Here is a 51,668-nt window from a genome sequence, read left to right as displayed (position 1 = left end):
GGGCCCCTTTTTGGGCAATTCTGGAATTCCAGCACGGCAACTCCACCGTGCTCCGACGATGGGCGACAACGATGTGCCTCGGGTCGACTCTTTTCGATTGGTTTTGCATTAATCCCTACGAGAAAATACGTTAAGGGGCCTTGATTGACCAAAACAAAAATGAAAAACCGAAACTCACCAGCGACGGGGTTCTCCGGTGCGGCAGCTCTGCCAGCTCACTTTTGCGGTTGGATGTTTTGTTTTGGTCAACCTGTAGAGAATAATGATTACAATGGTGGAAGAATTATGCAGAACAGAAATCGAGAAGGGCCTCATCGGAGGCGATTTTTGTAATTTTCTGTGGCGGCAGCGGTGAGCTTTGCCCGCGATTTTTGGCCAATCTGCCGGTCTTTTTTCTCCGATTTGACCATGGGAGTGTTTAAAATTGAATTCCAAGTAAAAAAAAATTTTTTTATCTCTTTTGACGGTCAGAAGTGGCTCCGTCACGGCAGTGGGTGGCGGCGGCTTCCCTTCCTACCAACTGGCTCTTCTTCTCCAACGAGTGTCTGGCGGTTAGGGTTAGGGTTTGGTGTGAAAAGAGTTATTTATATTCGTTATTTTTTAATCTGAGTCGTCCATCACGTTTGATCTAAACTGTTAATCACGTTTAAATCTGACCGTCCGATCGCATCTGGGGAGGAGACGCTTCTGAATCGTTCATGTAACGACCCTAGAAATTAAAAGAAAATGTATATATTTATTTTAAGTGCAGAAGCGAAATAAAATAGATTATGCTTAACATCTCTTACACAATAATCAAAACGTATTAAAGATATGAAATAATAAACTAACTAAAGGAAATACTGTGAATGAATACTATAAGAAAACTAATAAATTCTTAGGCTTCTACTCGCCGTCTTCTTGCGAAACGGGCTCGGGAACCAAGTCCTCCTGATCTGAAATGGTTAAGTAAGGAATGAGCTACACTAGCCCAGTAAAGATGTCACACTATCTTACTGTCACAGTAGTAAAGGTTGGTAGAAAACAAAAACGACCAATGTAGCATAATTCATAACAAATTCATTTATCAATAATAAAACCATTTACTGTCCACTTACCTCGGTGAGATTCATGAAAACAATAACATTATAAGCATCATAAGATCATGCACACTCTGTAACATAACACATATCATACTTTTGTATTTCAATCATCAAACAACAAATTTATTCTTTTATCAACCTACTAATATTCATGGGGAACCATAGGGGTCCCCATTACATGTGAACCATTCACCTTAATTCCAAGGTCGTTCACATACCCCGTCCGGTATGAGCGTCAAAACCATAAACCTCAATACCCCGTTCGATATGAGGGTGAAGCGAGTCGTCCCCGTACCCCGTTCGGTATGAGCGTCAAAACATTTAAAGTCTCCATACCCCGTCCGATATGAGAGACCACGATTCCAGTAGGGTTCCCTATGGACCCGGTCCGTCCACCATCTCCCAGGATATCTAGTGAGGCTGTCGACTTATCCATTTATAAATTCATATACCCTTATTATTTTTCTTAGTCTTAATTAGCCAATCAACATGAATACGTAAACCAGTAACGCACACCAAATAAGGCAACACAACATCAGGTTTACAATAATTCAAACTATAATAGATTAAACAGTGATTCATGCATACGAAACCACAGAATAAATAATCAAATACTATACTGCATTTAGACTGTAAAATATATCAAATAAGAACAGACCGATAAATACATCAGGTTCGGGCCTAATTAGCAATCTTAATTAATTATACATATCTATTAATTCATAAAATATTATTTTATCATTTATTAAGCTTTAATGTCGTGATAGGAAATAGGATAAGGGATTCTTACTTGTTTCGGAGTCTGAAATGGGGTTCTCACTGCACCTAGATTTCCTGAATTTTTTTTTAGAAACTGAAACACACTTCTGGTACCTACACATGTCCTTAAAAACCCCAAATCAAACCCAGGGCCTATTCGACTAATTTTGGAATTCTAACACGGCAGCTCCGCTGTGCTCCGACGGCGATCCGCCTCGGCTTGGCCGTTTTTGGCCGAATTCGGCCAAACTTGCATTGGTTCCTATGATAAAACACCCCTAGGGCCCTCGGTGGGCCAAAAAAATTCAAAAAATCGAGACTTACCAGCGACAGAGCACTCAGGTGCGGCGGCTTCTCTGGCGCGAGTCGCGGTTTGGTGTTTATCTCTAGTCAACCTATAGAGGAAATGACGGTGGTCACAGTGGTGTAAAAATTATATCGAACGGGAATCGGAAAGGGCCTCATCGGAGGAAAAAACTGAGAAAACCCGCGGCGGCGCCGCTGGGCTTCGGCGATGTTTTTCGGCCAATTAGCCGGTAGTTTGGCTCTGCTTTAGCCACAGGTGGGTTCAGCATCGAAAACTGAGCCAATAAGAGAAATTTTATCTCGTTTGGCTGCCGGAAGGTGCTCCGGTACGACGGCGGGAGGCGGCGGTCAGTTCCTCTGGTGGCTGGGTTGTCTTCTCCGGGACAGGTTCTGGTGGCTAGGGTTTGGAGTTGGGTGTGAATGAAGTTATTTATAACATTCTCCTTTTAATCTGAGCCGTCCATCATGTTTTAATCTGGGTCGTCCGATCGCGATTAAATTAGGAATAAATCTATACCGTCCATCGTGATACGATCTGAGCCGTCCGTGCGCGCAGGAACGGCTCTGGGCCATCAGATCGCATGCATGTGAATCGCCCACGTGGCCTCCTGCGTCAGTGTTCCTGTCACACGGCGTGTCCTAGTTGGCCAGGGCTGCTAACCAGCTTACCAAGTCTTCCCACTTCCTAGCCATCAGGATGACCAATCCCTTGGACAAGTTGATAAGAATGTAAATCCGAAAAATAGTCAGATTGCATGGAGTTCCAGTGACAGTGGTATCCGATAGGGACCCCAGGTTCACTTCTCGGTTTTGGAGTAGCTTTCAGCAAGCCATGGGAACAAAGCTGTCTCTCAGTACTGCCTTCCATCCTCAGACTGATGGACAATCAGAAAGGACAATCCGTACACTAGAGGATATGCTCTGAGCTTGTGTCCTTGACTCTGGGGGCCATTGGGACGACCATCTACCCCTGATAGAATTTGCCTACAACAACAGCTACCAAGCGAGCATTAGCATGGCTCCGTATGAGGCGTTATATGGGCGCCCATGCAAATCGCCGATTTGTTGGGAAAAAGTGGGCGACAGAAAATTATTCGGTCCGGAATTGATGGAGGAGACCACGTCTAAAATAGTTAAAATCAGAAAGAACATTCAGACGGCTCAGAGCAGGTAGAAGAGTTATGCGGACACCCGAAAGAGAGATTTAGCGTTTGAAAAAGGCGACCGGGTGTTCCTTAAGGTCACTCTTTTCAAGGGAATTAGTAGGTTCGGTAGGAGGGAAAAATTGAACTCCCGACTTATTGGACCTTTTGAAGTCTTAGACAGGATTGGTACTGCCGCCTACAGACTAGTACTGCCTCCAGAGCTCTCCAAGGTCCACAATGTGTTTCATGTATCAATGTTATGCAAGTACAACCCGGACCCCTCTCATATCTTGGCTCATGAACCGTTTCCACTCTAAGAGCACTTGTCCTATGAGGAAGTACCAGTCGGTATCACGGACTGAAAGAGCAGAATACTCCGCAACCGAGAAATATCATTTGTAAAGGTCGTGTGGTAGAACCACAAGCCAAGGGAGGCTAACTGGGAGCTAGAATCAGACTTTAGAGCCCAATATCCCCATTTGTTTGATCAAGAGTAAGAGACGAATTTGGAGGACCGAATTTCTTTAAGGGGGGAGACTTGTAACACCCAAATTTTTATTTTTATTATTATTAGAATTATTTTGATTTTATTTTATTTTAATAATTAATTTATTAGGTAATAATTATATGGTTTTAATTTAATTTAATTTAATTTAATAGAAATAAAAATAATAATAATGATAAAAAATGGTAAAATTATTTTTTAGATTTAATTGAAAATAATTTTAGAAAAAATGGGGTGAAAATTTAGATATTAAAATCATATAATTATTACCTAATAAATTAATTATTAAAATAAAATAAGATCAAAATAATTTCAATAATAATAAAAATAAAAATTTGGGTGTTACAGTTCGTGCGCGCGGAGCGGATTTGGATCGTCCGATTGTGGGCACGTGGATCGACCGCATGCCCTCCCGCGTGGCACCGCGTCAGTGTCTCTTGCCACGCGGCTGCGTTCTGGTTCATCGGGGCTGCTGACTGGGCATCCTATGTGGCACAACTTTTTTAAATTATATTTTAAACCCTAGTTTCTGATTTTTTTTCAAAAATACTCCAGAACCCAAATTTTCACATATTTTTTCTAAAATTATTTTCAATTTTATCACTTACTTAATTTCTTTCATTTTTACATTAAATTAAAATTAAAAAATTATATTTATAAATTAATTTTAAATTATATAAAAATTAATTTAGGTATTATACTAATAGTAATAATAACAATAATGCTAATATGCACTTACATATAAGTACTTGTATTTTAATTTTGAAAAAATATTTTTTTTTTTAATTTTTAAAATATGTGAGTCAAATTTCAGAGATTAAATTGATAACTCTCATTTTTTTTAAAAAAAAAAGTCAATTAAATAAGAATATCTTCTAGTAGAAAACTAAAATACAACTAAAGAAAAAAGAATTTTTATAAAAGAAACAATATCTACTCTAACATTGACAAACTCATTCATACTTCAAGAGGTATAAGCGATGGCAACATGGTGATCCTCATCCAGCATCATGTTAATTATATCAATCACCTTCTACTCCTCAGACATCTTTTCTCAATAATAATACATTACTTGTCTTTGTAGCAACAAGTTTACTCTACTTTTAATAATAACTCGACGTAATAAATTTTGTACTTATAGTTACTAAATCTCGATCTAAACCGAAACAATCGATAAATTATATGTACTTAAAAAATCAATTTGGTTTATTATTAATGTCAGTTTACTCAATTGGATTTTGATTTAGAAAATTGAACAAAAATTTACATATTAATATTTTAAGTTTTTTTTTCATTTTTTTTTATATATATTTAATTTATGAAATACTATGAATATCTAATTATATAAATAATATATTTATTGTAACACCCAAGTGTTACTCTTTTTATTTTCTAATTATTTGAATTTTTTTTTATTTTTAATTAATTTAATTTGATTTGATTTAATTTAATTTTATGAAAATAAAAATAATAATAATGACAAAATTGGGTAAAAATATTATTTGGATTTAATTGAAATTGATTTTGGGAAAAAATGGTGAAAATTTGGATTTTCGGGGTATTTTTGAAAAGAAAATCGAAAACTGGGGGTCAAAACGCAATTTAGAAAAGTTGTGCCACATCAGCACCACGTTAGCAGCCACGTCAGCGACCCGGTCAGCAGCCCCGACCAACCGGGATGCGCCGCATAGCAAGGAAACACTGACTAGGGGACGGGCCACGTGGCCGATCCGCGTGTGCGCGATCGGACGTCCCAGATCCGTTTCCGTGCGCACGGACGACCCAGATCAAACGTGCGCACGGACGGTCCAGATTCACGCGCACGGACGGCCCAGATTGCATCACGATGGACGGCCTAGATTTAATCCCCATTAAATCGCGATCAAATGGTCCAGATTTAATCTTGATGGACGGTTGAGATTAAAAAAAAATGGTATAAATAACCCCACCCATACCTGACCACAAAAACCCTAGCCGCCAGTGCCTCGCCGGAGAAGAAGAATCAGATGCCGGAGGAGCCGGCCGGCGCCACCCGTCGCCACACCGGAGAAGTTTTCGACCGCCAATCGAGGTAAATTTTCTCCCCCTTGCTCGTTTTTTAATGCTGAGTCCGCCTATGGCCAAACCACTGGCCAAACGGCCGGAAAACCCAGCCGATGACCAGCGGCGCCGCCGCGCCCCTCCTCAATTTTTGCCTCCGATGAGGCCCTTCCCAGCCTCCGTTCGATGCAAATTTTATACCACTGTGATCACCGTTCTTTTCTCTATAGGTTGATCAGAGCCAAACATCGAAACGCAACTCACGCCGGAGGAGCTACCGCACCCGAGAGCACCGCCGCCGGTAAGTTTCAGTTTTTCGTATTTTTTGGCCCACCGAGGGCCCTAGGGTTGTTTTATCGCAGGCAACGATACAAGTTTGGCCGAATTCGGCTAAAAAACGGCCAAAAACGGCCAACCCGAGGTGAATCGCCGCCGCCGTACCAGAATTGCAATATTGGCCGAAAGGGTCCCTAGGTCTGATTTGGAATTTTTTGGGACACGTGCAGGTACCGGTAGTGCGTTTCAGTTTTCTGAGAAAAATTTAGGGAAATTAGGAACAGCCTGTAGACGTACTGTAGAGCCGTATTCAGACCCCCTCACTCTGTTTCCTATCATGGTATTAAAGCTAAATAAATAATTAAATTGTACTTTGTAACTTTATAGATGTATAATTGATTAAGGTTGTCAATGGAGCCCGAGTCTGATACAGTGTTGGTCTGTTATTATTTGGTCTAATTTCTAGTATTAAATGCAGTATGATGTTTGATGTAATTATGTTATGGTCTCGTATGCATGAACTATGGTTTCTTTATTTTGGGTTTGTATTATGGTGAACCCGATACTGTGTTGTCTTGTTTGGTGTTAATTACTGGTTTACATGTTGTGTATGATTGGATGATTGTGATTAAGGAAAAAGGCAAAAAAATTATGTGAATTGATAAATGGATAATGTGGACAGCCTGACTAGATATCCTGAGAGATGGTGGACGGACCGGGTCCGTAGGGAACCCTACTGGGAACGTGGTCTCTCAAACCAGACGAGGTGTGGAGACCTTATGTGTTTTGGCGTCCATACCGAACGGGGTATGGGGACGGCCCGTTTCACCCTCATACCGGACGGGGTATTGAGGTTCATGATTTTGGCGCCCATACCAGACGGGGTATGGGGACTGCCCTGGAATCAGGTTTAAATGTTAAGAATTCATGGGTAGCGGAACCCCTATGGATCCCCATGGATACTAGTAGGCTGGTAAAAGAAGAAAATATGTCGTTTGATGATTGAAATACAAAAGCATGATAAGTGTTATGTTATAAAGTTTATATGATTACATGATAATGATAATGTTATTATTTTTATATGTTGCTTTCATAGATCTCACCGAGGTAAGTAGACAGTAAAGGTTTTTATGTTAATAAACGATTTTGTTTTAAATTATGCTCCATTGGTCATTTTTGTTTTCTACCAACCTTTACTTCCGGGTGGTGAGATAGTGTGATGTCTTTACTGGACTGGTGTAGCTCATTCCTTATTTAGCCATTTCAGATCAGGAAGACATCGTTCCCGAGCCCGTTCTGCAGGAAGACGGCGAAGGGGACGCTTAAAGACTCCATAGCTATATTTATAGTTCTTATCTCGAGTATCTCTTTTAGTTAGTTTGTTCTTTCATGTTTTGAGTACGTTTTGGTTATTGTGTAAGGGATGTTAATCAATAATTTTATTTCGCTTCCGCATTTGACATTTTTAATACATATATTTCATTTAAATTTTCGGGGTCGTTACAGTTGGTATCAGAGTCGCGTTCCTCGGACCCATCCCTTACACAATAATACTTATAGAAATATTCACCGATAAACCATTACTCAACCATTCCTTATGAAATGCAGGTGCAGAGAGATGAGGAGAGGAAGACCCCCACTAAACCGAGTGGCCCGGGATAATTCACTTCGGGAGGATGTAGACAGGTTATTTGAGATGATGGAAGGATTCATAGCTGCCCAGCAAGGGCGAGGGGAGAGAAGGGAGTTACCCGACCCTCCTCCACTACCGCAGATTGAGCCTCCACTACAGCAGGCTGATCCCGAGCCACCCCGGCACGAGCCTGTTCCTCCATAGTACCACCCGGCACCACTACCGCAGTACAACCCGGTGCCCCAGCCACGGTACTACCCGGCACCGCCACAGCACGACCCAGTGCCCCCAGCATATCAGCAGGTGCCACCACAGGACCCCCCAGTCTATCCCCAGCCGAGTCCAGTCCCTCATCCACGGGACCTCGCTCATTCCTTGATATACCCGGGCTACATAGAAAGGTACAGGAGACTGAACCCTTCCACCTTTATAGGAGGATCCTCTTTTGAAGAGGCCCAGTACTAGCTGGCAGAGACTGAGAGAGCTTTCAGGATCTTGGGAGTAGTTCCTGAGCAGAGAGCTGCCCTTGCTTCCTTCATGCTGGTAGGGGAAGCAGGACATTGGTGGGAGCTCAAGCAGACCACCCTGCCTACACCAGTCACTTGGGAGCAGTTCCTAGCGGCCTTCCATGCGGAGTATCTCCCTGAGCACCTCTGACACCTAAAGGAAACGGAGTTTGTTCAACTAGTTCAGGAAAACATGACAGTATCAGAGTATGCTCGTAAGTTCCTCGAGCTGGGCCGATACTCCCCGGAGACATTGATGGATGAGGGCCGAAAGGCCAGGAGATTCTAGTCGGGTCTCCGCCCAAAGATCAGGCAACACTTGTTAGTACTGGAGCTCAAGACATATTCAGCAGTCCTAGTAAAGGCACAGATCGTGGAAAGAAGCTTCAACACCCGTCCTCAGCCAGGAGGGAGTTCCCGACACTCAGCTCTGTTCCGCAGGCCAGCACCTACTGCGCCTGCCCAACTAAATAAGAGGCCCATACCAGCCATCCAGGCCCCTCCTCAGGCTCCAGGGGCAGCACGTGGGAAAATCTGTCAACACTGCGGCAGAGATCATGGGGACCGACCCTGCTACCGCCTCAACAACACTTGTCGCATTTGTGGCAGTGCCTAGTATTATGCCAGAGAATGCCCGAGGAACCAGAATCAAGGGAGGCCTCCTATCCAGGGCAGAGCTTACAACTTTACCCAGCAGGATGCCGACGCTGACCCGGATGTAGTACAGGATATGTATACTATTTGTGACCATGTTGCTCATGTTTTATTTGACACTGGTGCATCGCACTCCTTTGTTTCACATGCTTTTGCTTCCAAAATTAATGTTTCACCTGATAAACTTGAATCATTGTTGTTTATGTCTACTGCCGGGGGTGAAACACTACTAGGGGAAGCTATCTATAGGGCTTGTGTCGTGGAGATAGCAAATAGGAAACTGAGGGTAGACCTGATAGGGTTAGACACGGGAGATTTTGATGTAATCTTAGGAATGGATTGGCTAGCGGCATATCACGCCACCATAGATTGCTTTAACAAGAAAATTGTATTTAATCCTCCTAACAAGGATCCATTTACAAATTAATAAAATTATTCAGTACGTATTCCTTGATGGCAAGTTTTCTTAACTTCTAGTGCTTTAATCTTGTTGTTTTCTCTTACTAGGCAAGTCCAAGAAGGAAATTTATATTCAAGAGATTCCGGTAGTCCGAGACTTCTCAGATGTGTTTCCGGACGAACTACCTGGTCTGCCAGTGGACAGAGAAGTCGAGTTCACTATAGACCTACAGCCAGGTACCCAGCCCATTTCGGTTGCTCCTTACCGCATAAGCCGCATTGAGATGGAAGAGCTGAGAAAACAGATCACTGAATTGCAAGACAGTGGTTTTATTAGACACAGTGTGTCCCCTTGGGGTGCTGGAGTCACTTTTGCAAGCAAAAGGAGATGGAACGTTGAGGCTGTGCATTGATTACAGAGGATTGAACAAGGTCACGATCAAAAACAAGTATCATCTTCCCCAGATTGATGACCTCTTTGATCAGCTGTAGGGTGCACAGATCTTCTCTAAAATAGACCTACGATCAGGTTACCATCAGGTGAAGATAAGAATAGAAGACATCCCCAAGACGGCCTTCCGAACCAGGTACGGACACTATGAGTTCCTGGTCATACCATTCGGGCTAACCAATGCCCCTCCAATCTTTATGGATCTGATGAACAGGGTCTTCAGAGAGTTCTTGGATCAATTTGTCATAGTGTTCATCGATGATATCTTAGTCTACTCAAAAAGCAGAGAAGAACATGCTCACCATCTGGCCCAAGTTTTGCAGGTTCTTAGAAATAAGAGGTTATATGCGAAGTTGAGTAAGTGTGGATTCTGGCTTGAGCAGACCGCCTTCCTAGGACACATCATATCGAAGGAAGGGGTATCAGTGAATCCCGAAAAGGTTGAAGCGGTACTTGGCTGGGAGAAGCTGACATCAGTTAAGGAAATCCGTAGCTTCCTGGAAATGGCAGGTTATTACCGCAGGTTCGTTGAAGGATTCTCCAGTCTAGCGGCTCCTCTAACCCAACTCACAAAGAAGAATGCCAAGTTTGAATGGAATAAAGACTGCGAAAGAAGTTTTTCAGAATTAAAGAAGCGGCTGACCACTGCACCTATGCTGCCTTTACCGAGTGGATCGGGAGGATATACAGTTTATAGTAATGCCTCCTATCTGGGTCTGAGTTGTGTCCTGATGCAGCATGGAAAGGTTATAGCATACGGGTCCAGACAGTTAAAGAATCATGAGAAGAACTATCCCACCCATGACTTGGAGCTTGCCGCAATCATTCATGCCTTGAAAACCTGACACCATTATTTATACGGAGAGACCTTTCAGATCTATATCGATCACAAGTGTTTGAAACACATATTCACTCAGAAGGATCTCAACATGCGTCAGAGAAGGTGGATGAAACTCCTTAAGGACTATGATTGTGACATCTTATACCAACCGGGTAAGGGCAACGTGGTAGCAGATGCCCTCAGCAGGAAAAGTGCAGGTATCTTAGCCCATTTGATGGTTTCAGAATGCAGACCAATTGGGGCCTAGCAACAGGTTCGACTTCATGATTTGAGGAGAGTCACATGTTTGGGCCGCCTAACAGTCCAGCCCGAGTTAATCCAGAGAATAGGGGAAGCCCAGACAGTTAACCCCGCCCTGGTAGCCCGCAGGAAGGATGCAGAACAGGGAGGGAGCTCAGAATTTCGAATCTCTGCCGATGGATTACTTCGTTTCCAAGATGGGGTGTGTGTCCCAGATGACAGTGAGTTAAAAAGGGACATCATGATGGAGTCCCATAGCTCGAAGTTTGCCATGCATACAGGAAGCACCAAAATGTACCAAAGCATGCGACCCCGGTTTTGGTGGCATGGGATGAAGAGAGACATAGCCAACTTTGTATCTAAATGCTTGGTATGTCAGCAGGTCAGGGCAGAGCATCAGCGCCCAGGTGGGTTACTTCAGCCTTTACCGATCCCGGAGTGGAAGTGGGAACATATCACCATGGACTTCGTATCGGGGCTACCCAAGGCACGTTCAGGACATGATGCCATATGGGTAATCGTTGACCGACTTACCAAGTCTTCCCACTTCCTAGCCATCAGGATGACCAATTCATTTGACAAGTTGGCAAGGATGTATATCCGGGAGATAGTTAGATTGCATGGGGTTCCAGTGACAGTAGTATCCGACAGAGATCCCAGGTTCACTTCTCGGTTTTGGAGTAGCTTCCAGCAAGCTATGGGAACAAAACTGTCTCTTAGTACTGCCTTCCATCCCCAGACTGATGGACAATCAGAGAAGACAATTCGTACGCTTAAGGATATGCTCCGAGCTTGTGTCCTTGACTCCAATGGCCATTGGGACGACCATCTACCCCTGATAGAGTTTGCCTACAACAACAGCTACCAAGTAAGCATCGGCATGGCTCCATATGAGGCGTTATATGGGCGCCCATGCAGATCACCGATTTGTTGGGAGGAAGTGGGTGATAGAAGATTGTTCGGCCCGGAGTTGGTAGAGGAGACCACGTCCAAGATAGTTAAAATCAAGAAGAACATTCAGACAGCTCAGAGTAGGCAGAAGAGTTATGCAGATACCTGGAGGAGAGACCTAGCGTTTGAGAAAGGCGACCAGGTGTTTCTTAAGGTCACTCCTTTCAAGAAATTAGTAGGTTCGGCAGGAAGGGAAAATTAAACCCCCGATATATTGGACCCTTTGAAATCTTAGACAGAATTGGTACTGCTGCCTATAGAGCTCTCTAGAGTCCACAACGTGTTCCACGTATCCATGCTACGTAAGTACAACCCGGATCCTTCTCATGTCTTGGTTCATGAACCGCTTCCACTCCAAGAGGACTTGTCTTATGAAGAAGTACCAGTCGGTATCACGGACCGAAAGAGCAGAATACTCCACAACCGGGAAATATCATTTGTAAAGGTCGTGTGGCAGAACCACACGCCCAGGGAGGTTACTTGGGAGCTAGAATCAGAATTTAGAGTCCAGTATCCCCATTTGTTCGTCCAAAAGTAAGAGGCAAATTTAGGGGACCAAATTTCTTAAGGGGGGGAGAGTTGTAACACCCAAGTGTTACTATTTTTATTTTCTAATTATTTGAATTTTTTTATTATTTTTAATTAATTTAATTTGATTTAATTTAATTTAATTTTATGAAAATAAAAATAATAATAATGATAAAATTGGGTAAAAATATTATTTGGATTTAATTGAAATTGATTTTAAAAAAAAGGGGTAAAAATTTAGATTATAGGGGTGTTTTTGAAAAGAAAATCAGAAACCGGAGGTCAAAACGCAATTTAGAAAAGTTGTGCCATGTCAGCACCACGTCAGCAGCCACGTCAACGGCCCGGTCGCAGCCCCGGCCAATCGGGACGCGCTGCATGGCAAGGAAACGCTGACTAGGGGATGGGCCACGTGGGCGATCCGCGTGCGCGTGATCGGACAGCCTAGATCCGTTCCTGCGCGCACGGACGGCCCAGATTCACGCGCACGGACGTCCCATATTCAATCAGGCACGGACGGCCCAGATTGCATCGCGATTGACGGCCCAGATTTAATCCAATTAAATCGCGATCGAACTGTCCAGATTTAATCTTGATGGACGGTTGAGATTAAAAGGAAAAGGGTATAAATAACCCCATCCACACCTGACCACAAAAACCCTAGCCGCCAGTGCCTCGCCGGAGAAGAAGAACCAAACGCTGGAGGAGCCGGCTGCCGCCACCCGCCGCTGCACCGGGGAAGTTTCTGACCACTGATCGAGGTAAATTTTCTCCCTCTTACTCGTTTTTCGATGCTGAGTCCGCCTATGGTCAAACCGGAGCCAAACCACCGGCCAAACGGCCGAAAAACCCAGCCGAAGACCAGCGGCGCTGCCGCGCCCCTTCTCGATTTTTGCCTCCGTTGAGGTCTTTTCCGGCCTCCGTTCGATGCAAATTTTATACCACTGTGATCACCGTTCTTTTCTCTACAGGTTGATCGGAGCCAAACATCGAAACACGACTCACGCCGGAGGAGCCGCTGCACCCGAGAGCACCGCCACCGGTAAGTTTCGGTTTTTCGTGATTTTTTGGCCCACCGAGGGCCCTAGGGTTGTTTTATCGCAGGGACCGATACAAGTGTGGCCGAATTCGGCCGAAAACGGCCAAAAACGGGCAACCAGAGGTGAATCGCCGCCGCCGTGCCGGAATTGAGATATTGGCCGAAAAGTACCCTAGGTCTGATTTGGAATTTTTTGGGACACGTGCAGGTACCGGTAGTGCGTTTCAGTTTTTTGGAAAAAATTCAGCGAAATTAGGGACAGCCTATAGGCGCACTGTAGAGCCGTATTCAGACCTCGAAACAAGTAAGGACCCCTCACCCTGTTTCCTACCACGGTATTAAAACTAAATAAATAATTAAATTGTACTTTGTGACTTTATAGATGTATAATTGATTAAGGTTGCCAATGGAGCCCGAGTCTGATACAGTATTGGTCTGTTATTGTTTGGTCTAATTTCCAGTATTAAATGCAGCATGATGTTTGATGTAATTATGTTATGGTCTCGTATGCATGAACTATGGTTTCTTTATTTTGGGTTTGTATTATGGTGAACCCGATAGTGTGTTGTCTTATTTGGTGTCAATTACTGGTTTACATGTTGTGTATGATTTGATGATTGTGATTAAGGAAAAAGGCAAAAAGATTATGTGAATTGATAAATGGACAATGTGGACAGCCTGACTAGATATCCTGGGAGATGGTGGACGGACCAGGTCCGTAGGGAACCCTACCGGAAACGTGGTCTTTCATACCAGACGGGGTATGGGGACCTTATGTGTTTTGGTGCCCATACCGGACGGGGTATGGGGACGGCCCGTTTCACCCTCATACCGGACGGGGTATTGAGGTTCATGATTTTGGCGCCCATACCAGACGGGGTATGGGGACGGCCTTGGAATCAGGTTATAAATGTTAAGGGTTCATGGGTAGCGGGACCCTTATGGATCCCCATGGATACTAGTAGGCTGGTAAAAGAAGAAAATATGTTGTTTGATGATTGAAATGCAAAAGCATGATAAGTGTTATGTTATAAAGTTTATATGATTACATGATAATGATAATGTTATTGTTTTCATATGTTACTTTCATGGATCTCACCGAGGTAAGTGGACAGTAAAGATTTTTATGTTAATAAACGAGTTTGTTATAATTATGCTCTATTGGTTATTTTTGTTTTCTACCCACCTTTACTTCCGTGGTGATGAGATAGTGTGATGTTTTTACTGGGCTGGTGTAGCTCATTCCTTATTTAACTATTTCAGATCAGGAAGACATCGTTTCCGAGCCCGTTCCGCAGGAAGACGGTGAAGGGGACGCCTAAAGACTCCATAGCTATATTTATAGTTCTTATCTCGAGTATCTCTTTTAGTTAGTTTGTTCTTTCATGTTTTGAGTACGTTTTGGTTATTGTGTAAGGAATGTTAATCAATAATTTTATTTCGTTTCTGCATTTGACATTTTTAATACATATATTTCATTTAAATTTCCGGGGTCGTTACATTTATACTGTTTGATAGAAGGCTAATCTACTTTATTAATTTAATATTTTTATAATATATTTAGTTGCATAAAGAATACTATTTTATCCATTTTATGAGATTTATAAAAAATTTTGGATTGAAAAATATTAAATCCATACAATAATTTATACCTCAACATAAAATATCAAGTTATTTTAAATCTCATTTCTATAATCATATTAATAGTTGATTTGTTAATTTTTTTTGAACAAATTTCTATATAAAAATTCTGTTGTATTATTGAAATATCAGCTTATATTACATATTTTTTTTTAAAAAAAATTAATTAAATAGTTTTAGATAATAATTATAGTGAGACATCAATATTATAAATATCAACAAAATACAAATATTATCCTTAATATTTTTAGAGCAAATCACTAAATTAGTTCTTAAAATTTGATATTTATTTCAAATTAATTTTGGATTTTTTTTTATTACAATTTAATTTTCAACGTTTATTTTATTTATGGTCAAAGGTCCTTTTTTTTTAAACAAAAAAATTTAAAATAATTTTACAGCATTTAAACATTTTAAAAAATAATTCGAAGAGTAACATTCGTTAATTAATTATTAATAATAATTGAATATATTTGTACTATTTATTTATTTTTAATTAAAAATAAAAAAAATTAAATGTTTAAAATAACTAAAAAAGATTAAGAATTACGTTTATAAAAAATATATATAAATTAAATTATATTTAGCCATATCTTTACTACTATAATAAAAAAATAATTTAAAAGAATTTTAATAAAGATATCAAATATAAAATTTGTTATTTTAATAAGAAATATAAAAAAAAAATTTGTCTGTAAGTAAGTTTTTGTAGATATTTTACATAATGGAAAAATTTATTCTTATGTTATTCGAGTAACATAAAAATAATGTTAAAAATAAAACATTATTATTATTTAAAAATAAAAATTAAAGAATTATTATAAATTTTGATAAAATAAATAATTTTACAAATTTAAGACTAAATTATAATATTTATAGAAAATAGTTTGAAGAAGAAAATAATAATTTGTTGCAAGTAATCTTCCAAGAAAAAGCACCACGACTCAGACCTCTCCATTTTCTTCTTCTCAAATCTTGCTTTCTCTTGTTCATCGTTTATCGATCCCTCTCTGCTTTAACTTATCATCATCTCATACCCTTTTACTATTCTTCAATTTCAAATCCATCGTACTTTCCCCAGGAAAACAAAACAAAAAAAGTATCATGGATGCAACGCGATTCTAGGGTTCCCCTGTTTGGCTGGACTCCGATTTTGCTAATCCAATGCGATTTCGTTGAAAACGTCAAGAAAGTCTGAGAAGAAGCGAACAGATAAAGAAAAAGGGAAGAATATGTATAGCAATTTCAAGGAACAAGCCATAGAATACGTGAAGCAGGCGGTGCAAGAGGATAATGCGGGAAATTATAGCAAGGCCTTCCCTCTTTACATGAATGCCCTCGAGTACTTCAAGACCCATTTGAAGTACGAGAAGAACCCTAAGATCAAGGAAGCAATCACTCAGAAATTCACCGAGTATCTCCGCCGTGCCGAGGAGATCCGCGCAGTTCTTGACGATGGCGGCGCAGGTCCTGCCTCTAACGGGGACGCTGCCGTAGCTACCAGGCCTAAGACCAAGCCAAAGGATGGCGGGGGAGAGGGAGGCGATGGCGAGGACCCCGAGCAAGCCAAGCTTCGGGCTGGCTTGAACTCCGCTATCATCAGGGAGAAGCCCAACGTCAAATGGAGCGATGTTGCTGGCCTCGAGAGCGCCAAGCAGGCCTTGCAGGAGGCCGTTATTTTGCCTGTTAAGTTCCCTCAGTTTTTCACCGGTAAGGGTTTCTACTTTATTTCAATCCTGGTTTCCATGGGTTTTATTTCTTTTGTCAGTTGGATTCTAATCCTACGGGTTGCATCTATCTTATATCTTGTAACTTGTAATTCTATCAGCGCCTGTTAATTGGATTTCAAATTAGTATAAATTCAGCTTTTCTGGAATGCCTTTAATTTTGTTGTATTTGCAATTAGGGTTTGTATCTTATTCCAGGAACACTACCATGCTATTCGTGGACCCTGCTTTTTGACCATATTATCTTTGTTGCCGTGCACATTATGTCTAGGTTATGGTGCTGTGTATTTCTGGATTCCTGTTCAATAATTTGCAATTTGTTAGCAATCTTATATGTAATGAGTTTGCATGTTTAGCTGCTTCAATATCTTCACTTAAGTCTGCCCTAGAAAATAATGGAATAATTGGAACATTGTGATGTTCTTGTTTCATTTCTATTGGTAAAGTTCATATTAGTTCGCTTTATGGGATGTATCAGGCTGGAAAGGAGAAACTCAATGTTGTTACCATACATCCTGTATTTGCTGCTTTATTCGATTTGTTCGATTTATATCAGAATTTAACATTTATGTTCCTATTTTTTCAAGTTCAAAGTTAACTTATTGATCTTTTATAGGAAAGAGACAACCATGGAGAGCCTTTCTATTGTATGGGCCACCTGGGACTGGAAAGTCCTACCTGGCAAAGGCTGTTGCAACTGAAGCTGATTCAACATTTTTCAGGTAATATTCAATTATGAAATATTCGATTGAAGATTTTATTTGTCTACAAGAAACTGTTCTGGATTTTAATATCAGCTGTCCTAGCATCTTACATGGTGTGCTTATCTAATATTATAACTTTTCAGGTAAAATGAAAGCTGATGCTTGGGCTGTAAGAATTAACGTTGACAATTATTACTGTGCAAATATTGATATCATACTTTTGTACTACGTGGTGTATGTCTTGAGAAAACTGCCGTTACTTTGTCAGAAGTTCCATGATGTTTGTGATGCAATCTCTCATTTCCTTTCTATCTCGATGGTCTAAAATTCAGATATCAATTATCCTATTATGTTAGTCCTAATGATAATGAAAGAATAATAACAGAAACCTTGATTTGGCTTTCAAGGTGAATTGGTTCCATCCATCTCTAGATAGTTTCCCTGAGCAGATATGAGTTTGTGACTTTTTGTAATAATTATAACTCAGTAGTTAGCATTTCAATCTGTTCTTTGTTGGTCTTTAAAATGAAAGGGAAAAACATAATTATAACACGGTAGCTAGTGTTTCAATCTCTTGTTTACTGGTCTACAATAAAAGAAAAGTGGAGAATTTGTTCCCTTCTCTTGTGGCTTCTATGCCTTTTAGTGACTGATTGGAAACATGATTGGTCACCTTAAGAGCTTCTTTTTTATAAGAGATTTTATATCAAATTGTGCTTATAATTTAAGATTTCTATGGTTCGGACTCCCAATTTCACATTTTGGGAAACTTTTACTAAGCTCATTTGCTCAGGCTAGCAATATTACCATCTGGGCTTTCTAGGATTTGGATGATAAGTCCTGCCAGAGTTGTAATGATCTTAGAAGTTTAGAAATATTTTTATGTAATACATGTTAATTTGCCTAGTTTGTTGGCTGTTTAGTAACTTACATATTCTCTAGGAAAAGATAATCTTCTGGTGAATGTCGTTAGGAAATCAAATATGACCTATTATATTCTAATCCTATAAAAGAAATTATCAGCGTGAGATGAACAGATTAAGGTAAATGTATATAGGGAAAAGAGTCCTCCCAAAATTACAACAATGCCCGAATAATAGAAACATGCCTTAGATTCCCAAAGATAGTGTGCTGTATCTGGCCCCTTTATTTGGACCTCTTTCTGCATTGTCATTTCTCTGAATATGAACCACAGGTAAACAAATCAAACTAGAACGATCAACACCATAATGTAGTTGAAGCATAAACTTTAGGATACTACTGCCGTTTAATTCTTTGAGCTGTTATAATAGTTCCATTTTCACTTCATATAGTTGTTATTTTCTTTTATGTAGTTTGGCAACTGACGTCCATTATCACTCCGTTTTTTTATACTTTATTGTGTGGCTAGGCACCATATTTTACGTCCACTCTGGCTTCATTATAATTGATAGTTTATTGTACCTGTGGCTAAGCAACTAATGTTCGTCCATTATCAACTTATGTGTTTTGCTTGACCATACAACTATATGGCCAGTGTACGTATTTCTCATATTTCATGTCCATAAACATTAAGAAGTTGTGCTATTGCATTGTCAATGAACCATCTACTCCATCAGCTAGTGTATATCATCTTGTCTGTGAAATTTCTTTTTGAGACTCGTGTGTATCAACTTATAAGCATATCAGATTTACTTCTCCTTCTATTTTTATAGCCCATTTTCTGCTCATACTAGTCAGTTTAATGTTCAGTTCTTGTAGTTCAGGCCCTTAAATTGTTTCTTGTGCATGCATCAGGCTTTAATCTTTAATTTTTTCCTTTTCCATCCACTAGTGTTTCCTCATCAGACCTGGTGTCAAAGTGGATGGGTGAAAGTGAAAAGCTAGTTTCAAACCTTTTCACTATGGCCCGTGAAAGTGCTCCATCCATAATCTTCATTGATGAAATTGATTCATTATGTGGGCAGCGTGGGGAGGGCAATGAGAGTGAAGCTTCAAGACGTATTAAAACAGAACTTCTTGTGCAGATGCAGGTATTTATTTTTGTGTGGCATAACCAGCTTGAAATAATCTTAAGCTTTCTTTAAAATTATTTTATTTCTGGTTGTTCAACCTCTTTCTTTAACTGTAACAGCTTTCCATGTATAAAGTTCACAAACATATTTCCTTGTCACATGGTTACCGTTATGATTAATTTAAGACCTCAAATGAACTTTTTGCTTTCCAGAATTACCCCTGCCAGCCTAGGAAACTATTTTCTCGGAAAGGGAACAGCAAACCAGTTTGAAATAATTTTAAGCTTTTCTTTGAATTTATGCTTTTCTGTTTGTTTAACCTCTTTCTTTTACTTGTAACTGCTTTCCATGTATAAAGTTCACAATCATGTTTGCTTGTCACATAGTTACTATTATGATTAATTTAAAATCTTGAATGAACTTTTACTTTCCATAATCCCCGCTGCTGTCTTATGAAATATTTATGGGAAAGGGAACAGTTAAACATATGCAATGATTAGGTCCAAGGCACTGCCTTACAGTATTATTTTTTCAACATGGACTTTCAGGTTGATTGTTTGGGTCCATGAATTGATTAGACAAAAAAGATAGCTCTTGGCCTAAAGTAGTCCACGTTCTTGTTTTAAATGAGGAATTATTATTGGATTGAAGGCATGAAGGGTCATCTTTTTCTTTTAGGTTGTGTAACTTGAAATGTGCTAAATCATTATTTGATTGATTGAATAGATATCAGCTTGTAATTTTGATATTTTTGTTACAGTGGTGAGTTTGGTTTAAATTCTAGTTATATGGAATATTAATTAGAATGTAATTGAAATATGGAAAATTTTTGAATTAAAATAACAACCTAAATCCATGTCAATTGAATGTCCAATTCAAATAAAGTGTTTTTGTGATTCCTATCTGACGGGTGCTAATACAAAATCCATTGCTACAGCATTAGAGATAGAAGAAGAGTTAATTTAATTATGCATGAAATGCATAAATTATGATTATGTTCAACATAGCAAATAATTAGGATCTAGGAATTGGATGAGAATAAAATTGGCTTGAACTAAATGCAATATAAGGGACATTGAAGATTTCACAGCCTTCCTGGCCCCTTGATCCTATTGGCTCCTTGGTCTGCATAAGGATTCCCATGATTAATTATGTAAGACTCTTGATTGAAAGAGGCTGAGCTAATTCAAGTAGCCTTCTCCTTGGTTTACATTAGTTCCTTGCCGATGTTTATCAGTTTTGCTCTAGACCTTGCACATAGAGGTTCAAGTCCGAATAGCTTGCCAACTGAAATGGCATGGGTCATTTCAGCCTAGGCAAAGTGAGCCTGTAGTGGGCAACGTAGGCCCAAATAGGAGCCTTATACTGGGCCAATTTAATTTGTTGTGCCTTTGAGCTGGAGGCAGGTGGCATGCATACTCCTGCAATTGTTGCATGTGCTTATTTATTCTTTCTTTCTGGGAGAGAGTTGCAGTTATGTGCATGTTCTGGGTGATGGTAGCGCTCTTTTACTTAATTGGGAACCAAATAGCTTACAACATTAAGTGATTTGCTTATCCATGCTTTTGTCACAATTTAGAAATGACATATTATGCTATGTCTTCGGTTGGCCTTTTTCTTTTGAAATAAAAAGTATAAACAGTATATTAATTCTATAGCACCAAGAGGGTGTATCCCATGTACAAAAGATATTCACAAATCAGTAAGATTATCTATAACATGTCCAATATTCTTCATCGTATACATGTCATATCCTAAAAAAATAGAGGCAAAATAAAGAAGTTGTCTATCCCTAATCTTTGACATATTATTCTCCACCCTATCAAAAGCTTTTCTATTTCTCTCTTTTCATACCACCTAAAAGACAGTTAAAAGAATTAACTCTATAATTTTTTCTTTTTACAAACTTCCCCCCAAGTCCAAATCACCTCCTTCACCGAGCCTACCATAACCCAGCTAATTCCAAGAAGACCATATATCATAGACCAAAGGTTACATGCAGTAAGACACATAAAAGAAGGTGGTTGCAAGTCTCAGCCGCTTGCTTACATGAGTAGCAACCATTGACCATCATTCTGCCCCTTCTCATCAGGTTGTTACTAGTCAACATGCACTCCTTACCTGCCTCGCACGCAAAGAAAGCAATTCTTGGTGGAGCCTGGGCCTTCCAAATCTGTTTGGCAGGAAAACAATCCACCCTCATGTCACTCAGCCATCAGCAGCTCATAAAATGACTTAACAGTGAGCTCTCGATTTTTCTTCAGTTTCCAGCAAAAGTTAGTTCCTATCCGAATTCACCTATACACCATATAGTAAATGGAGTAAAGCTTCATATTCTCCTACCTCCCAATCATTGAGGTTCCTAATCACATCAAAACTCCAGCCCCTGCCATTCCCCCCCTCCAACTCCCAACCCCAAACCCCTCCATTGAGATGTTCCCCTTTGCAATGATAAAAATTTGTGCAAACGGATCTGACCCCCAACTCACTCATCCGACCAAAAACGGATTTTATCCCCCCTCCCTAACTTTCACTCAACACATTGAAGAAATTTTCCACTACCCAAGCTACTTTTCCTCCACAAACTCAAACCATGAGATCTACCTGTTGCATCCCAAGAATCACTGTCCTCCAATTTCCCCCAATGGGCCTCCATAACTCTCTTCCATAATCTATCATTCCCCTTCAGATATCTCCAGATCCATTTACCATGTGGAGCCATATTTATCTCAACTATAGACCGAAGCTCCAAACCCCCGAGCCCCACAAGCTTATTCACATCCTTTCATTTCACCGGGTGGTATCTCCTTCTTCCCTCATCATTCCCCCAAAGTAAGTGACATTAAATTCCTTACAACTTCTTAGCAATCTTCATAGGAATTGTGAGCGCCAAAAAATAATATATAGGAAGATTAGAAAGTGTGCTTTTTTTAGTGCAAGTCTACCTCCTTTAGACAAAAAATTCATCTTCCAATTAGCCAGTCTCTTCTCAAACAGTTCTATCACCGAATCCTATGTCCCAAATTCCTTGTATAGAACCAACATAGCCCCAAATATTTTGTAGGGAGCTTTGCCATTTTACGCCCCAACACTCCTGCAAGAGTGTTGTCATCCGCCCGGTCACCAATTCTCACCATCTCAGATTTATTCAGGTTGATGTCTAAACCTAAAGCAGCCTGAAAACAATGAAGTACACATCTTAGACTCGGGATCACCTTGCTCCAATTGACAGAAAATAAAAGTACCATCTACAAAGAACAGATGAGAGACTTCTACTTGTTGATTTCTTCTCTCACCCGAACCCCCTTGAAGCAAATCCAGGTCCTTTGCTTTTTCTATCAATTTGTTCAAGGCTTCCATTACATTATAAAAAGTAATGGCAAGAGAGAGTTGCCTTGTCTTAAACCTCTTGATGCCTTGAAAATAGAAGAAGGACCTCCATTGATCATCACTGCAAAAGTAGTTGATATACACGAATGCATCCATCTTCTCCACTTCTACCCAAATCCTAATCTCCTTAACATGTAATCCACAAAGTCCCATCTTACATAATCATATGATTTTTCTATATCTAATTTATACAGGATCCCCTCATTCTTGTTGCCCACAAGGCCATCCACCAATTCATTCGCCACCATCACCACATCCATAATCTGCCTTCCTTCCACAAATGCATGCTGATTTTCCCTAATCACTAAACCCAACACATTAGACAACCTTTTCGTTAAAGCTTTAGATATTAGCTTGCAGATGCACCTCAACAAGCTTATAGGTCTAAAATCTTTTATATTCCTTGTCCCTTCTCTCTTTGCAATGAGTACCATAAACATAGCATTCAGTTACTTCACAAATGACCGTGATCTGTGAAATTTGTTAGACACCTTCATTAAATCTTCCTTGACCACTTGTCAAAATTTCTGTAGGAATCTCATATTGAAGCTCTTTAGCCCAGGAGTTTTGTCACCATTGAAATACTTGAGGGCATCTTTAATTTCCTCTTCCATGAACTCCCTCTTAAGGTTGACTCTATCATCATTATCCAACTCCTTAAACAGCATATTGTCCAATCTCGGTCTTCTCCCAAAATCTTCTTGGTACAAGTTTGAAAAAGAGGCATTGGCTTCTTCCCTCATAGCTATGTTTCCTTCAATATTTTGATTATCCACAATCAACTCATCAACATAATTAAATCTCCGTTGGTGGTTGGCCAAACAATGGAAATATCTTATATTCCTATCTCCTTCTTTGATACATCTCTCTCTAACCTTCTGGCGCCACGAGATCTCCCGAAGGATATTATTCATTATCTCCTCTTCTTTAAGTCCTTTGTCTACTTTTTGATCTCATCTTTTAGATACTTTAGCTAGAAGACCACCCTATAACTAGCTTTCCCAATCAACTTGGTCTCTTTCCATGTCCTCTTGATTCCTAAAGCTCTCCACTTTCAACCACTTGTTACCAAATCTAAAAGGAATAGGGCTCCATTCAATGCCATCTGAAGTGATGCAGATCTAGAAGTGTACTCGAATGGTGGTTTTTGCAACACCTTTTGAGACAATCCTGAGAGATGGATCAAGAAATCTGTAGATAGAAAAAAATAGGTCAATTCTTGAAAACGAGAGACTCTTGTCTCATTTGTCACGTCCGTTTGCTTCCCATCAGTGGCAAGTCCACCAACTCTATCCTTTCCAAGGTTTCTTTGAATTCCTTAGCACATGAATTTGAAAATTGGTCCCCTGATCTTTCACTCCTTAACACCACATTAAAGTTGCACCCTACTCCCCGACCCATCTACTACCCCACGTCTTTTTAATCTCTCCCAGTTCCCTCCACATAATGGCCCTCTCAGCTTTAGTACCCCAAGAATACACACCTGTTAATACCTACCTCCCCTCCTTTACAATTCTCAAGAACACATGATAGTGTTGTTTCCCCTAACATTATCTCCTTACATCTCGCCATATCCTCCCTCCAGGCAACCACAATACTTCACGCGGTCCACTTCGTTAGTAAAATATGCCATCCCGACTCCTTCACCCTCTAGCTCCCTAGAGATATATTATGTTCGGCTACCATCTCTTCAAGCATCCTCTCAAAATATCCCTTTTCTTCCTGTCATTTAGTCTCCAGATATTTCACGAGATTATTTACTTATCATTCTTGTTTTTACAGCTCTCCCCTCCTTCCCATTGTCTTTCCTTTTGCAATCATAACTGATTGTTGATTGCAACCTCTTTAATTCCCCAGACCCTCTTTCCCCCTCTTTCTTCCTCTCCCTCACAACCGAATTAGGACCATTCTATTTCTCCCTCCTTTCGATCTCTTCAATGATGTGCATCATCTGGTCTTCAATTCCCTCAAAGGTAACTCTTAATATCTTACTTATTTTCTAGATATTTTGCATTACCCGGAACAATTTACAATTTTCCCTTTCACTCCTAACAACAAGCTGATCCCTGCCTTCACCAAAACTAACCCCTGCTTCCATGCTTTCCACATCAGCGATTGCATTCTCAGATGTGATTATGACCCGTTCCAACTCATTACTACTATCATTCTCCCTCTCCTCATCACTGTTTGTGCCTCTCGAGCAATCCCCTTCCCCTCCATCTCCCCGATTCTCCTCCTTTCTTTCTCATCCGACACTTCCATAATTTTCAACTTCTTCACTCTCCGCAGATTCTTTCTCTACCCCTTCAACTCTCTCCCCTTCCTCAACCTCCTTGATTTTCCGCCCCTCTTCTTTGCCCCGAAACCTTCCTCTTTGTCACCCTCCTCCTAGCTCAATAGAGCAGAACGGTTGGGTCTTTTCTTCTCAATATCCATTTCACTTTAGACCCGTTAACCCGCTTTTTAATTGTACACAGTCCGGCCCATTCAATCCACTTACCCTTCTCCTCTCACGTGTACTGTTTATATATTCTCAGCCCATTTGCTTCTAACCTCCTGGAAGAGTAAATGCTCGACCCTTTTTTAGTGTTGTTACCAAAACGACCCCGCCCTTGTGTATTTTGGTATCCATTATTTTGCCGGCCAACTATTAGCATTTGATTTTCAAACTTGACCCACCCCCCTTCCATCCCGGGTCCCTTCTGTCCTACTTGCACATCTCCCTTGGAGTTGCCCGCTGTTGCAGATGACCCAGTTGCCTCCACTTTGATTCTGAACTCCGCCTGACAGTGCGAGCAATGCAGTACTTCATTCCACTGATTGCTGGTCACCTCTTCTTCCATCTTCTCCCTGCTATCGGGATTGGAGATTTCTCTGTCCGCAAGCTCAAATGCAGCCTTAATGACTTGCCACCAGCCTCCCGCCCCCGGGCTGTCAGAGATGAAAATATGTTTAACAGCCTTCTTCTTTTCTTCAGTTAAAACCAAAATCTCTTTTGATCCTATTCCAAACGAGAGCAAACCAAAGGTTATGAAGCAGTCCTGCCTTGTTCTTTCCCCATGATTTGCCTCCTTTTTTTCAGTAATAGTCCTCCAAAGCATCCACCAGCCACAACACCTCTTTTTCCAGGGAGATTGTTATTCAGAATCTCCTTCCATTTTCACTTATTCTCAACCCTTTCGTATTCCTTCCTTCACAAGCCACGTCAAAAGACTTCTTCTCTATCATCACGAATTTTCTCCTTTCTGGCATTATTTCTTCTTCCCTACTGGTTGGCTGCTTACCTCTCTTCTTGTCCTCAACAGTCCTGTTTCACCTGTTATGATCCCCTTCTTCCCTCCTGCTCCCTAACCCCTTTAGAAACCCTAATCCGCCAGGTCACGTGCCCTAACCCATCTATCTTCAGTTGGTATATTGTTTTTGTGCCTCCATAAATTTAGGGGAAGTCAGATTATTATTTCCGCTTACTAATTGATAATGGATGTGCAGTTCACGTCTCTCTGTGATGTTTGAAATTTGCACCTTTCCATCAAAATAATATATATTTGAAAGTAACTCTCTGTCTCTCTCTGCTTGTCAAGGGAACAGTAAGTATCTCTCTTTATTTGAGAGAGGTAACATATCCTCAAACCACTAGACCCTTTTGTAAACTTAAGATTACTGTTACTGGTTTGAAAGCCTAAACTCTTGTTTTTCATGTTCTTGTTATTGGTTTGTAGTTAATTATTTAAGCATCATATGAAGTTGATAGTCCTTTTTCCTATCAATTCAATATTTTAAGTTATGAACCATGCAAAGTTCTAATGAGGTCTACTTCAGCTTCTAATACAAATTACTAAGTATGGAAGATATTTATGCAGAATTTTCTCTATTTTAAATTATATTTGTGAATTTCAATGTCCTTTTTATATCTTAGGGTGTGGGACACAACGATCAGAAGGTTCTTGTTCTTGCAGCAACAAATACACCATATGCTTTAGATCAGGTAAAAGGACACATGAAATTGTTGACATGTATCTTAAGTTCTGATTACTGTTAGGCATCTATTGCTAATCAGTGGTAATTATAGGCCATTCGGCGGCGTTTTGACAAGCGTATATATATTCCTCTACCAGACTTGAAGGCTCGGCAACATATGTTCAAAGTACTTGAACTTCCTCTTAATGTTCTTGTGTTTTAAATCTTGTTGAGGGAAGGAAATATATATAATGACTGCTGGGGGTTGTTTTGGCTCAAAAAACTTTTACAGGTGCATTTAGGAGATACTCCTCACAACTTGACTGAAGCTGATTTTGAAAGCTTGGCGCGCAAGACAGAGGGATTTTCTGGCTCAGATATATCTGTTTGTGTAAGTGGAATCTGCACTTTTCTTTTGAAATTAGTAAATACTTCAGAAATTCCTCAGCTTTTAGCAATTCTTGCATTGTTTTGTATCTGACAGGTAAAGGATGTCCTCTTTGAGCCTGTTCGTAAAACCCAAGATGCCATGTTCTTTGTCAAGTCTCCTAGTGGGATGTGGGTGCCATGTGGACCTAAGCAACCAGGTGCTGTCCAAATTACAATGCAGGAGCTGGCAGCGCAAGGACTAGCAGCAAATGTAAGGATTATTTAAATCCAATTAAGTTTTGTTGCTTATTTACATCACTTTGATTTATTATAGTCTGATGTTGGACATAGGTGCTGAATGTGAAAAAAATGTGTTTTCTCATTTATGAAAATATGCGTCTTTGGATGTACTAGGAGATACTTTGTGTTAAGTTCACCATTATAAAAATAAATAATATTAAGTTTTAGAACAAACAAATGAATTTTGTGAAGCAAATTTCTGGAAGAAATTGTAAGGGAAATAAAAGAAATTAGAAATTGTTATTACTACAACGCTCTTGAATGTTAAAAGTACCTGATAATTACTTGCATCTGGATTACTGTTGAATGCAGATTATTCCACCCCCCATCACAAAAACAGATTTTGATAAGGTTCTTGCTAGACAGAGGCCAACTGTGAGTAAATCTGACCTTGAGGTTCATGAGAGATTTACAAAGGAGTTTGGAGAGGAAGGTTGACAGATTTAATGAAGTCATATCTCATTGATCCACACTAGTGAGTCCGATCACCAAAGTTTGTACTTTTATTTATCACTACTGGATCCGATGTTTTATGTTGTTAGCATATTGAAATGGGGAAGATTGGTTTCCCTTTACTGTATTGGACAGAAAATGGAAGTTTGATACTTGTTGAATTGCATGTTCAAATTCTGTAAAGAAGATAATGAAAATACTGCGTTGAAGATAATTGGAAATTGTGTCTGCATGATTCAGGGGAAGTGATTTGGAGATGATGTATTTGTAGCACTGGTGCTTTTACCAACCCGGTGTTGATATGGGTCTAGTTGAAAGATTTTTATGCCAACAAATTTAAAATCTTCATCTAAATAAAGCTTGTAGAAATTTAACATTTAATTTGTGAGGGCATTTGGACTTTTATGGGTTAGTTTGCTATTTCGGAGGACACTTGATGATTTAGGTTTTGTTTGGATAAATTTCAGTGATGGTTAATTAATGTATAATAATGACATTAATTGAATATGATAAATTTTTTTTTATATTTGGATAATAAAATAGTATGATTATATTTTTAGTTAAATTATTAATTTAATTTTATATATTATATATAATAATAAATAATATAAAATGTAAAAAAAAAAAAAATTATTTATTAATATAATTATATTTATATTTAAATAAATAATTATTATATATAATTAAATTAAAATTTTATATTTAATAAAATAAATAATAATTATTTATATTATTATATTAATTTAATGAGTTTTTAATTATTTGGACATATATGAAATTAATTAAATTAGATGGGGATATAATGAGAAACAAATAGAATGTCCACCAAATACTATTAATTTGGTGATTTAAAAATTCACTCTAAAATTTACCAGTCAAATAGAAATGAACACGATTTTTTCACGCCCGTAAAATATCATATATTAAAATTCTATCATTTAACATGATTCAAACAAAATATTAAGATTCTAACTATTGATTGAAAGTCTAATTGTTATTGCAAAGTGAAAAATAGCACACTAATTAAAATTTCTTGTTATTTATATAATAAACGTATTAAAAAATTTATGATAATATTGTGGATGACTAAGGAAATATTTGTTTTTCAAAACAAATTGTATAAATATTATACTTCATAATTAAGACTAAAAAGTTATTAAATATATTAATGAAACTTTTAAATTGTAATTAGATTCATTTATAAGATTGAATTCAAAATAAAGTGGGGAAATATTTAATGGCCTTGAAATGATAAGTAGAATGTAGATTTATTAAAAAAGTATTTCCCAAAAGTTCTAAAACATATGAACATCAACTCCAAACAAGCAAGATCTTACAGTTTTAGTTAATATAGATCCTACATTTTTAAAAGAATATAATGAACGTTATTTAGAAAACCCAAGAAGCCAAATGTATTTACCTTTCTTTTTTCTTTTTTTTTTTTCCTAAAGCCGGCTTTACTGGTCAAAATAACATATATATATATATATATATAATTATATCTACATGTCTGTTAATAAGACTTATTGGTAGTATATGTATTTGATCTAAGTTATACCTTTTGTTGTAAATGATTATTGCAACAGATTAAAAGGAAAGCATACAAAAAATGAATGCTACACTGAGCCGGCATTAGTCTTCTTCTTCTTATCTCTATCTGACCATTATATCATTGTTTTGGGTTTATAAGAAGTGCTTTCTACATGCATCCTCCAAACACCCCCACTAACTCTCTCCTCTTTCTTCTCACTAGCAAGCTTTCTTTCATTTTGCTCATGATGAGCTTTTCCAAGCTTCTTACTCTTTTATGGATGATTGGACTTGTTTGGGCAGATGCAAGTACCAAGGTACAAATAAGACATTGTTTGTTTGTACCTGCAACTTTGTTGACTTGTAATGTTATTCCGTTTGAGTTATCAAGTTTATAATAATAGTGTTAATTCGTCTGAATTAAATGTTCTTAACCCATTTAGGACTTAGTTATGATTTGTATATTTAATACACAACTAAATCAACCTATTGATTTTGTACTTTTACACGTTAATGAAGAAATCACAAAAACACAAAACTTGAAGCAAATTTTCTTTTATGGTTTCGAATATTTTTATACTTCCGTTATAATTACTCTCAATTGCTCTGCAGCATTACATTGTTTACATGGGGCAACACTCACACCCTACTTCAGAATCTGTCGTCAAAGCTAATCATCACTTACTTGCTTCAGTCACTGGGAGGCATGCCACTCCACACAACTTACTATTTTATTCATGCTTCTTCTTCAACCATGTAATTTTTTCAAATTTTTTTCAGTTTGCTTGCAGCACAAGAAGCAACACTTCACCATTACAGCAAAAGCTTTAGAGGATTCTCGGCAGTGCTTACCCCTAGCCAAGCTCAACAACTTTCAGGTATTATCATTCCATGCTCTCCACAAAATACCCACCATATATATAGATTTATATACGTATCCTATAATTGATCTCATATTATTTTTTTCCAGAGAGAAATCCAGTTATTTCTGTTTTTGAGAGTAGGATGAATAAGCTCCATACAACACATTCATGGGACTTTCTGGGAGTAGATTATATTCACCAGTATAATCACCTCAAAATGGACTTAGGATCTGATGTTATAGTTGGTGTCATCGATACTGGTAATCATTAATATAAATCCTATCTCCTCCATTGTGTTTTTTGCCACTAGTCATTCAAGTTCAACTGTGTTTCAGGAGTCTGGCCTGAATCAGACAGCTACGATGACCAAGGATTAGGTCCTGTTCCTACAAAATTCAAGGGAGAATGTGTTCCAGGCGAGAGGTTTACGTTATCAAACTGCAACAGGTGTGCATTGCATTTAAACATTACAAACTCCATGCAAAATAATTGACATTTGCATATGTACTTACAGGAAAATTATTGGTGCTCGGTTTTATTCAAAAGGGTTCGAGGCAGAAATGGGGCCACTTGAATCTTTCAACAGCATTTTCTTCCGGTCTGCTCGAGACAGTGATGGTCATGGAACGCATACTTCCTCAACAATAGCTGGGTCTATGGTAGCAAATGCCAGTTTGTTTGGGATGGCCAGAGGGACTGCAAGAGGTGGTGCACCAGGTGCTAGACTAGCCATTTACAAGGCTTGTTGGTTTAACCTGTGTAGTGATGCTGATCTTCTTTCTGCCTTGGATGATTCTATAAGTGATGGTGTAGATATCATCTCTCTGTCCCTTGGTCCTGACCCTCCCCAGCCTATTTACTTTGAAGATGCGATCTCAATAGGAGCATTCCATGCGTTCCAGAAAGGAATACTTGTTTCGGCTTCAGCCGGAAACTCCTTCTTCCCAAATACTGCTTGCAATGTTGCTCCTTGGATCCTAACCGTTGCTGCAAGTTCTCTGGACAGGGAATTCAACTCAAATATATACTTAGGAAATTCACAAATTTTGAAGGTAACCATTAGGAAACAACTCTTTCACCACCAAATTATACTCAGTGAGAGGCAGGAGAAGCTATATAACATCAATATTTAAGAGGAACTTCTTTCTTTTTCAGGGTTTTTCCTTGAACCCTTTTAAAATGGAGTCGTCATATGCTTTAATAACTGGGGGTGCAGCAGCTGCCCAAGGAATTCCAGCTAAGAATGCAAGGTATGCTTCATATTTTCTCGTAAAGATTCGCAAAAGACTTGCCTTGAACTTCAATTATAGCCTTACCAAGTTGACCAACCACAGCCATCAGCTGCAAGAACAGAAAGGAAAAAGAAAAGGGTATCCTGCCTCCATGGCTCTTACCTGTCAGCCTAAATCAGGATAAGCAACAAAAATCATGTTATCCATATGTATAGTTTATAAAGTTCAGTTACTATTCCTTCCAAATATTCGACAACCGAAACCCAAGGAACCCAGATTATGTTTTGGTGGACTTTGATTGAATTTTCGCTTTCATTATGCTTAACATGCTTAACATGGTCCTTCTCCTTTTTATGTCAGCTTTTGCAAAAACAACACTCTAGATGCCACCATAATTAAGGGGCGGATTGTGGTGTGTGCACTTGAGGCTCTCACGGATAACAGAAGAGCAAAAGCCTTAGTTGTAAGACAAGGGGGTGGTGTTGGAATTATTCTCATTGATCCATTTGCCAAAGATGTAGGTTTCCAGTTTGTAATTCCAGCAACTCTAATAGGCCAAGAGGAAGCACAAATGCTACAATTATATATGACAACCAACAAGTGAGTAACATTGAAATTTAACTATCAATAAGACAATAGTATGAAGTTGAATAATACTAATTTGACACAAATGTTTTTATTATTGCAGAAATCCAGTTGCTAGAATATCCCCGACAATAACAATTTCCAACACCAAACCTGCACCAAAAGTAGCTGTATTCTCTTCTAGGGGACCCAACATCCTTACACCAGACATTATTAAGGTAAATTTATAAATTCTTATATCATCTATACATGTATTATGAACTCTGGAAGGTGGGCATTTAGATATAGAATGTCTCTTCGTGTTTCAATGTAAGCAAATAATGACTTAATGAGGTAGACCTGACAATGCAAATTCCAATTGCAGCCAGATGTTACGGCACCTGGACTGAATATTTTGGCAGCATGGTCTCCAGTTGCAACTGAAGCCACAGCTGGACAGTCTGTCAGTTACAATGTAATATCCGGCACCTCGATGTCTTGTCCCCACATTTCTGCAACTGCTGCGATTATAAGATCTTATCGACCTTTATTGAGCCCAGCAGCCATAATGTCTGCAATCATGACAACAGGTTAGCTATTTCTATTTTGAAAATTTCCTAGTATTTCCTGTTACTTTAACAAAGGAAACCGTAATATCGAATTGATCAATAGGCATCACTTCCTATCCATTCCACTTATATAGTTACCAAAATATATTCAATGATAAGACATGAGCACCCACTTGACATATTTTCAGCTGATATATATGTTCTCATTTTCTTACAGCTACTGTCCTAGATAACACCAACCACATAATTAGAAGAGACCCAGATGAAGCTGAGACCAATCCTTTCGACTATGGATCTGGACATATAAACCCAACAGCTGCATTGAATCCTGGGCTTGTTTATGACTTTGATGCCAATGACATTATCAAGTTCCTATGCAGCACTGGTGCAAGCTCTAAACAGCTGAAAAACCTTACAGGAGAGACAACTTATTGCTCATACCCCCCAAAACCCTCCTACAATTTTAACTATCCCTCAATTGGTGTGTCTAGCTTGAATGGAAGTTTATCTGTTTATCGAACAGTTACATATTATGGTGAAGGACCGATTGTCTATGTGGCACATGTCGATTATCCAGCAGGTGTCAGGATTACAGTTACTCCTTCAAAACTGGGTTTTACAAAGACTGGGGAGAAGATGACTTATAGGGTTGATTTTGTACCGTACAAGCAGAGTAATGGAACATATGTATTTGGAGCTTTGACATGGAGCAATGGTGTCCACAGGGTTAGAAGTCCCATCAGTCTCAATGTAGTTTCTCTATAGGAGAAAGTATTAGACCAAATTCTAAGTTCAGCACAAGTTTCAATCTGTTTTCTCCTTCTGCAAGTCATGGCCCTCATTTCTATCCAAAAAGCCGAAGGAATTGAAAATGAATGGATATTTTTTTAAGCATAAGTAGTTGTCTTATCTTCTTTCAGATCATTTAAATCCTCCATCTCCGTGATCTATTTATTCCTGGATCATTTCCCAGAAGTTTTCGGAAATTCCTCAGAAGTCAGCTTCTTTAAGTTCTATTATCTCATTTTTAAATTTTCATGTCAAGAATCTGCTGTAGAAGTTCTTCAGAATCCTTTTCAGTTGTACATTACAATATACAGTAAGTGGATACTGCTAGAAATGAGAAAGATAGTTTTGGCTAAAGAGGCATTTATATTTAATAGTGGACATTTTGCAGATTCAAGTTACAAATGCATCACCCAGAAAAAGTAACAAATGCATAAAAGCTTTCTGCATTTAATAAGTTGACTTCTGCTATTGCTATTGTACCTTGTTGCACAAACAACCATTACATGATTCTATATATTCAACTATTGAATTGTCAACGTTCTTTACAAGAGCAACTGCAATATCTTATCACAAAAGCCTCTTAAAAATTGTGGATTGCAACTTCAGTAGCAAGCTGGCAAAAAATAATCCAAAGCATGTAGTATGAATAAACCTACATGAGCAAAGGTCCCTGCATCCAAAATAACACATACAATTGACATTCCTCAACTTTTAGACTCTTAATCTAAGTGTGAGATACCTGTTATTAGATATGAAACCACAAGGTTCGCACCTACTAACAGAATCCACCTTCATGAAAGCATCCTCTCCAGGTTTATGAGACCTAAAAATAAAACTAGTAGCAGTTTTAAATATGCTAATTTGCTTCAGTGCCACCAAAAAATATTTCTTTTACCTAACAAATGTCTTGGTCTTGGTCTTTGTGCTCATCATTGGTGTCCTTAAGAACATAATTTGTATGAGACTGGTAAGCAAATGTCCATCAACATGTTTGATGCTTGATTTGAGTGGACGTCCAACATAAGTTTATAAAAGAGTTCAAAAGGGAAAATAGTAGACTAGAGTATTAGCTTAAAATGTTGGTTTTGGTATATTGCATTAAGTTGGTATCTTTTCTTTACTTTTTTTTTTTTGTACAAGGAGAGGCAAAAACTACAAGAAAATTAAGAGATCGTCATGCACATTCGGAGTCAGGAGACACCCATGATATCGTCAATGAGAACTTGTTGGAAATCATTCATTCGGCATCTAAACATAAGAATAGAGCCCCATCGGTAGAGAGAAACCAACATTTTCCAACCAATCAACGCATCTATTTCCTTCACGAAAGACATGTTGGATCCTGACCTGCTAGTCCTATAATAGCAAGTGCTTGATCTTATGAACGAGAGCGACATGCACATTAGTGCCGTAATCTTTCTTAATAAATAACTGCACCGCCCAAACACTATCCATTTTCAGGATAATATTATAGAACCCAGCATGCCAAGCGAGTTGAAGGCCATCGAGAGCACCCCAACAATAGCAAGTGCTTGATCTTACGAACGAGAGCGGCATGCGCATTAGTGCCGTAATCTTCCTTAATAAATAACTGCACTGCCAAAATACTATCCATTTTCAGGATAATATTACAGAACCCAGCATGCCAAGCGAGTTGAAAGCTGTCGAGAGCACCCCAAAGTTTGGTTTGAAGCACAGAACATCTGCCAATCTTCTTGCTGAAACTTCTCAAGCAGGCACTGTAGCAGCCCCGGAAATTTAAAATGGAATTTATATTCAAAAATATCAAATGCGGAAGCGAGGTCAAAATTTGAATAACATCCCTTACACTGAAACCAAAACGTGCTCACAAAATATAAAAGATTAAACTACCTAAAGGAGAAACTTGAAAGTAAAAACTACGAATGTGACTATGGAGTCTTTAGGCATCCCCTTCGTCGTCCTCCTGCGGAACCGGCTCGGGAACGATGTCCTCTTGATCTGAAATGATTAAATAAGGAATGAGCTATACTAGCCCAGTAAAGACATCACGATATCTCACCGTCACGGAGGTAAAGGTGGGTAGAAAACACAAAAAGACCAATGGAGCATAATTTACAACAAATCCTTTTATCGATAATAAAACCTTTACCATTTACTTACCTCGGTGAAATTCATAAAATAATATACGAAAGCAATAACATCATCATCATCATGGAAAACATATATATGAACTGTATAACATAATACCTATCACACTTTTCGTAATTCAATCGTTACACAACATATCTTCCTAATTCGCCAGCCCACTAGTATCCATGGGGATCCATAGGGGTCCCGCTACCCGTTAATCCTTAACACTTGAAATCAAACTCCAGGGTCGTCCCCATACCCCGTCCGGTATGGGTGCCAAACCATAGACCTCATTACCCCGTCCGGTATGAGGGTGAAACGGGCCGTCCCCATACCCCGTCCGGTATGGGCGCCAAAACACATAAGATCTCCATACCCCGTCCGGTATGGGAGACCACAATCCCGGTAGGGTTCCCTACGGACTCGATCCGTCCACCATCTCCCAGGATATCTAGTCGGGCTGAACACATTATACAATTTTCATTCACATAATCTTTCATTCTCCTTTTCCCTCAGTCAGCATTATCAATCACATACAAACAAGTAAAACGATAATTTATGCCAAACAGACAACATATAGCACCAATATCCCGGTCATTCAATCCATAATCAATAAAACAGTAAAATATGCACACGAAACTATAAAATGAAAACATCGAACCTCATGCTGTATTTAAAACTGTAAAACAGGCCAAATAACAGTTAACCGACAAACACACTAGACTCGGGCTCCATTAGCGACCTTGAGCAATTTCACACATTCGTTAATTCATGAAATACCGTTTTATCATTTATTGGACTTTAAAACCGTGATAGGAAATAGGGTGAGGGGTCCTTACTCGTTTCGGGGTCCGAACACGGCTTCACAGTGCGCTTGCAGGCTGTCCCTAATTTTCCCTGAATTTTCCTCGGGGAACTGAAACGCACTACTGGTACCTGCACGTATTCCAAAAAATCCCAAATTAGGCCCAGGGCCCCTTTCGGCCCAAATCGCAACTCCGGCACGGCGGCTCCGCCGTGCTCCGGCGACGGCACCGCCGCTGGCGGCGGCGATTCGCTTCAGGTTGGCTGTTTTCGGCCGTTTCCGGCCGAATTCGGCCACACTCGCATCGGTCCCTGCGAGAAAACAACCTTAGGGCCCTCGGGGGGCCAAAAAATCACGGAAAAACGGAGCTTACCGGCGGCGACGCTCTCGGGTGCGGCAGCTCTCCGGCGAGGTTCGTGTTTTGGTGATTCGGCTCCTGTCAACCTGTAGAGAAAAGAATGGTGATCACGGTGATATAAAAATTGCATCAAATGGAGGCCGAGAAGGGCCTCATCGGAGGCAAAAACCGAGAAGGGGCGCGGCGGCGCCGCTGGGCTTCGGCCGTGTATCCCGGCCGTTTGGCCGGAATTTTGGCTCCGATTTGGCCACAGGAGGAATCAGCGTGGAAAAACGAGTCGGGGGTACGAAATTTACCTCGATCGGCGGTCGGAAATTCCTCCGGTGCAGCGGCGGGTGGCGGCGGCCGGCTTCTGGTTCGTCTTCTCCGGCGAGCGGCAGGCAGCTAGGGTTTGTGGTCTGGTGTGGGGGTTCTATTTATAACCCTTTGCCTTTTGATCTCAGCCGTCCATTTTGTTTTAATCTGGGCCGTCCGTTTTTGATTAAATCTGGGTCGTCCGTGCGTTTAAATCTGGGCCGTCCGATCGCATGCTTGATCTGGGCCGTCCGATCGTGCCTACGCGGATCGCCAACGTGACCTTTTTTGGAACGACGTGGTCTTGCCACGTAGCAGGTCCCGGTTGGCCGGGACTGCTGACCGGGCCTGCTGACGTGGCTGCCGACGTGGCTTTTTTTTTTTTTTTTCGGCCCCTTTCCGGGCGCTACAGGCACTACCCTCATCCCTAATAAGTCCGCCACAGCAGGTGAGGTTGGTGGCTGCACGATAAGCACCATTAGTGTTCACCTTCCATTAACCCCTGAGAGGTTTTTGCCAAGTTATAAGTTCTTCTGACCTGTGCGCCATACCTGAAAAAAAGTAAATAATCATATTATTAATCATAAAAGTATAATCTGTTATGAGGGACACATCCTTAGTAAACTCATTGATGCTATTTTTATTTTCTTGAAAAACAAACTTATTCTTATAGTTCTACAAGCTCTAGCAAGTAAGGCCAAAGATTACTCTCCAATCTTGAACTGTCTTGTACCAGGGCCAGTTGTTTTTGAGGTTTAGCACGAATTACTCATTAACAATGCCACAGAAGAAAGTTGAATGGGCTTTAGTAGGTATGATCTTCAACCACAGCAGTTTAGCCACGCTGCAATTATTGAGGACATGATCCACATCCTCAATGAGTCGCCACACCTACTGCACTCCGCAGTCGAGCACATGTGACGTTGGTATCTCTCTCAATTCGTCAAGATCTTCCTTTAGCAGCCAACCAAAGGAACATATGCACCCGTTGAGCACCTGCCCAATGCCAAATGTCTCTAATTTTATCCTCCGGGTGCCAATGATCACTCTCCAGAAGAGCGTAAACCGAGCTAACCGAGAAACACTCAGAGCTCGTTATACCCCAAAAGTAAGAGTCCGGGATATTGTCATCTCTAGGGGTCGGTACCGTAGCCATCTGGAGCAGTGTGTCCATCAGCAACACCCGGTACAGGGGTACCCAGTTCCATTGGCTAGACGACACCATGTAATCCTTAACACATCTATAGATATTGTGCTCAGCAATAGGTGCGAAAGCCAAAAGCTTAAGACGCCCCAAGTCCTCTAACCAACAGTCTTCCTAAAACTTAACATTTCTCCCCGGTCCAATTGACCATTTGATGCCCATATGAAGGTCTGTCCAAAGATGGTTAAGGTTGCGCCAAAAATGGGAGATTGGTCTTGTCGGCTTGTAACTCTGTGATAAGACAGGTCATCTGTACTTGTGGGTAAGGACCTGGACCCACAATAGGTCGGGCTTTGTAATCATAAAAAAACACAATTTTATCAGAAAAACTTGGTTTTGTTTGTCGATAGACCGAAGTACGCTCCCCCCAGTGTTGTCAGGCATGCACATATCACTCCAACTGACAAGCCTGATTTTCTGGTTGTCATTCCCCTGACCCCAGATAAACTTCCTGACCACTGCTTCAATCTGATAGCATAGGGATTTAGACAAGGCCATGGTCTGCATAGCATAAGCGGGGATAGTCATGAGGACGGACTTGGCCAAAATTAAATACCCTGCAAATGAAAGAAAGTGAGCGTTCCAGCCAGATAAGTTTTGGTCAATCTTCTCAAGAATGTAATAATAAGTATCTTTGTTTACTCTTTCATGTAGTAAGGGAACTCCCAAATACTTACTAAGATTATTGGAGACTTAAAACCCAAATATCTTACTAAAACGGCAAGCTTCACCTGTGGTAACATTGCGAGAAAAGAAAGTGTTTTGGTCGCACTCACCTTGTTGCCCGAGCTACCACAGAAATCCTCAAAGACTTCCTTTATAACCTGAGTCTAGTCCTCAATGGCTTTCCCAAAGAGTATCAGGTCATCTACAAAGAAAAGGTGTGAGAGGGCAGGACCCTTTTTACCAATGCGGATCAGCTGCCACATATCATTTCTTACTCAAGTGTTAATGCAATGGGATAGCCGTTCCATGTATAACACAAATATTTAGGGTGAAAATGGGTCTCCTTATCAAATGTCTCTAGTAGACTGAAACTCCTAGGTGAGACAGCCGTTCTAAGACAATTGGATGGAACAAGAGGAGATACACTGCATGATGATTCTGATAAGGTTAGGAGGGAGACTAACATAAAGCAGAGTGTCCTCCATATATTCCCAATGGATGCGATCATAAACTTTTTCTCAGTTCACCTTAATGGCCATCCACTTGTCTTTCCCCCGCAGATGTCACATAGAGTGGACCACTTCTTGGGTAATAACAATGTTATCCGTGATATTCCTACCGGTTACAAAACTAGTTTGAGTAGGGTCAACCAAAAACTGCATTAGGTGTTTGAGCCTATTGGCAATAAGTAGTTAATAAGTCGATCGGACGAAATTCTTTAATAGTGTCTGGTTTAGCAACTTTAGGGATAAGGATAATAAGGGTCATGCTGATCTCAGCAGGTAGTTGTTCGCCATGGAAGATACCCTTGATCATTGCACATACCGACTCGCCTACAGTCTCCCATTGGTTCTAGAAGAACGCCGCATGAAGGCCATCCATTTCGGAGGCCTTCAATAGGTGCATACTAAATAAAGTGTAGTAAATTTCATGATTTGTAATCTCAGAGTCCAACTGAGCGACCATAGTCGCTGTTAACTTTGGGAACAACCCTCTAACAGGATATTGTGGTATGGGTCCCTCTTCAGCCGTATAAAGGTTCTCATAGAAGGTGGAGGTTATTACCCGAAGCTGGCCTTTATCGGTACTCCAATTACCATCTTCATCCTTAAACATACTAATTTGTTCTTTTTCCTTCTAGAGATGGTTTGGGCATGAAAGTATTGGTGTTCTTATCCCCTAGAAAAATCCTATTGCATCAAGATTTTTGTTTCTAAAGCATCTCTTCTTGTAGTAACACCCTCTTGAATTCTTTTTTTAAGGAATTTTTCAACTCTTGGAGTCGAACAGAGTGGTGTCTCTCCAATGTCCGTTAGATCCCATCCAGTCTTGTCCGGAGGATATTTTTTTCTTAGTGATATGCTCAAATACATTTCTATTCCAGTCCTGCACAGTCTCGTTGAAATTACTAATGTTCTCCTGGATAGATAAATGGTTTTGCCAATTTCTCCTAACCAAGTTAGGAAAATCAGGGTGGGATAGCCACGCAGCTAAAAAGTGAAAGGGCTTGGGGTCCTTTTTGTTAGAGTGATGGGTGTAACGGATGATCAAGATAGGCATATGATCAGATTGCACTTTGGAAGGTGCTGAACAATGGCCTCCGAGAAGTGGTTGAACCATCTCTGGTTACAGATAGCTCTATCAAACCATTAAAAAAAGGTTATACATCGCCATGTAAAGTTTGGCCCTACATAATCAAACTGCTGCAAAGAATTAACATCAATAAACTGTCTAAAAAGAGCACAGCCTTTAGACTGTTTAGTCGTTCCCCCTCTTCGTTCATCCGATCTAGGATGGCATTGAATCCCCAACAAAGAGCCAAGGGCGATCCAAGTTATGCTTGATAGTGGTGAACTCCTCCCAAAGATCTTTTCGTTTCTGGGGTTTTAGGCTCCCATAAACAATAAAGAGGGAAAAATATTCTCAACCATCATTCCTACTTATCTTGAGATGGATAAACTGATGATGATTGTAGTCTACAGTAACCTGGATAGACTCTCTCCACATTATCCAAACGCCCATTGAAAGACCAACTGCCTCAACTCTATGGGTGTAGTCGAAGCTTACGTTCTTAATCATTTTATCCGCTTTTATGCTTGCCGTCCTAGGCTCCAACAACGCAACCAAGGCAAGGTTGTGGATATTGACAAATGACTTTACGATACTCCAGAAATCAGCTTTTGCAGCGCCCTGACAATTCCATATAAGAAATGAGCTATCCATAGAGTAAAGGTAAGGGAAAGAGGAGCTGATGCTGAAGAGAGGGACTATGCTTGCTTCTTCTGAAGAGCATTGACAGCTCAAAACGAGGCTTACATCCTTATTGACAAGCTCTTGAATTTTGGACAGAAGATGGTTGATCGTAATGGAATCAGTGGACATAGTTACCTCATCCTTTTTCTTATCCTTATCTTATTTTTTGAAAGTCTTATTAATTTTTATGCATTTACTCATACCAAATCTATCAAGAGGCTTGACTGTCAGCCTGATGCCATCTCTTAAGGAGATCGTTGGTGGCATGGAGCTATAGGGGGAGAGGACTGATTGAGTTCGTGGTCTTGGTCCACCCTATCTTTAATTGTTACAACGGTATTCTTTGAAGGTTCCAGTGTAGTAGTGCCCTAACTTATTACAAACTTCTCATTATTAGTCATTCCTGCGCCATGGGAGCTGATGCATACCTTTATCCCGCTAGATTCTCTGGCCACATTAGTCGTGGGCATCATACGTCCAATTGTGGGCTTAAATTGGCCAGCATGGAGAACCCATGACTTCGGGAAGGGCATCCATCGTCTTCTAATTATTGTCTTCCACCACCGATGCTTTCCCTTTACTCCTTGGGGGTTATCTCTCACTTGAGACCCCTAGCTATTTAAAGATTTTAACCATCAGCCAATTTGATCCTTCTAGGACTTTCTCCATGTCCACAATCATACTAACTCTTGACCCATTCTTATTATTCTCTCTTGGGATATTTGGTCCTTTACCTAGTAGGATAGGACCCTTACTTCCAACTTTCCTCCCCGTGCGTTGGATTTGCATCCAGGGACCATAGTTTTCAGCCGGCACTGCCACATTATCCTGTTCCCTGGGGCCTGTGCTTCCACTATTGGCTAACTCAATCTCTGTCTCAACATTTTTCTTGTATTAGCCTTTAAGGTGCCCATAAACTCCGCGATCGAAGTATACAGTAGGCAAACCCATTCTTATTATTCTCTCTTGGGATATTTGGTCATTTACCTAGTAGGATAGGACCCTTACTTCCAACTTTCCTCCCCTTGCGTTGGATTTGCATCCAGGGACCATAGTTTTCAGCCGGCACTGCCACATTATCCTGTTCCCTGGGGCCTGTGCTTCCACTATTGGCTAACTCAATCTTTGTCTCAACATTTTTCTTGTATTAGTCTTTAAGGTGCCCATAAACTCCGCGATCGAAGTATATAGTAGGCAAACCCTTATATTCCACTCTCAGTGGGAGCCTATCCAGCATGAACTTAGAATGAATAGTTTGGTCAGGTCAATTTCAATCGCCAATTGAGCAAACTTACCTTGTTCCATGCATTTAGTGTTATAGTCAATGTGAAATACCTTCCCCATCACATTGGAGATAGCTCTGAGCACGCTCTTATGGTAATAATGGATGAGGAGGCTAGGAAAACGCACCCAAGCCACTATATTAGTTACATCAGGGTTAGTAGTAGAGAAACTAGAGGACCAAGGCTGCACTGTGAGGTAATGACCATGTATAATCCATGGGTCATCCGTCAGAACGTGCAGGTAGTCTTCTGTTGAGTAGAACTTAACTATATAGTAATCATTATCGAGGTCAATCAAGTGTAATCGATTAGTGGGCTTCTACAGGCTGTGAAGTTTTGCCCAGAGTGCTTTATACCCAATTGCCTTCCCAAGCAGTTGAGTAATCACTATCAATTTCATATTTTGTACTAATAGTTTATGTACCTTATTCGAAAAATTGATTCTCAGTATTCCATTCTCCATGCCAAAACTGATTCTCGGTATTCCATTATCCATGCCAAAACTAACATCCCCATCTCTAATCTCAATTTCATCTCGATCGTTAGCAACCTGATGACTATTGATGAGTTTATCTCTAAAGGAGAATTTTACATTCTGTGCTTTCTACGGCGAAGGCGATTCCTCAAGTTGCATGGTTTGCGGTTTCTTGCCTGTAAGTTGCCTAAAATTTACCGTCTCTCTGCTCATTCCATAAGCCTCATCCCCAATCATAGTATCCACCATATACACATTTTTCACACTCAAATTTTACACACCAGACCGGAGCAAGGTTGGGGCTGCCGGTCGGGTCGCACCATGACAGGGGAGAGCGGCTGCTGTTGCTGGCTTACCTCCACCATTGTTGCCTCCACGAGGACAGGGGAGTTCTTTTCTCTACTTTTTGTTAGCCTTTAGTTAATATTTCCAAATTTTGTATAAAAAATTTGAAGTAAAAATTAATAAATATATCCAATATACTCGAACATTTGTTGCATCTTTTATCGTCTAATAACTAATATTATAATTTAAGCATTTTGCCTTTTCAATTGAATCTGAAATTATCAAATTTGGAAACTGACTAATTCTATCAATTTGGTCTTGGGTCTTTTCATTTTTAAATTTTCAAATCCGCTTCGGAACTGCCATTATCGCAAGAAAGGAATGGGAAAGGGAGACAAAAAACACAAACACCGAAACCGGCAACGAGGTACTCGTCACTACACTGAGGAAGAAGGAGAGATTTATTATGACGAACTCCAGTGTAACCCCCAACACTCCTCTTCTCTGTCCGATGATGATAATCGGCAAGAAGAAGGTGAAGAGGACGGGGAAAATGACGACAACCTATCAAAGGATTTGCCGTCCAAGTTCCTTCTTTACCAGCAGTCCGTTCAGGTATAACTGTCGTATGACCGTTGATATTACGTAGTGCCCTGCATGTGTCTTCACTCTTGCATTACTTTTTGTTTAAATCTACTCTATTTTCATATATTAGTAGATATTAACTATCGAGTATCAAATATGCGAAATAGTTTACAGTTGAGCAACTTCTATCGTATATTTTCAATTTAATTCCATAGAGAGAAAATTTTATTTCTCTTTGTAAGGGAAGGAATGCCGTTCAGAAAGACGAATTTGTACTTAAATTGAATATAGATTTAACTGAAAATTATAATGATATTCAAATCTTTATCCCATTTTTAATATATTGCCGATCCTATTTTGCGCAACTGAAATTAACACTAAACTCAAACCTCATGCTTTTGGTGAGAATGGAGTTGGGGAAAGCACTGGACCTCACTTTTAGAGTATGTTTTATTTTGAGAATAGGTTTGTTAAATTGCGACTCAAGCTTAACCCTAAATCACAATGCTATTTTCTTTTTTCATTGGTACATAAAAATATAAGAATTTGGGACCTAATCATTGAGGGTATTCTCTTTTTGTTTTTTAACATTTAATCATTGTTTTTCTCTTTTTCTTCACCTCATTTTACGAATACTGGTCTTGGAACGCAGTCCCCAAAAGGAGATATAAGCTATTTGCAGAAGTTCTTTTTGATGTATGTGGGTCAGAGGCAACCTCTCCATCTCCAAGAAGATTTCTGTGGGACTGCTCTTCTTAGGTACATATGTTATCATCCTATTTACTTTGCACCGGATCCCTTTCATAGTGGTTTTTTTGGTTCATTCACCTGTCTACTGAAGTTATTGGATGTATAAAACACATGTTTAATAAGAACAAGTTATCAAATAACACAAGAGTTGAATATGAAAATAAAATTAATTTTTTATTGTCGGCTCAATTAGTTTTTTTTTTTTAGTTTAGGTATGGTTCATGAATCTTATTTAGTTAATATCTTGAAGTTTACTCTCCTACTATGGTTAAGATTTTTTTGGATTAATTTTAAAAAGACAGTGGTATATATAGCTGAAGCACCAGTACCTAACAACCAATAACCGATTTGGAGGCCAATGGAGCAACTATATATATTTTAGTTAAGATTTACTTATTTGAAAGTTTTATGGTGTCTATAAAATGACATGTCTATTTTGGGCTTTAGATATGTATTACTGATTGTTTCAATCCAACATATCCAGATTCTTTTTTGTCTCTTCTCTTTCTTTTTTTTTCCTGGAAATCCAAGATATCCAGACTGTTCTCAGTCTATTTTCTTTTCTTTTGTTTTTGCTGCCTCTTCTTTCTGTCCTGCATCAGTTACCATTATGGTTTTTGGACGGTATGTGTACTTTATGCCTTCTTCAATTCAAAACTCCATTGCAGTTAATTGCCAATTGTTCGGCAGTGAATAGATGAATTTTTATGTTCTGTTGAAATTCTTAGATTATATTAGGTCATTTCTGTGTTTACTTGAGCTGCCTTTTGCTGATCCTAATCCTTATTCTACTAGTACGGTAGGGTGGTTTATCAATTTTGGTTTATGGAGGAATTGTTAGTAGAAAGGATTTTTGTTCCAAGATTAAGATCTGTAGGTTGTTCTTAGATAAAGGGTTTTGCTAAAGAAGTAACAAATGTTTAATTTTTTGTCCTGGCAGTACAGAATGGTTGCGCACTGATCCGAGACGGACTGCTGTAGGATTAGATTTGGACCTTGAGGCACTAGAGTGGTGTATAAAGAACAACATAAGTAAACTTGGGTATGATGGCTATTCCAGGTTATACCTCTTTCACGGAAATGTTCTGCATCCTCTTGAGGCTAAAATAGTTTGCTCTGACCCTCAAGTACTGATAAGGAACATTGGATTAGAGGACAACAATTGCTCAGTTGCTGTTGCAACAGAATCTACAGAGCAACCAAGCCTTACTGCTTCTACAAATGATAACTGCATGAAGAAAAGCTCTGGATTGCCTGCAAGAGACATTGTGTGTGCTTTCAACTACAGCTGCTGTTGCCTTCACAAGCGTGCTGATCTGGTTTCTTATTTCAAACATGCTCTTGATGCCTTGTCCAAGAAGGGTGGTATATTTGTTATGGATTTATATGGGGGTACATCTGCGGAGTGCAAGCTAAGACTTCAGAGAAAATTTGCCAATTTTACGGTATACTGGCTTAGCTCCAAATACTTGCATGAACTTACGAAAAAGTTTGAGCACCATTAAGTATTTGTTTGGCCATTGTCCCTAAGGAGTGGAAAAAGTTTCAGGCGAACCTAAATGACAGAAGAGCAAAGGGTATCCATGTGATTTCCACCAGAAACCTGGTCTTGAATTGAGCGTCAATACAGCTGTTGGAAAAAATTTCAAACAAGCCAAATAGAAGAAACATTCTCCTAACCATCAATATGACCGTCATTAATGAAAGTCTTGTTCAATCAACTGTAAAATTCCATAGTTTTCAGAGTCTTAATCTTTTATGCTAGATTATTGTCACTTGATTTTTGCATTATCTCAAATTTTCATGAATGGCAACTGCTTCTTGTTTTTATTTTTCTTTTCCTGAATAAATTTCTCGTGCTAAAATTTGAATTTGACATGGGGCAGTATGTCTGGGAGCAAGCAGAATTTGATATAATCGAGCGCAAGACAAGGATTAGCCTGCATTATCATCTTCTGAAGCAACAGAAAAAACTACGCCATGCATTTTCATACAGCTGGAGGCTGTAAGTTTGTACTATTCTTTTTTTATGCAGAATGAGAATATTCTAAGATGGAATTTCTTTAGTATTGCAAATCAATTTTGAAATAATTATTTAGTGTTAGGATGTTTATATGTTTATATAGTATAGACCATTTTTAAAATATCAGATCTAGGAGTTATTCTATTTTGTTTCATTAGGACAAGGTAGTATCTAACTTTGTCTATAATGATAAGGCACATTATTTCTTATTGGTTCTTTTAAGGTGCTACTAATGACAGAGCTAAGATTTATTGTTAGATAGGGCTAAATTATATGTAACTTATGGGATATATCGAAGCTTCGCTCTGCAATAAGCTTTAGTATCTTTTCCTATTTTTTCATCATATTTTTTAGAGAAAAAAATAAAAGAATTAACATTAGAAGGGCACCAGACGGATGCTGTAAATATACAAAAGCAACGTCACTCAAAGTGAGAAGAGATCCAAAAGATCAACAATATCTACCTCATCAAGAACATGATGACTCTTAAACAAAATATGCAAGACTCTTCAATAAAAGATGTTCAGAATTTTCAAAAGATATGTAGCTCTTTTCTTTCAAAATGATCGAGAAAACAGAGGGTGGATGAGAGAAAGGAATCTTTTTCTTTTGCTTGGTAGCTGGGATTCCACTCCATTGCCAAAGCTTGTTCTTAACATACCCGTTGACCACCAAAGACAAGTTGAGATTTTTTTTTTTTTTTTTTTGAGAAGATGACAAATTAAAAATATTGATAGCAGAATCCCCAAGCCTTCTAGACTCTGAACACTAGGTCAAAAGATGGCGTTAGAATTCACACTTAGAATGTCATAATAAAATCTATTTGCCCATAATAACATCTATTATGGGAGCTAGAGCTAAACTCTCTAATAAATCCTCTATACCATGAAGGCTACGAACCAGAAACATTTTTTTGTCCAGCTTCATTTATAATGCTTCAATTTTTTTGACTTCCTTTGTTATTCCTTGCACAGAAATAATGAAACCTGTGTAATGGGAGTCACAATAAAGCTAAGCCGTCTAGTAAATCTTCTATGCCACTAAAGGTACACACTTTGGAAACATCTTTTGGTTCAGGTTGAATTATAATGCTTTAATTTTTTTCGGTTCCTTTGTTACTCCTTTCGCAGAAATAATGAAACCTAGGAATAGAACTTGTTCTCACATAAATGTTCACTTCATCAAGTTAGTATACGGTTTGGCATTCCTAAGTGCTCCAATTTGGTCTTAATGTAAACGTATATAGCATTAAAATACATGACAAGGAATTCTTCCATTTAGGGGTTCTAACATGTTTCATGACCCTCATAAAAGTACTAGTCGCATACTCAACCGAAATTACATGATCAAGCACTCAAATAATCCATCTTGAATCTTAAATGCCATCATCCACTCATTTGATGAATGTGAATTTGATGGTATACACTATGTAAACCTATTTTGGAGAACCAACCCGAACCTAGTAACATATCTAACGTGTAATCAAGCCTTGGGATGCGAGATTGATATTTGATAGTGATCCTATCAGTGGCAAAATTGTCCAGACACATCATTCAAGTTCCATTTTTTTAGGGGTTAAGAGCTCCATAAACGAGACAAGGACCGAGGCTATGCCTGACATCCCTTTGATAGAAGTTCCTCCGCTTGTCCATTTAACTCAACAAGCTCTTTTGTTCATCATATAATGCAGAGATCAGGAAGCTGGGATCTAGGGATAAGATCAACTGCATGTTGGATGTCTCTCATGAGAGGTAATGCATTAGGGATGACATCTCATAAATATTTTAGCAGTTTTGTAACTTCAGGAGACTCACTTATGTTAACCTCATTATTCTTTGACCTCTCTTGGCTACCAGAACAATCCAACATCATTTTCTTCTATTTCCTTCTCAACTATTTTTTATTCGAGAAGATATACACTGGAGTAATACTCATATCTTTATTTGCGGGTTTAGCTGGTCTTGCCATGATACTATTTTCATTGTCCTTGAAAATATAAATTTTCTCTTCTGTGATTAATAACATCCCAATCATATACCAAGGTCTACCTTGCAAAACATGAGCCTCATCCATGTGTAGAACATCATAATATATTTCATCAACATAATCACCCTTGGACTGCTATTAGACATCGGTAACAGGTAATATTGTCTTGTCCAACCATGCTACCCTAAAAGGTTGGTATGTGGTTCAACTTTGAGTTTGATCTAAATATGGCTCTTTAGAAACCAGATTCATGGTACTAACACCATCAGTAACTAGTTTGCACGATCTGTCCCCATATCTATAAATGTCATGATAATGCTAATTCACTTCAATTCATCATTATCTCCCAACCCAAGACAAAACATATCTTAAAATATTAGGATGTTGTTTATTAACATCAAACCATTATACTCATCAGCACCTGAATAATCTATGGGGTTGACTATGTGATCCTTGTATTCTAGTGGAATAGGGCATTCTTGTTTCAGTATGAGGATACCTTGAGAAGAATGGGATTCAAGGTATCCTCACTGCTGACAACTGGGACATTAATATAGACCATCGAGATTTATTTTAGGAATGGGACGCAGTAGAAATGGGATTGTGGTATGGAGGTTGATGAAACTAGAATCATCTTTCATATAAATGTCAATAGTAAGACATTGACCTAGATTGGCATGGCTCTAGGGACACTTGTGCAGCAAACTATAGTAGTTTGTTATAGTAAACTTCTAGGGCTTTAGGTTACACATCTTCTAGGGAATCAGGAGAGTGGAACATAAGCTTTTTCTCAAGGTCCACCCTAAGTCCATTAGTAAATCTGGTGACAATATATACAGGATTCTTCAAATCTGGACATGTAATTAAACTGTAAATTTGCTGTTTGAGATCAAGTACTTAATCAATTAATTGCCTCTTTTGCCGTATTGGCAAACTTTTTCTTTAAGGTTTGTTTCATAGCATGTAATTGAATAGGAGAAGAGGTGATGGTGATGGTTGAATAGAGGAAGGCCTAGGGATAACCAAAGAAATCTAGTAAAAGGACAAAAATTCCCTTAATTAAAAAAAGTGTTAGAAGTTCACAGATTTATTTACTGATGTATCAATTTGATGCAATATAAAAATATTGCTTTACAAAAATCAGGTACCAATTTAATAGAAATAGGAAATTTCAGGGGGGGCTTTGTGATAGTTATTTGAAGTATTATGATAACAATTTACTTTCGGTTACTTTTTTTTAAAAAAAAAAAACAAAAACAATAAAATCAGTCATGCAAAAGGAGGAAATACCAACTATTTCATTTTCTTTAAAAACAACTCTCTTGCTTTCCGTACTCCTCTATTTCTTATACTAATTTTTATTCAAACATATTGTTACTACCTTTCAAACTGTTGTCCATTAACTTATTAGCGGCAGGGGTAGCTTTGCTTGATACATACACTCATTGCTACATGGATACATGTAAAACTCTTTTATTCAAACATATTGTTACTACCTTTCAAACTGTTGTCCGTTAACTTATTAGCGGCAGGGGTAGCTTTGCTTGATACATACACTCATTGCTACATGGATACATGTAAAACTCTTTTATATATGAGAATATGACAGGCAATTTTTCTTTTGGCAAGAAATCTAGAATGTATATAAACTTCTTTAGAAAAATGAAAAATTCATTGAAAAGATAGAAATAAAAAATTCACCCACTGTTTTAACAACATTTCTGTTGTTGGCGGCTTCAAAATGATGAGCATGTGCTACTACTTGAGTTTTACTTTAGAATGGCTTCTTCGGCCAAAGTGGTATCTTCAGCATACCACCTGCATCAAAAGAAAAAAGGATCATAATCATGTTTATATTTTCTTATAAATACATTTGCTTATATATGCAGTTGGTCGTTGCCGGAGATTAAAGACTGTTTGGAAGAGGCGGGATTTGGTTCTGTCCACTTTTGGCTTCGGGAAATGCCGGAGACGGACAAAATTAGAAGTACAGAAGGATTTGGTTGGGAACACGGTTTGAAATATGAAGAATTTAAAAGTTTCCAACAACGAGATTCATGGAATGCTTACATTATTGGTGTTGCCAAGTAAATTTGATGTGGTCTTTAGGTACTTGCAGAGAGCAAGCAAAATGTGCGACATTTAAAATTTAGTGGGAATTTTCTCATTTTAGATTGTGTACTTATAAAGTAACAATCTCACATGCAGGTGTTCTTTGAGATTGTAGCATTTAATTATTGTTATTATTATTAATTGATAAGTAATTAGAGAGATGACAGGATTATGGAGGGAGTGCCGTAAAGCTTTAGGGGCCACGAAATGCCGGCACGTCAACATCAAGTGCGTCATCATGATTCAAATATTTTTTTTACGGTCCAATTTGGGCGACACTAACGCGTTATTTTTTAAAAACATAATAAATTAATCCCACGTGTTAGATTCGTTATGTACGTATTTCAAAATTTCTAAAATTATTATTATATAATAGTATATATCTTAAAATAAAATTGTTCAATTAATTATAAGATTATGTAATTTAATCTTAAGTCTAATAAAAAAAAAAATGTTTACCATATTTTCGATTAAAATATTTTTGATAAAATCCTAAAACTTGTTTAATTAATTTTTAGTAACAACATTGGTAAATTATGTCATTTATTTAGTTATGTTATAGTATAAAACGTTAATTAACAACGAATTATAAGTGTGAAAGCACTAAATTTAACAGAAAATAAATTTTAGAATATCATTTTCACTACAAAAAAACTCAAAAAAAAATTAAAATTAAAAGGAAAAATTACAAAAGTATTACTTAAGTTTGATGTTATTTTATAAACACGTAATAATTTTGTATTGAAATTATACAAAAATATGACTGCTTTTATTTATACTTTAGAATTATCTTCGAAGAAACGATTGTTTTCATAATTAACTTATCTATACAATTTATGTTGAAAGAAAATAAAACTACCTAACATTTAAGCCAATAAGTCAACACTCTCCAAACTTAACAATGCTTGGGAAAATGCAGATATAACATATATTTGTACACATACAATAAATTTGTTTATATGTGTGTGTGTGTGTGTATAATAAAAGTACTTTTAATGAAAATTTTGTATAATTAAATAAATCATACTTCTTTAGATTGT

At 38.8% G+C, this 51,668-nt stretch overlaps 3 protein-coding genes across 5 annotated transcripts; all 3 read left to right on the top strand.

Annotated features, from left to right (window-relative positions):
• The first annotated feature begins 15,885 nt into the window (after positions 1 to 15,885).
• Positions 15,886 to 28,104, top strand: SKD1 (AAA-type ATPase family protein). Its single transcript, XM_088213488.1, has 8 exons — positions 15,886 to 16,706; positions 17,340 to 17,445; positions 19,241 to 19,439; positions 26,728 to 26,796; positions 26,881 to 26,955; positions 27,061 to 27,159; positions 27,253 to 27,408; positions 27,750 to 28,104. The coding sequence occupies exons 1-8, from the start codon at positions 16,229 to 16,231 to the stop codon at positions 27,873 to 27,875; spliced, it is 1,308 nt and encodes a 435-aa protein (XP_088069614.1). The 5' UTR covers positions 15,886 to 16,228; the 3' UTR covers positions 27,876 to 28,104.
• Positions 28,105 to 29,609: 1,505 nt separating this feature from the next.
• Positions 29,610 to 33,413, top strand: LOC110817268 (subtilisin-like serine-protease S). Its single transcript, XM_022045725.2, has 11 exons — positions 29,610 to 29,737; positions 30,033 to 30,124; positions 30,201 to 30,298; positions 30,391 to 30,543; positions 30,619 to 30,730; positions 30,798 to 31,335; positions 31,439 to 31,533; positions 31,876 to 32,115; positions 32,204 to 32,318; positions 32,465 to 32,669; positions 32,866 to 33,413. Exons 1-11 carry the CDS (start codon positions 29,666 to 29,668, stop codon positions 33,411 to 33,413), a joined length of 2,268 nt encoding a protein of 755 aa, XP_021901417.2. The 5' UTR covers positions 29,610 to 29,665.
• A 9,708-nt stretch (positions 33,414 to 43,121) lies between these two features.
• LOC110817300 (S-adenosyl-L-methionine-dependent methyltransferases superfamily protein) lies at positions 43,122 to 50,735 on the top strand. Of its 3 annotated transcripts, XR_002540174.2 has the most exons (7): positions 43,122 to 43,787; positions 44,410 to 44,516; positions 45,448 to 45,952; positions 46,394 to 46,512; positions 47,505 to 47,576; positions 48,221 to 48,281; positions 50,406 to 50,497. XR_002540174.2 is itself a non-coding variant. In XM_022045773.2 (6 exons), exons 1-5 carry the CDS (start codon positions 43,554 to 43,556, stop codon positions 47,572 to 47,574), a joined length of 1,035 nt encoding a protein of 344 aa, XP_021901465.1. In that variant the 5' UTR covers positions 43,122 to 43,553; the 3' UTR covers positions 47,575 to 47,576; positions 50,406 to 50,497. The 3 variants fall into 3 exon arrangements, 2 of the variants coding, with proteins under 2 accessions (XP_021901465.1, XP_021901464.1); XM_022045773.2 differs by lacking the exon at positions 48,221 to 48,281; XM_022045772.2 differs by lacking the exons at positions 47,505 to 47,576; positions 48,221 to 48,281 and having other exon boundaries at positions 43,124 to 43,787; positions 50,406 to 50,735.
• Positions 50,736 to 51,668: the final 933 nt, after the last annotated feature.

Source organism: Carica papaya, chromosome 2 (assembly GCF_054855325.1).
Source record: "Carica papaya isolate Zhongbai chromosome 2, ASM5485532v1, whole genome shotgun sequence".
Taxonomy (NCBI): Eukaryota; Viridiplantae; Streptophyta; class Magnoliopsida; order Brassicales; family Caricaceae; genus Carica; species Carica papaya.
This window is presented reverse-complemented; position numbering and strand designations above follow the sequence as displayed.

Excerpts from the sequence above, each read along its gene's own strand:
- LOC110817300 (XM_022045772.2), top strand. The coding sequence starts at position 43,554 with ATGGGAAAGGGAGACAAAAAACACAAACACCGAAACCGGCAACGAGGT. Across the intron at positions 45,953-46,393 it reads GAAAATTTGCCAATTTTACG|TATGTCTGGGAGCAAGCAGA; the intron begins GTATACTGGCTT and ends GACATGGGGCAG. Across the intron at positions 46,513-50,405 it reads TTTTCATACAGCTGGAGGCT|TTGGTCGTTGCCGGAGATTA; the intron begins GTAAGTTTGTAC and ends TTATATATGCAG.
- LOC110817268 (XM_022045725.2), top strand. The coding sequence starts at position 29,666 with ATGATGAGCTTTTCCAAGCTTCTTACTCTTTTATGGATGATTGGACTT. Across the intron at positions 29,738-30,032 it reads GGGCAGATGCAAGTACCAAG|CATTACATTGTTTACATGGG; the intron begins GTACAAATAAGA and ends ATTGCTCTGCAG. Across the intron at positions 32,116-32,203 it reads TTATATATGACAACCAACAA|AAATCCAGTTGCTAGAATAT; the intron begins GTGAGTAACATT and ends TTATTATTGCAG.
- SKD1 (XM_088213488.1), top strand. The coding sequence starts at position 16,229 with ATGTATAGCAATTTCAAGGAACAAGCCATAGAATACGTGAAGCAGGCG. Across the intron at positions 17,446-19,240 it reads GCTGATTCAACATTTTTCAG|TGTTTCCTCATCAGACCTGG; the intron begins GTAATATTCAAT and ends TCCATCCACTAG. Across the intron at positions 19,440-26,727 it reads AACTTCTTGTGCAGATGCAG|GGTGTGGGACACAACGATCA; the intron begins GTATTTATTTTT and ends TTTATATCTTAG.